The following is a 61,019-nucleotide window of genomic DNA, read 5'->3' on the forward strand; positions in this document are numbered from 1 at the left end:
AGGACATCAGAAGAGCCCTGCTGGATCAGGCCAAGGCGCCATCTAGTCCAGCATTCTGTTCACACAGTGGCCAACCAGCTGACCATGGGAAGCCCACAAGCAGGACAGGAGCACAACAGCACCCTCCCGCCCATGTTCCCCAGCAACTGGTGCACATAGGCATACTGCCTCTGATACTAGAGGTAGCGTAGAGCCATCAGGACTAGTAGCCATTGATAGTCTTTTCCTCCAGGAATTTGTCCAACCCCCTTTTAAAGCCATCCAAATTGGTGGCCATCACCACACCCTGTGGTAGCGAATTCCATAGTTTAACTCTGCACTATGTGAAGAAGTCCTTCCTTTTATCTGTCCCGAATCTCCCATCCATCAGCTTCATAGGATGACATATTCATCCCATAGGATGTTCTAGTATTTTGACAGAGGAAGAAAAATGTCCTCAGAAAAAGGTTTCTTTCCCATCTCCTGCCACTTGGTACTTTTTACTGGAGACACTGGGGATCGCACCTGGGACCTTCTGAATGCAAAGTATGTCCTCTACTCTGGAGCTATGGAAGCCCAGCACACGGTGCTAAGAGTACAAGAACAGCAAAACGTTCTTACCTTGCTGGCGCAGTCCGCAGCCGAACCCCCAGCTGTCCCCAATACTGTCCTGGCAGCCCAGCTCCAAGGATGGAAGCAATATTTGCAACACTTTATCCCCTACCCTCTAGCCCTGCCTAATACCCCGGGAGCCCTACCTTGCGAGAGACTGGCCCTCCCTTAGAGGGCACCCAATGACTCCGCACGCGGAGAGCAGGGCCCCCGCCAGGCAGACCGAGTAAGCCGCGCTGGAGCCCAACCCGGCGCCCGTGGGCAGCTCCGACCACACCAAGATGTCCACGCTTGGCAGGACCCTGAAAGACACGACATTACAAAAATTTGTCTCTGAAATACAACCACTCCCTTTAAGAGCAGACACAACGTGTTTTGAAATCCACATTCTGGAGCACGAAGCTTGATCACCCAACTCAGAACTGGCTCGTGGATTGAGTCAGAACAAAACGGATGAGCCAGGGGCGGGCAAAAACAATAGATCATGCAACTGCTCCCATCAAGAGCGAAACAACAACCCAGCAAGAGGTGTGGCCGGCTTACCCGCCTTTGGATGCAATGGATAGGTACAAGTAGAGAAATGCGATCGTCGCAATGCTGTGTATTTCTGCAGCTCCATCAGCGATGCTTGTGAACTCTTTCAGCTTCTCCACTTGTTCTGGGCTGGGGGGCCGAGACTCAGCCAGGTCAGCTGACGAAAGAGCAAATGGCAAGAAAGACCTTAACATCCCATTCCTGATACATTAAGACACCTTTCTGCCTTATGTTGCTATAACCTTCTTTCTAATTAACCAAAAGTACAGCAATGTAATTTGATTTATTCCAGGCACAGATCTCAACTTTGTCTTGGCACAGAACTGGGCTGATTTAATTTCAAGCATGACCGTAGTCTAACAGGCTGTCAAACTGTTCCAGGCAGGAACAAAGCAAGTCCTTTTGCAGCGGCGTCAGAAGCATACAGATGCAGCTAAAGGTCCTGAGGAAAATCTAAACAGAAGGCTTCTTAGCCCCCATCGCTACATTCCTTGAGGCCAAAACCATTCGATCCTGTTAATATATTATTCCTGGGTTGCATCCGATCTTAGCCCCCCTTGGAGTAGACCCATGGAAATGAATGAGACTTAAGTTAGCTATGACTACCTTAAGTTCCATCCATTTCAATGAGTGTACTCTAAGGAGAGCTAACACTGGATGCAACCCACTATGGTTATTTATGTGTAGTGCCACCTACATAAAGATTTACAGGGCAACATGAGCAAAACAGACAGGCTTCTGCCCTGAGGATCTTACAGTCTACATTTTGTCAGAGTTGGAGGGAGAAAGATAGAGGCAAGGACAACAGGGGACAAATACCTATTTATATAGTGCCAATGATGTGTGTGAAGTTTTACAAAAGCAAAGGCAACAAGTTCCTGTCTCAAAGGGCTTACAATCTATAATTAGGCTCAGGAGAGACAGCAGTAAACGGGGGAAGAATGGGACACATACTTAAGCTTTTAGATACAGTAGGGCAGGGTTAGGCAACCTGATGCCATCCAAATGTTTTGGACTCCAAATCCCATCAGCCCCATCCTCTATGGCCAATGGTCAGGGATTATGGCAGTTGTAGTCCAAAAGATCTGCAGGGCACCAGGCTGGGGAAAGCTTGGTTAAGACAATGGCATGGAAAGGTGAGTTTTGAAACAGTTTTGAAGGGAGAGAAAGAGGCAGCATTATTGAAGTGTTCTGGGAGGCAATTCCTGGCCAACCCCAGAACCCCCTATGTGTATTTCATAGTCTGCTGCTACATTTTTTATGATGCTGTTTCAATGCTGCTATTTGCCTATTGCTTTTCTTGTTACGATTCTATTTCCGTTTTTATTGTGCAACCAACCCAGAGTATAGTACACCGCAGAAAAGTGGGATATATATTTATTTCAAATAAGATGCATAAAAGGAGAACGGACAGAGATGTGTAAAGGACCAGAAGAACTTTGGGCGGTAGCGCTGGAGGAGCAAATGTTGCAGGCAGGGATACAACAGGGTACGAAGGCCAAGTGATAAGAAAAGGTAAAGCCCATTAAAGGACTCCACAACGTGGCAAGCAACATCCAGTCCTCCTGCCCACATCGGATGCAAAGATACCTAGAGGCGGCACCATCACATACAAGCCTTCCTGAGCAGTCTTGGCTCCTGGTGGATCAGAACAAAGAACGGGAATAGGGGAATCCACATGTCGCCACAGGGCTCACCGGGGAAAGCTGCTAACAATGGCTGGAGCTCAGATGTTTCCCAGAATAATCTGGTCCCAATATTTGGCAGCTGCATCAGGACTTTCCCATCATTTCGAAGGGTCATCCGAAGGAAAGTTCTCAGGTTCAAAGCCACTGCCAAAGCGACCTGCATTCAGGAAGCATGGAACACATTATAGGTATATAACTATATGCAGGGAGTGTTATAAAACCCTACAGTGAATTAATTTTAAATATGATACCCAGGTGTATTCCTTTCTTGCAATATTTTCAAGAGCAAAATTTCTTCTTGTATTGGCCCCAGGAGCATAATCAAGTCACCTGTAGTGTTAGAGGGCCTAGAGATCCATAATGCTTGCTTAAGTTCATTATTGATGCAATTCCCTTGTTAGCAAGCCTCTGAGCAAGTGCAAATGAGTCAAAAGGCCGATAATAGCCTTCTCAGCGCATTCCTTACTAATGAGTAGAAGGCCTTATCAGGCTGTGCTTGGGAAGTGAAGCTATGCGTTTATGCTGAGATGCAGGCGGCTGTGCTGAGAACCAAGTGCTGTTAGTCTATGCTGGGAATGGACACGAGGCTGCTTGCTAGTGTTGTGCTGCCTCACTGCTGACATGTATGGCATAAAAACCATTTGACCCAATGGCTTGGGGTTCAGAGAAGCTGTCTGATCCAACCATTGGGCATGCCTGTGTGCTGTAAGTTCCCCAATAAAGTCTCCTTGTAAGCAAACCCTTGCATCTGATTAATCACTACCTTGGTACCTCCAACCTAAGAGTTCAACGCCCACGGCCAGGGCGACACACTTCTACGTTAAAAATACAAAATATAATACAGGGATTCACCTTTCGTAGGGAATAATAAGGGTGGAAGCAAGAGTGTTCTCAAGAAGGTTAGAGAGCAATAGGGAAAATGTTTTTAGGCTTCAGTGGGTAGTAGCACGCCATGTAAAACAACAGGGGAAAGTTGGGGAAATGCTTATTTATCAAGGGATTTCTATTTTCAGTTAAACTGAAACGAAGAAGCGCTGCTGCGAATGGCTACTCAGTAGTATTTAATATCATGCACGATTGACAAAATCTAGGTGACGTACAAGGTCTCGTTGGTTTTGTGAAAAATATACGAGAGGGAAATTACCCATTCATGTGGCTTGGATGCGACAGAGCTCACCAATGATTGGAAATGCTCGTTAAAAATTGAGGAGAGGGTCACTGTTAGGTTATGACTAGAATGGTTCGTATGCCTCTTCGATGTCATTAATGTTTAAATTAATTCATTTTTTAAACATTTAATCAGCCTTTCGATTTTATAATGCTCGGTGTGCAAAATAATTGAGAAAGCTGGTACTCAATTTGCTAATTGCTGGGAGGGGGTTGCATTTATTTTATTTAATACATGTCTGTACTGCCCGACAGCCAAAGCGTTCTCTGGGAGGTTCACAAAAATTATCCTGGGTCGTGTCCAATGTTAATCTTACTTAGAGTAGACCCACTGAAATGAATGAGATTTAGAATAACATTGGATTCAACCCAGGAAAACTTACTGGAAAGGAAAGAGCTGAAACAAGCAAGGAAGGAAATAGGACAGACAATCAAATGAATCCAAAGTTTAAGGAATCATATGTCAATATCTTTCCAACAAGAAAATATTCAATGTTCCAATAATCTATTAAGGACAAATGGATGGATGTGCTATATCTCCTCTGGAAGCTTTAACAAGCAACTGATTTGAATACCTTAAGGTCCTCTTTTTACTTATTTTATAAAATGTTTTCTAAAAACAGAGTTTGTATGTTAGCAATTTTAAATAAAATGTTTAAAAGTGGGCTTCTTCATCCAAGACCCTTCTCTGCGTACCCTGCTGGGAGAGGCTTTTACAGTAGTGGTACTCTGATTACAGAACACTCTCTCCAGAGAGGTTCACCTGCGGCCTCTCTTGATGTCTTTTCAGTGCCAGAAAGAGTATGCTTTATTTTCCAGGTCTTTTACAGTCCTATGCATATCTACTCAGAAGCCCCACTGAGTTCAACCAGACTCCCAGGTAAGTCTGTATAGGATTGCAGTCTTAAATCTGTTTCAATTTCCAGTTCAACTTTTATCTCCACCCAATGATTTTATGCTGCTTTGATACGTCAATCATTATTGCTACTTCTATTCCAGGTTCGTGTTTTAAAAACTTGATTCTATATTCTGTTGAGGTAAGCCGGCGTGGAAGCTCTGTTGAAGCGTGGGCCTGAAATGCTTGAAATCATAAATTAAAAAAAGTGTTAAAACACAACGCACAACTCTGCCATGCTGGTCAGCTTGGGGGCATTTCTGAACAACACTTGCAGACTGCTGGAGCCAGGAACACCCTGCTTTTAAACAGGCCAGCACACTTAGGACGTGGCAACCAAGTGCCTACCTTGCCGTGGACAACAGCATGTTCGCCGTGAAGTATAACTTTCCCTGGGGCAGAAACTACCCAAGTCTTGTTCTGCATTTCTCCCTGGCCTTCCCCTGCAGAGGCAAAACATCCGTATGCGTACGAAAAGTCGCCACACACACACGCAAAAGCAACCCGAATCACCCCACGACTAGCCAGCCGAACCACCTACCTTGTTTAGAGGAGGCACAGCGCTGTCCTTGGCACAGAACTTAAGATCACCCCCGCACGGAATTCTGCGCTCCTAGCACAGGGAACAAGCCCACTTGAACAAGCCCTTGGAAGTCCGGATGCTGGAGGCGCCCGGGCTGAATTAACCGTCGCCAGAGGCGCCCTGGCCCGCCTGGGCGCACTGAAGCGCCTCGGGTCTGGGGAGGTGGGCTTCACCCGCTCCGCCCCCAGCTCCGTGCCCCAGGGCTGTGCCGCGCCCATGCTGAAAGTTTCTGCCCCCTCCCGCCCGCCAGTCCCCGGGTCGCTCCCAGCCCGCGCGGGCACAACCACCCAGCCCCCGCCCCGCCCGCGGGCGCTCCGCCGCACCCAACTTCTAGCCGGGCTTCGCGGCCCCTCGCGCCGCAATCCGATGCCGCGCACACGGCGGGGGAGCCGAAGGAACGCGCGGGGCCCGCCCGGGCAGCAGCTCTCGCCTCGGGCGCGGCGCTGCCCCGGGGCGCCCCCGGGCTGCTGGCGGGGCGCTCCTGCCAAAGGCGGGCGCCCCTCAACGCGCCCGGGCCGGGCAGCGCCGCGCGAACTCCGCCGCGCTGCCCGCAGGCGGCGCGCAGCCCAGGCCGCCCGGGGAGCCGCGGGGGCCGGGCCGGGCTGAGCAGCGCCCAGCGCCGGGCTCGCCGGCGGGAGCCCCCGGGCGCCGCGCGCAGGAGGGCGCTAGCCTCCCGCGGCCCGCTCCCGGATGGCGGGCGTCGCGGCGCCTCCCGGGCGCGCCGGGCCGGCGAAGGCTGCTCGGGGGCCAGTCCTCTCCTGACCCCGCACGGCGGCGGCGGCCCCCGCGGGCGGCTTCGGCAGGGGCGCCCCGCCAGCAGCCCGAGGACGCCGGGCGCGCCCCTCCTCCTGCCGCCGCCGCATCGCCCCTCACCTTCGTCCCCGAAGCTCCCCTCGCTTGCGCCGCGCTCCGGCCGGCAGGCGCCCCGCTCACCTGTCTCCGCGGCGGCTGCGGGCGGCTCCGCCCGGCGCCCAATCGCGCGGCCGGGGGTGGGCCGCGGCCCGCCCCATCCGGGCGCGCCGCGGGGGCGGAGGGGAGGCGGCGGCCGCGCGGGACGAGCCGCCATGGCGGCGGCGCTGGGCTGGCGGCGCTGCGCGGGCAGGGCGGCCGCCGCCGGCTGGGCGGCGAGGGGGGCGGCGAGCCGGGCGCCGGGCGCGCCGCCCAGGTGAGGCCGCGCGCGGCGCGCGAAGGCGCGGGGCTGTTGGTGCAGCGGCGGCGCGTCCGGACAGCGCCCGGCGCGGTGGACGGCGGGGCGGGGCGGGGCGGGGCGGGGCGGGGCGCGGGGGCCGGAACTGCGGCGCTGGGCGGGCTGCCTGGGGAGCGGGGCGCCTCCCGGAGCGCCCGGGGGCTGCGCAGAGCTGGCCGCGAAGCCCGAGCTGGGGCGGCGCGCGCGCGAGGCCTCCCCGCAGGCCGCAGACCTCGGAGGCCGCGTCGGACGCTGCTGCGGCGCCGGGGCGCGGCGGGCGGCGGGCTTCGCTCGGCCTCGGGCGCGCCCTGCGCCTGGCGCCCCCGGGCAGGTCCGCGCTACGTGCCCAGGCGCGAGCCCGCTGGCCGGGGCGGGGCCTCCCCGGCACCGCGCGCGGGGCTGCGCTGATCTTGCTCCAGCCGGTCGAAAACGCGTCCGTGAGATTCGTCCCGCATTGAAATCGGAGCTGCTTTTGCTGTTTAAAAAAGCCGCGGAATCAGCTCGCGGCCTCTGCCACTTGAGGCGAGAGCCGGGCGCTGTGCGGCCCTTGCAAGCCGCGCAACCGGCCCTCCGCCCTCTCTCCTGCCCCTCTGCAGCCGGGACGCCACGCCCAGGAAGACAGCTCCGGCCCCGAAGATCTACACGAAAACCGGAGACGAAGGTAGCGCCTTACAGGCCCACGCAGACGCTAACTGCAGCCAGGCTGTACAGCCGGTTCAGCCTCCCCCAACACGTGCCCTCCAGATGTGTTGGGCTGGCTGGGGGATGCTGGGATTCGTAGTCCAGCACATTTGGAGGGCACCGGGTTTGGAAAGGATGAACTCGCTGCTTCCAGGGGTGGTCTGCTCCTGTGTGCATTGTGACATTTATTTGATTTATTAGCCACCCATCTGGCCAGCTACCCGGCCACTCTACGCGGGGTACAGTGTTACTAACAAATTTACATAATCAACTGAACAGCAACAACAAAAACAGAACAAAGCAACACTGCTCTAAAAAACCCTAGCTCACCCCAGATGCCCGCCTGAACAGCCAGGTTTTGAAAGCCCGGCGGAAGCTTATCCTGAAACCAAAAATCACAAGATCCATTTTTGATGGCCGTAGAAATAGCTGCTGGATTTTTTGGAGTGTCTCTGTTTCAGATATGAATTAATTTGCAGAAAGAAATAGAAAAGTTTTTAAATCGAAGCTGTACTGTGTTTTATAAAAGTTCTAGCTTGGAACGTAACACTCTTCTTCCAGATTTTTTTAAAAAACATTTTAATGCTAAAATATTAGTATTAAACATTTAGCATTAACGGGGATCTTTAGTAACTCATACTGTGAGGCCCGCAACATTACTTCCCCGGGCAGATGAGCCATCATAGAGAGAACCTTCTTATCTCCTTATATTCTCCTGAATGCAAATGCTTTGCATTGCCTTTCAGAGGAGGACGGTCCCACCTTCGGGTGCCGGCTAGCTTACACATGGAACCTAGCGTGCGTGTGCAAACACACCATAGGGGCTTGGGTGTCTGGAGGCGAGTGGTTTCATTTTTTCCTCATTGTTGTCTTGTGTGGTTTTTAAAGGATTTTCCAGCACATTCACTGGAGAAAGGAGATCTAAAGATGACCAGATTTTTGACGCCTTGGGGACGCTGGATGAACTGAGTTCAGCCATAGGGTAACTGGAGGATCACTACTTGTAATTCGTTTCTCAGTTTGCGAGAGTATTTGAGAGAAGCAAGAAATTGCTTCTGTGTAGGCATGGTAGGGAAGCCTCCTCTATCCTGGCGATTGTTCTTGAGGGCTGACAGTCAGCAGCAATGCCCTTGAGTGACCTGCGAGGTGGCATGATCCAGAGTGGTGATAGGAGACTGTCAGAACCGGAGCTGAGGCCCTGCGGTCGTTGTAACTGCCCACAGTCATGACGCAGAACTGCGTGTCCTGTCTTGGACAAAGAAAGAGGATCAGGCTGCGCCTGGCCCTGCAGCTCTGCCCACGTGTGCCAGAAAGCTCCAGCTGCAGCTTCTTGGGACATAAACCCCATCATGCAACAGGGGTGCAGAGTTTTGCCAGGTGTGGGCAGAGGTTCCTTCCCCCACAATGGAATTCCCTCCCAAGGGATATATGGCCGGCTCCCTCTCTGGCTGCTTTTGAGAAGACTTCAAAAACAGACCTGTTTTCCCTGGCTTTTAATTGAAGAAGTTTTATTATATTTGCTGCTGCTACATATTTGAATAGAATTATATTTTCTTTTATTGTACGCTACTTTATTTTGACTGGCTTATTTTAAAATGGTCTCGATTTAAGGTAGTTTTATAATTTGTTGGTACTGAATTTGACTGTTTTATACTGTAAAGCAGTAATACTTGGGAAAAGTAAGATCTTGAAAGGTAGCTAAGGAATCTTCTGCTCTTCCCCTGTATGCATCAGATCTGTCCCTGAGGTGGGCCTTTTGTCATGCACCTTGACTGATGGGTAGGCGGTGTTTGATGGCTTCAGAAGGGGAAGCAAGCATACATTAAACCAGCATTCCAGATGTTGGACTACAACTCCTATAATCCCCCGGGTACATTGGGAGCTTTTCTCCCACTGGTCCTTTGGAGCTACTTAGTATACCGCAGTGGAGGCTGGTGCCTCCCATGTTAGTGGGGCGGTAAATCTGCTCTGGGTTTCAGTCAGAACTCTAAAGGAGCTCTCCAAGGTGCTTTGCAAAGCACCTTGGAGAGCTCCTTTAGAGTTCTGACTGAAACCCAGAGCGGATCCATGGCCCCGCTGACATTGGAGGTACCAGCCTCCACTGGTATACTGGTACATCTCCCGTGGCCATGTTGGCTGGGGGATGCTGCGAGTTGTAGTCCCAAGACATCTGGAGGGCACCAGCTTGTGGAAGGCTGTGTTAGACAACTACATGCTGGTCTATCAATGGCTATTACGGTGGCTATATGGCATCACCACTGTCAGAGGCAGAGCACCTCCGAGTATTCCCACGTGCTGGGGAGCAACAGTGGGAGAAGCCTCTTGCCCTCGTGAGCTGCCCATGGGCTTCCTGGCGGCATCTGCCTGTCCCCTGACTGACAGGGTTCTGGGCTGGGTGGACCTTTGGGCTAATCCCGCAGGGCTCTTCTCATGTTGCCTCTGTTCAGGGAGGATCCGTGGCGTAGCAGCAAATTTTGAAGTGCAGGAGCTGATCATGAGAGCCCTCACGGAGGATGCACCCTCCTGTCCCTCAGAGATAGATATGTGTATCTATTCTGCTTTCCGATTGTTTAATACACACAGGAGCTGACGCTCCGGTTCAGCCTCTGCCATAAAACAAACATCTAAAACAAGCCGCTCCTACAATCTCACAATTAACATTTATGGGGCATGACTGCAGTCGTATGCAGAGTCACTGGGAGGCAGCGCCTTTGAACTTGGCACTGCTCCCTTCTGACTGCCGAGGTTCAGCTTGTAAAACACACTGCGCTTTAACCAAAGATTTTCGGCCGGTTGAAATGCAGCCTTGCGCTTCTAATCAGAAATGCAAACAATTTTGCAAAGATCAACCGTTACCCTTTAAACTGCTAGAGTTAGAGCATCAGAAGAGCCCTGATGCAGGATCAGGGCCCATCCAGGCCAGCATTCTGTTCACACAGAGGCAAACCAGCTGCCCACAGGAAACCCACAAGCAGGGCATGAGGGCAGGAGCACCCTCCCGCCCACGTTCCCCGGCAGCTGGTGCACATAGGCTCACTGATTACTGGAGGTAGCAGAGAGGCATCAGGACTGGTAGCCATTGGGAGCCTTCTCATCCGGGAATTTGTCCAACCCCCTTTTAATGCCATCCAAATTGGTGGCCATCACTACATCTTGTGGTGGAGAATTCCGTGGTCTGACTCTGCGCTGTGCGAAGAAGGGCTCGCTGTGATCTGTCCTGAATCTCCTACCATTCAGCTCCATGGGATGAGCCCACTGGGTTCTAGCATTAGAAGAGAGGGAGAGCCTCTCTGCTCCACCGCACACCATGGATGGGGATCCAAGAACAGGTCACGTCTACGTCACAAACGAAGTTCTGTAAAGAGGCCAACGCCTCTGGCAAAGAAACATCATCATATTCTCAGAGGTAGAGTTCCTGCAGTTCTTTTGGGGAAAATCATGGCAGTCCTACCAGTTTCAGGCTCTGCTGCACATCCACGCTGGTAAGTCCCTTGTGCGGATGGCACTGGGGCTGCTACTTCCTGGGATTCAATCGTTTCTCTTTTTCTCCAGGTTAAGCGCTGAATTCGGCAGAGAATGTGGCCACTCATTTGTGGAAGAACTTCACAAGGTGAGAAATAACTACCTGATCATAACTAATGATTAGTTCAGCTGATGCACAAAGCCAGATTTAGACCAAAAAATAAGGTGCATCTAGCCCAGTTTCCAGCTTCCAACTGTGGTCAGCTAGAGAAGCATAAGACGGAGAAAAACAGACATAACACTGCATCTGCCATCTAGAAACAGTTAACTGATGTCACCTGCGCTGGGGAAAGCCATCTCCCACCCCTGAGATCATAAAAAGGGTACTATTCCAGCCCTAGCAATTGTGGCACAGTTACAGATTAATTTCTTCTCCATCCCCGCAGAGTCAGGAAGTGCTGTTTAATTCAGTTATATTTGTGATGTGCACATTCTGATTCTGGCTGGGAGTGACAAGAGTTGCATCTGGAGGGCACCGGCTGGGGAAGTCTGGTGTCATCCGTTACGGCAGTGGTAAACGTCACATGACGTGACTGCTTGGGTCAGAGAGCTCATCTGATGCCCGTTTGGGCCAAGCCCCTGCTCGCCAGCCTTCTAGATGTCCCCAGCCATCTTTGCCAGAGTAGTACCTTTGTCCCAAATGCCTGTTGCTGTTGTGCTTTGCTTCCTCTCTACAGGTCCAGTGCATGCTGCAAGATGCTGGCTCAAACGTGGCAACTCCCATCTCCTCAGCCAGGGAGTCTCACTTAAGTAATTAGAATATAATATTTTTAGAAAACCTTCCTTTTGTTTTTTTTTAAGATAAACCTTGCACTTTTCAGGATGGCTGCCTTACTGCTTCCCAGTGTGGGTTTTGCTGAGTGGTTCTACAGAGTACAGTTAAGCTTGAATTACTATTTTTGACGTGGATTATTTAATTGGTTGCACTTACATGCTGCTTTCCTGCCTTGAAACCTGAGGAAGTTCCCTGCTTCACATGGGGAAGTTCCCTGCTTCAGGCGCCTTCCCATTACGCCCTGGCACATGATTGCATTCCACCTCAGTTGTGGGTGAGGGGGGAACACCTTTTGCATGCTCAGAGGTGCTTGCGGCATTCCAGGACTGAGCTCTGGACCCCAGACCGGTCCCAAGTCACCAATCAGCCCCTGGCCTGCTGAGCGTTCGGCCAGGTTGCTACATCGCCCTGTGCCTTCCAGCCCCTGGCCCGGAACCAAGCAGCCAGACGAGGAGCGCCCGAATGCTCTTGTATGGGCCAACTTGGCTGGCTGCCTCTCTCTCAGCCATGGCCTCTCCCCCTCTGTAGAGCGAACGTCGTTCAGCGAAAAGCCTGTTCTGGAGCTGGAAACCTGGATTGATAGATACTCGGACCGGCTTCCGCCCCTCACAGCTTTCATTTTGCCCGTAGGTATTTTGCACATGCTTTTTGCATTGGGCGAATGGAGTCTGGAGTGGCCGAGAATTAAGGCACCCTCTGCACGCTGGCAATGTAAGCGCCGCCTCGGTGGTCAGACCCAAGGGGGTCTCTCTCGTCCAGGCTTGTGTGTCCACAGTGGCCCAAAGGCAAGCCCACAAGCAGGAGAGGAGTGCGGTCCCACCCTCCTCCTCATTTTCCCCAGCATACGGCCTCTGATACTGGAGGTTAGCATATTCGCCATCATAACTAGTCGCTACCAATAGCCTTATTCTCCATGAAAGTTTCCACCCCCACCCCCCTTTAACACCATTCAAATTAAAGCCATCCCCAACTGGTGCTGTTTAACTGGCTGAGCCACCTTTGCATAGCACAGGGATGCACAGCCTTTTTGGCCGAGGGCCGCCTCTGGTGTTGGCTGGGGAGCCAGGGGCCGCAGATGCACAGACCTCAGCCAACACACATGGAGGTGGATGGTTCAGGATCGCTGCTGGGAGGGCTTTAACCCCCCCTCCCCATCCCAGTGATCCTGCTCAAGACCGCAGGGGTGGGGGATGCGGCTGTTTTGGGGTCACTGGAGGAGGAGGCTAAAACCTCTGCCCCCGTGACCCCGCTCAGGATTGCTGCTTCCCTGCCACCGTTGGCAGTGTAGAAGCAGGTAGGGGGCACCCCAGAGGCCTTGCGGGTGCCGTGGGTCATGCACCCCTGGTGTAGCGTGTAGCCGCAGAAGCGCTGGGAAGCGTCTTGGGTCAAGCCCTTCACTCTCCAGCCTTGTTCACGGAAGGGCCGCCTTCACGTTCTCACAGGCGCTGGCTCCTCTCTTCTGGGGGACGAGTGCGCCAAAGCGCCGCGTAGCAGTTGCCGATCTGCCAGCCCTGCCGCAGGGGAGGCCCCGTCGCTCAGTGGCAGAGCACCGACCGGATTGTCAGGCGGCGGGTCAGTGGCCGGACTTGGTCCAAGACAGTGTCATATCGGGGGTGTAGAACTTCAGGCCAGATATGCCGCCTTCACCCCCAGGGGGGTGCAGTTTCCCAAATGGCCAAATGCCTTCCCCATCTCCTTTGCTGATCTTTGCAGCCTTTGTGTGTCCCCCCCCCCCTCCAAATGGTTGAACTGCCCCTCCTAAGGCTGAGTCACTGGCAGTAAGCACTTTAAGCCACAATATGCCAGTACTGCTGTATTTTGGGCTCCGCCCCCTTTGCCTTTGCCCCCACCCAGCACTGGACTGTGGCCCCCAAGAGCTTCTCTGAAAAGGGAATCGGCTCTTGGGCTGGAAAAGGTTCTGCGCCCCGAGCGATGTGGTCTGCTCATGTTACGCCCGTCCTGCACGCTTTGCACTGCCTGCTTGTTTCCAGGCTCAGTTTAAAGTTCTGTTTTGGACATTCAAAGCCCTAAAGTCGGGTGGGAGGAGACATTTTGTGCGGCCCCCAGCGGCATCTGGTTCTCTGAATGCTGCAGAATGACTCCAGCTTTCTGGGAATTGCTTCCCCTTCTGCTCTGTGTGTGCGCGCGCACATACACCCATGTATGGAACGAGAAGCAGAGAATGGATGGCATGGCACAGAGAGAGAGAGTGCGATGCCGGGCTGCAGATGTTGCCCACTTCTGGCAGACGCCGCCCACATGTGGCACCAGCCCCCAGCCAACTTTTCCTGTGGGCCAGCGGTGTGTCGTAGGAAAAAAAGCTCCTTTATCCTTCCCTGCTTGGCTCCCGAAAGCGTCTGCTAACTGGGACGTGGCGTCTGGCGGAAAGCGGTCCTGCACCCCCACTTGACGCGTTCCACAACTGCTGTCGTTTCAGTCCGGTGGGAAGAGCAGTGCTGCCCTCCACCTCTCCAGAGCCGTCTGCCGCAGAGCCGAGAGGCGGTAAGTGACGAGGCCAAGAGGGCCACGAGACATGCCGGCAGCCCTCAGCGAGCCGTCTCGGCTGCCGGCCCCTCACGCCCACCACAAGCGAGACCTCAGCTTCAGGGCGATCGCTTTCCTGCGGGACTTGGGCGGGAAGACGTGGCAGTTTTCGAGCCATTCAGCCACAAGTGCAACAAGCTGATTTGTGGCTTTCAGGGTGGCCGGGCCTGATTCATGGGAGCGGGGTGGGGACTGGACGCAGATCAGAGCATTTGTAGCCTGCAATGTGCCTACTCTGGAGGAAGGCCTCCTGTGCTCTTCCCGAAGCAGATTCCGAATTCTGCAGAAGCAGTCGCAGTCAGAGGAAGATGCATGAATGAAGCACGTACATTTGGAATCTTGTAAGAGATTGAGAGCAGAGAATGTGGCGTCTGGCACAGAATGGCTTTGACGATTTAGGGTCTAGCAGCATGAAACAAAATTCACACATGCTGTTGGTGGCACAGAAGGTGGGTTTTGCTTCTAGTGAACTTGAATAGCTTGAGTATAATGACCTTTGTATGTTTGCTTCTCCATAGTGTTGTTCCTTTGGTGAAAATGGGAGAAGCCGATGCAAACGTGGCCAAGTATTTGAACAGGTAATTTGGGACTGCATGCTTAACAGGGGTAGGATTGGCCCATGAAACCGTCTTCCTAGTGGATCGCGTCACTGGCGTGGATACGAAGGACCCTTCTCTGCCTCCCACATGAGGGTTTCTCTGTGCCAACACCTTTTTGCTGGATTTCTCCTGCCGAGGCAAAGTTTGTGGAGCCATTTTGCCTATGACATTTGGGCACTTGGGTGTCTTCTGCTTTATAGATCTCTCTTTTCTCTGAACTAAGATGCCCCTGTTGACCTGGCTACTTGCTCAGTCTGACTATACTGCAGGGTATACATGTTTTCTCTCTCTCTGCAACCTCCGTGTTTTTTTTGTTCTTTCCCGTGAGGGTGGGAGAGGGGGAAAAGACAGTAGATGAAGTTGCATGTAAGATGGAACGTGGAGGATTTGGAGGGGAGATACGAGAGGATTGAGGCCCAAATCTGAGATGGGGAAGAGGAAGAAAGTGGAGTTGGGAGAGGGGAGCTTGAGAGAGAAAGAAGGTGGAGGGAAAATAGACAGCGAAGGGGGCTTCTTACTCCACATGCCCAACAGGTCTTACCCAACTTGCCAGTGGTCCCTGCCCACCATCTCTTGGTCGTTAGGGGAAGGGCCGTCACCTTTGCACGCTGAAGGTTCCAGATTCAATCTTTGGCATCTTCAGCTTGAAAAAAAGAGGGTCTCGGCAAGTGTTGGGGAAAAACCTTCTTCACCCGAAACCCTGGAGAACACTGGGCTAGATGGACAAATAATCTGATCTGGTTTGAGGCAACATCCCGCGTTCCTAGGGGAGCAGCAAAAGGCCACACAAGCCAAGGAGAGAGCCTTGGAGGTTGCCACAGAACCCGGAGCCTCTGTTTGGACAGCTGCAGCTAACCCTGGTGGCTTTAAAAGGGGCTTAGACACAATTGTGGAGGAGGCGGCAGAGGCCATCAATGGCTACTGGTTCTGATGGCTACCTGCCACCTCCAGGATCAGCAGCAGTCTACCTCTGTATGCCACCTGCTGGGGAAGACACGTCAAGGGGATGCTGTTGCACTCATGTCCTGTTTGTGGGCTTCCCAACTGGGGCACCTGGTTGCCCGCCAAGCAAACAGTGCTAGACTAGAAAGGCCTCGGCTCTGATCCAGTGCAGATCTTGTGTTCTTAAACAGCCTTCTCCAACCTGGAGCCTTCCAGAGATGTTGGACTACAACTCCCAGCATGGCCCAGTCAGAATTGGAGCACACCTCCCTCTCCCTACTTTTTTGATTGGTAACAGGCATGGTACCGTTTTCCTCTTCCTAGGCCTGGATGTCCCTGCAGCCCCTGGCTCGTATGCCTCCTGGCCCCCTTCACTGTTCCCTCCTGTGCACAGATGTAGGACGGCCCTAATTTCCTCCCTTTTTCCCCCATTTCCAGGCTAAGCGATTACCTGTTCGTTTTGGCCCGCTACGCCGCGAAGGAGGAAGGGAAGGAGGAGAAAATCTATGTAAAAATGGAGCCGTAAGGCGAAGCCCTCGGATGCAAGATGTGGAATGCGTTAACATGGAGCCAGAGCAGGCTAGATAAGACCGGATCTAAAATGCAAGCTGCCAGAGCCAGCAGGCGCCCTCCTGGAAAAAGACCCAATGCTTGCAGGCTCAGGCTCTCGGCCGCTTCACAGGCAAATCCAGCTTGGTTCAGAGAATTCGGGGCCACTCTATGTCGGGGTGCTGACGGCTGGGTAGCCCCGTTCAACAGAGAGGGGAGAGGGAAAGGCAGCGCGATTCTTCTTGCACTGTGGCATCCTGGTCAGCAAGACCCCTGTTCTGCTGCTGCCGGCACTTGGGCACAGGCGTGTGATCAGACTCTGGTGCGAGGGTCTCTCCGTCACACTTCCAGCCCCCGCCTGGCCAGTTTTCCTTCCAAAGGTTATCTTTGAATCCATCAAACTTCTGGCTCAGGCTAGAGCAGCTCATGACTCAGCCAGGGCCGCTCCTGTCATTGCAACCTCCGTGTGGGAGATCTTGCGATGGAGACAGAGTTATTGGCGAGCGTACCAAATTGGATGGCCAGAGGATCTGGCTTTTCTCTCCCCCCAGCCCCGCCCCCTTTTCAGTAATTCTCCCATTTTCATTTCCCTGCACTTGGCATTATGTGACCGGCTCTTCTGAACAGTCGAAGTGTTCAGAGAGACCAGTCTCCTGAAGAGCACCGGTTGCTGAGCTTCCTCACCTGCTGCTCTGGATCTCTTCAGAAGAAGTCACTTAAACAGAAGGAGGACGCCCTGACTGTATCTAACCAGCTCGTCAAGTTTATTTTCTATATTCCCGGATTTCCAACACGGAGAATGAGCCATAACTGTAAAATGCCAGGCTACGGCAGGGGCAGAATAATTTGTTAATCCCTTATGGCAAAATGTTTCCTCTCCACTTCAAGAAATACACGTGCAAGGCAGTGCTCAGGGCCAGCGGAGAAGAGTGGCTTTGTCGCTTCCTGCTTGAGGAAAGCCATGGAGAGCTCAGCCCAAACTCTTGAGTGAGGAGGCTGCAGTTGTGTGCCTTTCCAGCCAAACCGTTTCTGCGTATTCATTACACAATCAGTTTGCACATCAACTCTAAATGAGTACAGCTAAGCCAGCCTTTGCCAGCCTGGCACCCTCCAGGTGGGTTGGACTACAACTCCCAGCAACCCTCAGCCCTGGGAGTTGTAGTCCAGCACATCTGAAGAGCACCAGGTTGGCAAAGGCGGCACAATGCCATGATATGGCCGCAGAGGCAGTCTGGAAGCGGCTGTTCACTGTCTCCCCCCACACACACACACACACACTCCCTACCCTGAAAACAGCACAGCCTGGGCCACTGTTCACGCAGCACAGAGTATCCCACAATCTCTGCAATATTGCCAAATTCCTAAAGAGACCTGTTAGATCTAAGCTTAAAATGTTAGGGAGACATTCTCCTGCAACTTTTACAGTAAAATCAAGAAGAAAATATTGCTGGGGGAAAATGGGGTATTTGGTTAACAGTTTCATGCTTGTGAGCTCATCTGGGCGCAGCCCTTGGCTTGAATTTTTTAAAACTATTTTACATCTCAGAGCTCCGGATCAGCCATGGCAGAATCCTCAGGTTAGAAAGTATTAGACTGGGCTTTTGAAAAATAAGATTAATAAAACCAGTGAATCCAACATCCTTGAAATATCTTGTAGTCTGTCTACAGCTTCAATTATGGTGAATCACTTTCTTCCTTCACCCTTCAATTTCACAAAATTCACACAGAAAAAACATTCTGGTAGAAACGTCACAGCCACCTAGAGCCGATCTCTCGAGAACTTGATGTCTTGTAAATAGTCCACGTTTAGCTTCCTGGATATCTCAAGAACGGCAAAATCATGAGGAAAACAAAATCTTGGGGTGGCTAGGCAGGGAGTGACATAGGTTCCAATTGTTTTGCACACAAAAAATCTGCAGCAATAATGGCAGTGGAAAGGGGCATTTCCCCATCATTCTGGCATATTCAGTATTTCCAAAACATACATCTCACACACCGTTGTGGCAGAATTGGGAGATGGGAACCACGGGAAGTGCTTCCAACAAAAGTGTTGCATTTCCTGTGGTACAACTGGACTCTGCACAAGGATGAATGGGCCGCTGCCGCCGCTGAGGGATGCTGGGGGCCAGAGGTGGGCATTTCCCCCTCCCTTCGGACAAACTGGATTTTGGGAGATGAGGAGTGAGGGAGAGCAGGTCTGAATGCAAGCATCAAGGCATGCACGCAGGCAACCTCAGCCTAAGCCCACTTCTGACGGCTGAGTCGCATGGAGCTCATACTCTCAAGTGTTCATGTTTTCCAGAACATATGTTAAAATACAGTCGGCATAAAGACATCCCTGAGAGGGCAGAGTGCAGAACTGCCCTGAGCTGCACAGGAGTCTGCATTCAGCTGTGTGTGTGAACAGGCTGGGTTTCAAGGGAGTGCAGGGTCAGCCGCGCAGGCTCTGCCCACCGAGGCCCAGGCGCCTGCGAGGGGCTCTTGAGGCCTCTGCCGCTGACTGGCAGCAGCAGTCAGGGCTCCCCGCGAGAAGGCGAAGCCCTCTGCTCCTGCGTTTCGCTCCTCTCCTGTGGGACAGCAGGCCCCTGAGCTACAGGAGAGGACAGTGCTGGAGCCGCCCCTGCTGCATGCCTCGGATTGCGGAGGGCTTGAAGAGCCCTTGGGACCTTCTCGGCTTCTGGGGCACCCGAGGTGGTCGTGGGCACAGGGGCTTGGGATGTGAAGCCGCAGGCCACGAAGAGCCAACTCCACAGCAGCCTGCTCCCAGCTGGCGCCCTCCAGAAGCGCTGGGCAACAGTTCCCATGGCTCCTAGCCAGCATGGCCATGCCGACTGGGGGCCATGGGAACTGTCGTCCAACTCCTCTGGAGGGCGCCAGGTGGGAGCAGGCTGCTCCATGCTGTCCAGCGGCTGGCGGATTGCAGTCCCACAACTACGAAACTGGGAAGCGGCTGTGGGGGGTGGGAGGCAACTCCATATTGCAAAGCTGCCGCACGCTCCCTGCACAGGAGAACGCACAGCGGCACGGTCTGCCTCGGTGCCACAGCCCACCGGAAGAACTCGCAAGCTGCGAGCAAGCACGCATTGGCCGCGCACAGGGGCCAAACGTCGATTCAAAAGGAGTCTGGCAAGCCGATATTGCCGCAGCCCCGTTTCAAGGCGGCCAGAGACCCAGGAGGGGGAGCGGCTGAACATACGAACAGAAACGTCTCGGCTCCTGCGACTGGCGGGGACGAGCTGCCTCCCACCGCCGGGCAAGAGCACCGTCGTGCCGTTTCGGGGGGGGGGGGAGGGCGTTTCACAAGAACAAGAGGAAGCGCCCGCCCTTGGCCTGGGCAGACTGGGACTCCCAGCTCTGCCTGAACGCACTGTTTGCCTGAAGCAGAACAGGCACAGGGGAGCCCAGCCATTCCGTCTCACGCCTCTTGTCCGGCAGCACTCGGGAAGCGTTTCATCTGGCCCTGCTCATGCCAAGGCCCGACTGTTTCCCCGAAGCCACGGCAAGGGCCCTGCGTTTCTTGGGGGGCGGGGGGGATCACAGCAGCGCAGCACCTCAGCTGAAGAGAAAGGGCCAGGAAAAGACCGCGAGTGCCCCCAACTCACCCGGAGTCCATCTGCAGCTTGTGCAGCTCTTGAGAGGGATGCGCTTCCACGCAGCCCTCCATCAGGCAAGGCCCCAGGGACACCCTGCCCCGCCCCACCCCACCCCACACGGGCCACTTCACAGGGTGCGCTCTCAGTGCTACGTTTAATGGCAGGCCAGCTGCTTCTCAAAGGACAGGAGAGCCAGGCGGGGCCAGAGGCAGCCCCTTTCCTCTGGGCTGCTACGCTGAGGTCCAGAGAGGTCCGTCCTGGGCACTGGAACCAACTGTTTCCTGCCGCGTCTTTCCAAGGCCCCAGGCAGCCCCCTGGCTCAAACCGAGCATGCTGGGGCTACGAGAGCTCGAAGCCGGTGTTCATGCTGATGGCGTAGCGGAGCTTCTCCCGCAGGACGCCCTTCTTGCTGTAGTTGGGCAGCTTCAGGAGGTTGAAGCAGGTTGAGGAGGTGGGCAGGCGCCCGCCGGGCTCCTTCTTCCGGATGGTGAAGAAGCCCCTCAGGACACTGCCCAGCGTGTCCCCGGTGTCCTGGGAGGAGAGAGTGGTTGGGGCACCACAAGCACCAAGGGCATGCCCCCGCTGCACGTTCAGAACCCCGAGTGTCCCTCATGAAATTTGGGTGCCGCCCTCCGCAAAGGCCGCGGGCCTGCGGGACGTTTTCCCACACTGGCGTTCCAGGACGCCAGGTCACTTTAAGGAAAACCGAAGCAGACGCCTTTTGCGGCTGAGAAGGCCAAGGCATCTGTGGGACACACAAAGGCGCCCCTCTCGCCCATGTACCTGATCGTCAGAAACTTCCACGCAGCGGATGGAGAAGGGGGGCTTGAGGTAGGCAAAGCCCAAGAGCGGCGGCCGCGAGCAGCTGGTGACAAACTGGGAAGAACAAGCAGAAACCCAAGAAGACACGGGCTGGCCAAGGGCAGCGCAGGGCAGCCACGGCAGAGTCCGCCACGGGAGTTGTTTATTTAAAGCCATCAGCAACAGGAGGCAGCGGGTGCCTCTCAAAAGCGTGCCCAGCTGCATCTTGCACTGGGACATGTCATGGGCTAGAGAGGAGGGATGGCGCTCGCTCTCGCTCTCAAACACACACGCCCTGCCAACCTGCCGGGAGCAGGGCCGTGACTCAATGGCGGAGCACGCAAAGTGCACACAGAAGGTCTCGGGTCCAACCCCTGGCATCTCCAGCCGGAAGGATCAGGTGCCGAGTGATGGGAAAGGGACAAGCCAGGAGAGGGAGCACTTTGTCAGATGTCCAAACCCCAGGATCATGGCTTATTGGGCCCAAGCAAGCCAGGATCATTAGCCAGGTTTAAAACCAGGGTTTGTTGTTGACTTAGGAATTCTGCCATGTTTGGGCGCAATAAGCCCATAATCCTGGGGTCTGGACATCACACAAAGCACTCCCTCTCCTGGCTTGTTTACCTGCTCGTGCAAAGGGAGAGGCAAAGCAGGAGCAAGCAGGCTGTGTGCACCACAGCACACCGCTTGTTCCCAGTCTGGTTTGTTAAGCCATCATTCATGGCTTAAAGCTGGTGCCAACACAGCGAAGGGGTGGCTACCAAGCCAGGCCACAGTTCACGGGCCGCTCATTCCATACATCTCTGGAATGCTTCCAGACAAACTCACTTGGATTGCAAGAGGGGCCAGAAGAGAACACATGTACACAAGTTATTGAAGCTCTAAACACACACATGCATACAGACACGCATGACACACGCTGCTGCTGTGCTTACCTTGAGGAACATGGCTCTTTCGTCAGGGCTGAAATCGTTGGCAAGGATGTCCCAGAGCCAAATGATGACTCTGTGGCTGCCATGAAAGCCGCCATAGTACACAGTGTGTTTCCTGAAAGAGGCCAGACAGGGAGCCCATGGGGTTTAGGGGTCACTGGCACCATCCAATCTTAGAAAAGCCGAGAGCCCCCGTTCCTCCTTCTGGCTGAAAGCTGCCGCTGGGGCTGCACGGCCACCGCACCCTCAGGGAGAGTCCCGCAGGATCCACCACCCCATCTCTAAAGACTGGCGCACTTCATGCTGGTATTGGATGCCAGCCACATGGCTGCGTTCTACTGGAACCAGGAGATGGCCACTGGACTGCAGTGAGGATCCTTGTTTGGAGTTTGGTTTCAGGCCAGAGCCGGCCGCAAAGAAAGGGGAGGCCTGTGCATTTGCCGCGCCCAGGTGAGCACTCCCCAGCCTGATGAGCGTTGGCATTTCTGTAACTCTTCTACTGTTTTTATAAAGGTGACCTCCCCCCCCCCCCCCGCCAACAATGATAAAGCAGACACATCCTCACAGATAAATATTAAACAGCCCTACCTGTTCTTCCTTGCTACCTCTGAAGTGTGGAATTATTTCCCGAAATAATATAGCATGGCCACCTCTCTGTCTCCCCAGCCTTTCAAATCCCTCCCCAAGCCCCCCAATCCTTTTCGTGAAGCCCGTGGCTTTCAGCGCCTTCAACCTCATTCCCCACTCTAACCAGCTTAAGAACAGCCACGCCCAACCAGGCGCCCACCAGACTTCCTTTATTTATTTATCGTCCAGGTGTGCTGGACTGCAACTCCCATCGCAGCCACTGACTGTGCTGGCTGGGAGTGATGGGAGCTGCAGTCCGACACATCAGGAGGGCACCAGGTTGGGGAACACTGGTGTGGAAGTTCTTCCTTACGCCTCACCGAACCTACCTGCGAGTAGTTCGAGCCCTTTGCTCCTCGCCCCACCACCCTCACAGAGCCAGGGTTTTCCATCCCCTAAGACAGCCTCCCCTACCCTGATGCCCCCCAGATGTTTTGGACATCAACTCCCACCAGCCTCAGCCAGCATGGCCAATTGCCAGGGATGCTGGGAGGTGTAGTCCAACACATCTGGAGGACACCCAGATGGGGACAGCCAGTGTGAGCCCTCTGAATGCCAGATTGGTGCATCGTGCCGCTCCCACAGGCTGTGGCAAGACAGAGTCCCCCCTTACTTCAGGTCTTCCAGGTCGATCTCAGCGTTGTCGCCAGATATCAGCCGCTGCAGCTCCGGGGCAGAGAACACGCGGATCCACTCGGGCTTGATGATGGACCGGAAGCCGCTGATGAGGGCGGCCGTCTGGCTCTTGATCTGGGTGTGCATGCGGAAGTGAGCCATGAGGTGGATGTAGCTGATCCTGTGCAGGGAAAGGAAGGCCGGGCCGGGAGGGGTCCTGTCACACCAGCAGCGCCCGGGCGGCTCACCAAGCCCAGCCCCACGGGAATAGCCAAGGCCGGGTCGGAACTTGGGTTCCAAGAAACTCAGAGGGATCCGGGGCCAGCGGGGTGGCACACAGCAGAGGGCAGCAGAGGGCAGCGGAGCGCTGGTGGGTAAAAGCCGCTTCCCCAGTGCAGTAGGCAGGAGCAAGACAGCACCGTTAGTTTCACCTCCCCAAGGGGCTTTGGAGTCATGCCAGCTTTCCTTCCCCCGGCACGTTCACGGTGGCTGCCGTTCTTAAGGCCATATTGGTTTTTATGTTGTGTCTGATTATTGTATGCCACCATGGAAAGGCGGCCAAGAAATCCTTTAAATAAACAAATAATGTTTCTTAAACTACACCCCCCCCCCCGCCCCCAGTAAACCACTTTTGAAAGGTATCCGAAGCACCTTGCAATACAGAGGCTTTGGATCGGCCACACAGACTTTAGAAAATTCCACCAGCTGGGCAGAAATGCCTGGGTGCACCAAGGGCAGCGCTTTGGATCGTGCCCCAACGTACCTGGCCTTCTGGGTACTGCTTCCCACAGATGATGGCATGAACCCAGCTATGGGACAAGGGTGCGGGAACTCCTAACGAAGCACAGTGGGGCACTGCCTTCCAGCCTCACCCGCAGACACAGCTGCATTGTGCAGAAACAGATGCGCGTCCCTGGCGACTGCAGGAGGCCCTGCCCGCCAAAGGTCGATTCAAGCCCATGACCGGGCAACAGACCTGCCACACTCCCACTATTTCAAAACCTGCTGGTAAGCCCCTTCAAACTCGTGTTTATAAGGAAAAGCTGGGCACCAAATTAAAACAGAACAACCCCCCCCCCCCATTGCGTCCAGAGTTGTAACCGCCGGGTGCAGAAATGTCCCGTTTTCAAACTTCCCCGGCAAGCTCGGTGCCTTGGGCTAGGCAGGTGCCAAATGCCTGCATCTGACCTAGTGCAGAAGCCGCTTGGCCATTTGTGGGGCCCTCTGTGCACCGGTCTGGAGGGAGGGGTGAGCAAAAGCCCCACGCCTGCAGGAAACGGAGGGGCTGGGCACTGGCAAGCAGGGGGCCAGCAGCCAGAGGGGGCTGCCGCATCACACTCACTTGTTCTCGCTGGTGACAGGGATGGTCTTCCCTCCTGGAACAAGCTCATGGCAGACAAGCTGGTCAGGGGGAGGAACAGAGCAGAAGGACATGAGGAGCGCCCTGCGGGATCAGCACAACGGCCTCTCTAGCCCAGCATTTGGCTCACGCAGCGGCCCACCGACCAGATGCCTCACTGGGGAAGCCCACAAGCCAGACCAGAGGGCAAAGGCACCCGCCCGCTCGCGTTCCCCAGCATACTGCCTCTAATAGTGGAGGGGATAAATAGCCACCATGACTAGGAGCCACCGATGGCCTCCTCCTCCTCCTCCATGCATCTGTCCCATCCCCTTAGAAGAGCGATCTCGCTGTGCAAGATACTTGCTTGGGGCTCAGGTCAGCAGGCTAACCAGTTAAAATGGAGATACTGGGGCCCACCCCGTCTGGAAAGAAGGGTGGCATGAGAAGGAGCCCTGCCGCTCCTGGATGCATATGGGTGGGTTGTGCTTATTGAGGGGTTGGTGGAAGGTGCTCTTTGCATGTTCTCAGAGGTACATACGGCTTACAGGTGGGGAAGCAGGTTCTGGAGTGCAACTCTGGGGGAAAGGTGTGTGTGTGTGTGTGTGTGTGTGTGTGTGTGTGTGAGAGTAATTCAAATCAGTCCGATGATAAAAAAAGAAGCATTACAATTTTTAATGGCAGGGTGAACAAAAGAGGCAAAGCTCTATCTAGCCCTGGGCTCCTGGAGGGGCCGCTCACAGAATGTACAGCAAAGGAGCGAAACTCTTAATCAGAACGGGGCATTGCTCCCTGCGGGGCCTCAGAAAACAGCGATGGCCAGAAACAAGGCAGAGAAAAGGGGGGGGCCTACCTGGCCCATGACATCTTCATCATAGGAGAGGGTCAGGCCCAGATCACTGGTATCTCCGTCATAACGCTAAGGAGAGAAAGGTGGGGGGAGGAGTAGGCAGTCAACTGCACAGCCTGCTTGGTTTTGGTTCACGGCAGCTTTCCCCAGCCTGGTGCCCTCCAGATGTTCTGGACTTCAGCTCCCATCAGCCGCAGCCAGAATGGCTAATGGTCAGGAATGCTGGGAGTTGTAGTCCAAAACATCTGGAGGGCACCAGGCTGGGGAAGGCTGGTTTGCAGGACATTTTCCACCATCACTGGATGGGTTGGGGCTGAAGCCTTCTCAGAAATCTGCACCCCAGGAAACCCAAGTCCTGCTGCATGTTCAAAAACTATCCTCCACTGAATATAACCGTGTGCAGCTTGTTCTGCTTCTGCCATGCCTCATACCGCAGCAGGCATCTGCCACACACTCTCAGCCCAAGCTGTCCTGGGGCAGGCAGAAGGCCCATCGGGATCTCCTGGGAGATCTCTGCGAGGCCTGCAGCACATCAGCAAGAACTCTTACCTGCAGCAACAAAGGGGCCCCCTCCTGCCCTAACCTCCACTGCTGAAAGGAAGAAAGCAGGCGGCCAGGAGTGGACATTCGTCAGACAGACCCATGAGCTCCGCTCCATTCTGGCACTCAAATCCCTTGGCTCAGAACTCCTTCACTCATAGGGTGCCATCCTATGCATGTTTAGATGGGGAAAAGGCCTGCAACTCCCAGCTGGCTGGGGCATGCTGGGAGTTGTAGGCCTTTTCCCCATCTAAACATGCATAGGATTGTGCCTTTAGTGTATGTCTTTTGCACAAGTTGGTGGATCTGGGGACTCTAGTAAAAAACGAAGTCAATCTTGCAAGCTTGAAATCTGCCCACTCCTGATCTATATACGTACATCCATAGGGTCTAAAAATTTGATTTAAAGAAAAAATTAAAAAAGGATGAATCCACATTCTCTGGAGGCTGAATTTTTCACCCAGTATTAAATCAGAGGCATCACAATTGAGATTAATAAAGCTCTCCATAACTTGTAGCAACACAATGCCCAAAGTGTCATTCCGTGACAGGGTTGCACTTGGAGCGACAGGTTTGCACAAAGCAGACAGATTCCACCATCTTGGGGTTTCATTAAAAAAAAAGAACGAAAACTCGCAGCACACGCAAAGTGGCCAGACCCCCACCAGGAGAGGTTTCCCAGCGGTACCAGCTAAAGAAGGAAGCCCCCACCCTCAGCAAGAGCCAAGTAGATCGCAACCGAACCTTGATGGAGGTCAGGTTCTTATAGAACTCAGAATCCAGGGAGGGGAGTTCATCCACGGAGCTGTAGAAGATGCTGTGATGGTGTCCGAGCAACTGGCTCAGAAAGAACGTTGCAAAAGGAACATCCACGACAATCCCCTAGGAATTGGGAGGAAGAAAACCCTTCAGGGAGAATGGCATTTCAGCCCTGCCTGCCTGCCCCAAACAACGAAGTTCTCTGTGTTCTCAAGGGCTAGGGGAAGCACGCTCCTTTAGGGAGGACGTTCAGATTCTCACGCAAGGGCAAAACTGCCTCCACTTGGTGAGCATTAACTGTGCTACAAGCTCTCCGGAAAGGCCTCTAAGACAGGGCTGGGCAGAAAGCAGACCTCCAGAGGTCTCAGACTACAACTCCCAACATCTCTGACCACCAGCCATGCTAGCGGGGCTTCTGGGAGACATCTAGAGATCTACCTTCTGCCCACCTCTGCTCCAAGCAGTTAAATTCATCCCACCTCATAAACGGCTTTGCCAAGCATCTTCCCGACAAACTCGAAGAGCTGGAGGTAGTTCTCGTGGATGTAAGACGTTGGGGATGGATACAGCCTCTCATCGCCACTGGTGGTCTACACAAAATGCAGCGAGAAGAGAGTGACACAAGCCCATCACTGCCTCCGTTTTCACCCGGCATTGCATGGCAGACAAACTAAGACAGGGTTCCGGCTTGCGGAGCCTGTACCTTAAAGAGATTAAGCGCAGGATCAAAGACCTTCTTAATGATCTCCTCCAGGAACTCCTTGAAGACACCATCTTGGTCGATGCCAGCCTCGTCCACCCCCAGGTCGTTCACAAACTTCACCCGGATGACGCCCTTCATGGCATTCTGAGACAGCTGGCGCAGCTGTTCGTATCCGTCCTGGGAGGGGGGCAGGGAGGGAGTTGAAATTGCCCCAAGACCAGCAGGTTAGGAGGCAGGGATAGAAATGGAATGGCTCATTAGCAGAATTCGTAGTTTATTAGGCGTGACCCCATTACACACATCAAAACAGCCTGACATGGTAACCTTTGGTGAGTAGGAATCTCCACCAGGTGAACAGGGCAAGGGCAAAAGATAGGGAGCCACCAAACGAACCAGGAAGGCCAGAGGAAGGGGGAGTAGCCATCCGAGAGCCCCACGGGGCAGGATCGGGTGCCCAGCCCAGAGGTCCTGCAGCCCCGCGTTATGGCGTTGTTCAGAAAGGAGCTCCGCCCACTCACCTCCAGCATGCGTGACCGGCGGATGGTGATGTGGGTGACGTGGGGCGATGCAGAACTGGTCTCCACCAGCCCGAGCTTCTCCTTCTCTTTTGTCACCATGCTCCGGAAAAGAAGAACCCTCTGTATTTCCCAAGAGAGACAAGGCCTTTCAACAATGGCGCCCGAGCTCCAGGCTTAAACCCCAAGGACAGGGAGAGAAGCTTCACAGGGTGGATCTCCTTCCGCTGGAGGTTCACCAGAGGCTTAGCTGGAGCTCACTGGAAAACTGTGTACAGAACTCTTACTCAGGCAAGTCACGCAGCTGCCTGGTAGACTGCTTTATGGCACAGTTGCCATCGTTCTCTCTTTCAATTATTGGATATTGGTTTATTCTTCAAATTGTAAGCCGCTTTGAATACTTTAAAGAAAGGCAGGATATAAATTTTGATAAAGAAGAATAAATAAAAAATAGCAGGGGTTTAACCAAAAACCTTTGATCAATGGTGGAACACCCACTACGGATGCATTATTTATTATTTTATTTATGTATTGATCATATTTATACATTGCTGTTCCACAAATATCACCAAGGCAGTGTGCAGCAAGGCAATAATACCTAAAGACATAAAGCAATAAAACCCTATTAAAACAACAGTAAAAGCACTGTTCACAATTTTAAAAGCTCAATTAAAGAGAACTCCTTCCTGAACGGCTGAGAGAAGGGGGGAGCAATCTTAGCCCTGAAGGGGGAGTCTTTACCGTTAGGGAGCGACACAGAAGAGACCCATCTGGTCCCAGATTCAAAGCCCAGCACCTCCTAGTAGAAGGATCAGACAGGAAGCCAGCCCTGTACTGGGCCTGCTGACCCAAAGCAGCTTCCTACCCTGCTAGTACATCACTGCCATCAAGCTGAGCGAGAGTGCGTGGAATTTAAAACAGAAGAAAACAGAAAGGGATCGAGGCCGGGGGGGGGGGGGGGGGTAATTTGTGTCTTGTTTGTATTTTAATTCCAAGTTGACTGCAGGGCCAGCTGTCTCCAACCTGGTGCTCTCTAGATGTTTTTGACTACATCTCCCAGCATCCCTGACAAGTGGGCACACTTGCTGGGGATGATGGGAGTTGAAACCCACAAAATCTGGAGGGCACCAGGTTGGGGAAGGGTGCACAACGTTGGAAATTCACATTTGACTCGGTGAACCCTTCCCACGTTGAGCCGAAGAACTCCCTGGGGTGCCCGCAAACCCGGCTTCCACTCACATTTTTGTGGGGGATGACATGGGGGATGTACTGCAGGACTAGCTGGGCCCGTTTCCGGTCTTTGTCAAGCTCCTGGAACAGCAAACTTGGTTTGAGGTCTCTACAGAGGAAAACAAGTTTAAAAGAGCAGGAGGTTTCAGAGACCTGCCAGAAACCAGGCAAGTGGACTGTGCGGCGGGCAGCTGTGCTTGACTGGAACCCCGCAGCAGGTTCCAGTCAAACTCGCCGTCTTGCCTGGGGCTGAGCTGCTCACTCTTGGCCTCCGTTCCCCCAAGTGTAAAAAACGGGCCTCACGGTGATCCTAAAAGAATGGTGGTGAGGGCAAAAAGGCTGTTAGAAGCACCAGCCCCCCTGGGCCTGGACGATGACAAGGCAGCTAGAGAGCGTTAAGGAAAAGGGATTACCGAGCCTGGAGGAGAAACCCCAGAGGAGAGCCACCCCGACCCCCTTGTGCTGGAGGCAGGGGCTTACCTGCGCAACCAGTGGTCGTCCGGAGCGAACCGCCGCCGGCAGTCTCTTTCGTACAAGACCATCAGCCAGCCGTGCACCGAATGGAAGAGCTCCAGGGTCTCTCCTTTGGCATTTTCTGCAGCGAGGAGAGAGGTGTTTCCTAATAAAGCCACCCACAGCCACGTGAAGCAGTGTGCATGCTCCATCAAAGACATGTTCCCAAATAGCGCCACCAACAGCAGCACACGCTATGAGGCACCGCTTCCCGGCTAGCAAGCCAAGCCAAGCCAAGCCTGGGAGGAAGGGCCGGGCACCCAGTCCTGACTGATGCCAAAATCACTTACCCACAATCCCATCCCAGATCATCTTAAACACAAAGGAGTTCAGGAAAGATGAGATGGTGACCAGCTCTTCAAGTTTGAACGAGATCTGCTCTTCGTAGACTTCAATATCGTCGAGAATCCTGCAGAGGGGGAAAGGGACAGTTTTCCAAAGCTTCAGTGGGGAAGACAGACACCACACCGTCTAGGCCTCCGTCCCTCAAATGGCCACCTGGCAGCCGCTGCATTCACCCTTTGAACCCACGCCTCCTCCCCTCTCCCCGTGACAAAATCCCCCCATAGACAGACACCATCCTGAAACCGTGGCGGGAAGGCCAACAGCACTTGCCAAAACAAGGCTGTCCATGGCAAGGGGAGAGAGCCACAGGACAAGCAGAGCAGAGAGTGGGCAAATGGCCCCCACAAAATAACCATGTACTACCGTCCCAGGCTAAAAATGGCACACCTTGATGCATTTGTCTTTCCAAGAAGGCAAGGACTTCCAAAGCTGTCTACGTACAGGAAACCCTTTGCACATCAGCTCTGGAAGGGCACCCCCTGAAAGCTCTGGAACTCCAGTGCATTCTAGAAAATTCTAGGCATGCTCTAGGGCAGGGGTGGGCAACATGGTGCCCCAGACACCCTTCTTGGCCCCCACCAAGGTCCCCTAACCCTCCCACTTTCTTTTTAATTTACACATTTTCTTACTAGCAGTTGGGATTGCTGTGAAAGGTTTCTGCTGGTGATGAAAACTGTGAGCTCAAAGGTGTTGCTTAGTGTGTTGGGGATCAGACCCCACCTCTGCCTCGTACTCAGCCTTTTGGGCAGGTTACTTGTGCTTGGCTATGCCTCCCATGGCGGCCATTTTGGGGTGGTGCCCAGGTCAGTTCCTCCCAATTGCCAAATGTGCCCATACCCCCCAAAAGTTGCCTATCCCTGCTCTAGGTGACGTGCACCATTCACACAGAGGCCTGGCCAGGCCCTCTAGGCCTTATTGCTGGCCAGCCTGGTCTGCGAGCCCCAGAGACACATCCAGTGCTGTCTTACAGCTGCACATCACGAGCAGAGGGCCAACGGGCTTTTGGGGGCACCCATCCGCCTTTACTGATCTCCTCATTCAGAACCCTGCGATGAGCACTTAGGAAGCCCAATGACACAAAGCGTTTGCCAGCGCAGTGCATGATGCCGTTCTCCGTTTTCTCTCCCTACACTTCCGTAAGTGGCTTCAGCAAGGTGCCGCCTACGAAGAGAGCTCCCTGGGGATCCCTGCACGCCAGGAACCTACGTGATGAGGTGACGGGAGCAGTCGCAGAAGAGCATCAGCATGGCCAGCAACCGCTTGGACTCCTCCGTGTCGTTGTTCAAGCACTCCAGGAAGAGTTTCAACCCGCCCTGGGGGCCCAGCTCACAGATGAAGGCCCAGAGTTTGGGCAGGAGGTCATCCAGGTAGGTCAGGCCTGCAACACAAAAAGAGCCAGGCAGTGGAAGATCAGGGATGGCCTCTCACACCCAATCTTATGGCCCCGCGCTAGGCCTACAGTTCTGCCCCCAGCAGCACCCCTACCATCTAGAAAAAATCATTTCTACCCCGTGACGTTACATTTCCAGCCCTGCCACAGGAGAAAGGAGTCATGTTCCTGGACCTCTCAGAACAACACACACATGACAGACACAAGGTCAACAGACAACAAACAGCCTGGCTCAAAATCTATACTCTGGAGAGGGAGCATTTCAGAGAGAAAATGAGAAATGCCATTGATCAGACAGAACGTGTTCCGAGAAGAAGGAAGCTTTCGGGGAGGATCAAGAGGCAGCGTTCGATGGCTCAGAGTAAGAAGGCAGGTGAGGCAGACAGAGAAGGGGCTGCCGTTTCTTGAGGCATGGGCTTCCGCAGGGAACAGAAGTGTGGAACGGACTTGGAAGGCCGTTACGTCCGCACGCACGGGGTCTGAGTTTCAGATGAGGCGGGTTTATATTTCACAGCTTTTCCCAAGTGGGGGCGGAGGGGATGGTGGGTGGGGTGGGAGAAAGAATGACCCACGATCCCTTCGCTCCATGTGCTGAACTCGTGGCCAGCGTCTGCCACAATTGCCTCAAGCAAGCACAACACTGAGCTGCAGAAGCCGGCAACGCAGGAATCTCAGCTTAAAACCAAAGCAAAACAAACCACATGCGCCTAGTCCTTAAGGCTCTGGGGGAGGCTTGTGAAGTCTCAGCATAAAGAGGCGGAGGATGGGGAAGAGGGGGGGAGGCAGCCTGTCTGGGGGGGCGGAAGCCGGGGCTCTCTGGCCCTGCCTGTGCTGCCTCGGGAGCGCCACGGAGCAGGCCAATGACACCCCACTCCTCTCGAGTACCAACGGGGGGGGGGAATCTGGGGGGCACAGAAGGGGCAAAGTGCATTTCTTGGGAGGGGGAGCCTGTTTTGCTCCAGGTTAGGCACCTGAATGAAAATGACAACCCAGCCCACAAGGTCCTAAACCGGCGCCCTCCAAAGCCGACCCTGTTGACTTTGGCAGGCCAGCACGATCAGGACTGCAGCCCTGTTTTAGCACAGCCGTCGCTGCAGATCATGGTCCTGCAACAGCCGCCCCCCTTGAGCATCCCAAACACTCCCTGGAACGGGTGGCGCCAATGTCAGTGGGGCGGTGAATCTGCTCTGGATTGCATTCAGAACCAGTCAGTCCTCTAAAGGCTTCGCACCGTGGACAGCTCCTTCGGAGTTCTGACTGAAACCCGGAGAGGATTCGCCGCCCCACTGACATTGGAGCTGCCAGCCTCCTCTGCCCTGGAGTGTCCACCCCCGCCCCCCCAGACACACACCCGCAACCCACCAGTGAGGATCTGCAGCCGGATCTGCGTCAGGGTGGTGAGCGCCATCTGGTACAGGACGCAGATGCTGCAGACCTTCCGCACCTCTGCCGAATCCACTCTCTTGCCGCCGACGGGCTTCAGGATGTTGCGGACGGAGGCAGATTTCTGGAAGGCGCGCTTGAAAAGGTCTGGCGGGGAAACAGACTGGAGGTGAGGGTCAGACGGACCCCGGGAAGAGTCCCTGGACCCAGCCTGCCTGAAGGGGAGCATTGGGTGCCTCACTGAAGGCAAGCCAAGGGCAGCCCCGCTTTTGCCAGGCTCTAGCACAAGGCGACTCCAGGCCACGGGCTCTGCAGGCCAGACTGGAGAGCCCCTGGGCTGGATGAGGCTTCCGGGCGGGGCTCCTGCAAATCTGCTCTGGCACGAGGTGACCCACAGCTGTGACAGCGCCTGCCAATGCCCTGGCCCAAGCAGAAACTGCCCCCAATCTCCCCCCCCCCATCTGCCTTGCAGCTTTAGGCTTTGCTCTGGTTTCCGTGGGCCAAGAGGCCATTCAGCTCCATCTCGGGATGGGGCTTGCTAGATGGCCTTATTCATTGCTCCCCATGAAGGCCCAGAAGCGACAGATCAGGCTGCTTGGAAGGGGGCGTGCAAAGAGGGGCCCATAAAGGCTTGCTTTGGCTGTGCACCGCTCACATGCTGGTAAGGTGCAAGGTGCTTAAACACAGCAGCATACCACTAAGACAGGGGTGGACACCTTCAGGAGGCCCGGGGGCTATTTTCGCCCCCCAGACCACCCCCACAGTGTCACTTCTTTAAAAATAAAAAATAAAAAGTGGCATCCGGAGCGGCCAAGGAGCAGCAACAGTAACAGTGATGGGGCACTGAAAGGGTCAAAAAGGCATTAAAATGGCTGCTCTTCCTGACAGCAACTAAGCCTTAAGAGAAGCATTTCAACCTTTAAAAGTGTGTGTGTGGGGGGGGGGGATTGCACAAACCCCAGGAAGTGACCAGCGGTTGGCCAAGAGGACGTGGCCATCTGGCGAATCCCGGAGGGCCAGACTCTGGGGGGCCAGATTTGGCCCACAGGGCTGAGGTTCAACACCCCTGCTCTACCTGAAAACAGCGAGGCCCAGCTGTCAAACCTCCAGAAAGTTGTACCTCCCACCCCAGGGTGCGTTTGTGTAATATACAAGCGTCCCTCCACGCACGACCCAGGGGCACCGTTATGGATAGAGGAGAAAAAACCTAAAGAAAAAACTGTATCTTGCCCGAGGAGAAATAAGGGAGGTTCGTTTTAGACCTCTCTGTGTCCCACGCTTTGCAACCATTCTACCCACAGACCAACAATTAAGCGCTGGGGGAGGGGTGGAGTGAAACTGTCCCAAGAAGGAGAGCCAAGGACTGGAGCGTGGCCTCCGCCTCATACTGACTCTTCATGGGCAGGCTGTTCTGCGGCGAGGCCGAGGGCAGGGGCGGGCGGGCGGCGTCTTGATTCTCCAGGAGCTTCTTGCTGAGAACGTCGCTGAAGAGGATGCGGATCAGGTGGATGCCCCAGAGGTGCTGCAGCTGCTTGGTGAGGAGGGGCATCGACTCGTTCAAGCTACGAGAGGGGGGAAAGCACAAAGCACGGGGCAAGGGGGCCGTTAGCATACCAGGGCTTTTTTTAAATGCTCAGGAAGGGCAACAATGACAGGTGAGTACTGGAATCACTGAGACAACCCCCCCCCCCCCCCCAAGCTCAGAGGACAAAAGTGGCTTCTAATTGTTGTTCGCTTAAAAAAAATCCCTGCTCTCCCAGGCCTGGAATCCTCCTGCTTGGCACACCGTGCTGCAGAGGACTTTGCTCAAAAGGACAGATGCTCGGAAGGGCTCAACATTCCTCTTAAGCAGAGGGTGCCTTAGAGCGAGCTACAAAGCAGAAGAGCAGTTCCACTGGACGGCAACGGCACAAACAACCACACAATCCATTTCCTGTTCCCTGGAGAACAGCTACACATCTATTTAAAGCAGGTGTTCAGTTATCCCATCCATCCGGAATTGTCTTGCCGGGGAAGCACTCAACCAATTAGATAACAGACACCATCAGACAATTGCCTCCAATTAGGAAGGTGCAAACAAGATGCTATCTTCTCCAGGACACCACAGGGTACAAACACCCCACTTTCTACCTGCAGCCCCACATGGTGAAAATTCAGCACTGCCTAATTCACAAAACAAACACATGCACATAAAGGCACTATTTTCCGGAGAAGGAATTAGTTAAAGGATTTCAGTTTTCAGAAAACTGGCTGTCTGCCAGTGGCAGTGCAGGAAAGGACAGACTGAGCCTTGACAGAGCCCTGTGTTGCATTTTCACCCAAATCCAGCCCTTGCATTTAAGAGGACTGCCAGAGATATGTTAATGGTTCTGCAGGAGGAGTAAACAAATGCTGAATATGACATTATATAATTCAGTCATCGGGGAAGTAATAAGAAAAGGCAGTTCTCAAGTTACTTTAACCAGAGTATGCATTTTGAAATGTTCAGGGATTTCAGGCAGGAAAGAATCTTCCACAGAAGACACAACGTCAAGGGAGCTGGTGTAGCACAGCAGCTAAGAGACAGCTGGGAGCAGGGAGCCCCAGTGCAAATCCTGCTTGGGCCATGAACTCAAGAATGGGCCACAGGCCAGCTTCTCTCTCTCAGCCCCCTGCTCCACCCCCTACAATGTGGGGATGATAATAAAGACTTACCCTACAAGGTTGTTGGAAGGATTACCGAGACAATGTGACTTGCTTTGAACATTCCAAAGCAATAAACAAAATAAGGTGTCTGAAGGCAGATCCCATGTCTCTCTAGACAGGAAAAACTCCTACCACTCCCAGCATGCCCCAGCCAGCATGGCTGGCTGGGGCATGCTGGGAGTTGTTTAAACAGGAAAAGTCCTCCATGCATAAGATTGCGCCCTAGTTGGGCTTCAACTGGTGTGCAGTTTAGCCTCCACAAAATGCCATCGGTTATTTTACGCCAGGTCCAACCACCTGTCCCTCTAGCCCGGTATTGTCTACTCTGAATGACCACAAGAGCTCTCCAGGCAGGGTCTCCATCTGAGAGGTCTAGCCCATCACCCGCCACCTAATCCTTTAACTGGAGATTGAACCTGGGACCTTTGGCGGGTGGGGCCGGGGCCAGGGCCCTCCACCGGGCCAACAGCTGTGCTCACCCGTAATCCACTGTCTGGGAGAACCAGCCAAGAACAGGGTGCCAGTGGGTGAGGTTGGACTTCTTCTGCGAGACATACCGCTGGCAGTACGAGAGCATTTGGATCAGCACACTCACAAAAGGGGCTGTCTCCTCCTCCAGCACCTTGTCGTTCAGGGACCCCAGGCAGACCAGGTTGCCTAGAAAACAGAAACAGCGCTGGCATCAGGACTGGGAGAAGAAACGCAGCGACGGGGAGGGCAACAGGGTTCTGCACAAACTGCTCAGTTGCCCCCCACCCCCCCGCTGTCCACCTTGGGCAGAAGGGCAGGATTGTGAATGTGATAAACGACTTTCCAGGACCAGCATCTCAGCTGGGCGGGGAGCCTCTTCCGGTTTCAGCCCCAGGCCAAGAATACCAGCCTACCGTAGCTCACAGCTCTTCCTGCCAGGAACTCTGCCTTCAGAGAGACATTTCAACCTTTTGGAAAAGGGAAAGAACTGCACAAAAGCTGGGAGACCACCACGCAATTAGTGGCTGGGGGACAGGGGATGAAGCCATCTGGGGCACCCGAGAGAGCTGGACTGGGGCCATGGGAGAACCCAGATGGGTCCCTGGTCCTGAGGTTCCCCGTCCCTGAGCTAAGGTTAAAAACCCCACATCAGCCTATTTGCCTGGATTCTGTTCTTGCAGGCAGCAGTGGCCAGTTATGGAAAGTGATGGCAACCGTGGTGCCTGCGAAGAGCTTCCATCTGGGTGATACTCGGGGGGGGGGGTCCTCCCCTGTAGGGCTTGGCTACTTGACTCAACCGTGTCCTCTGTGCTCCTGTTCTCTGATGAAGAGGGATCTGTAGCTCCTCCCTCACCTCCACCCCACAACCCCCAAACGCTCACACCATGAGCCACTCCCTTCTCTAGAAAAACAAAGCTGCAGAAAACACCGGGATCGCCTCAGCCCACAGCTTCACTTCACACGATCCTCCTCCTTGTGGGAAACGCAGTGGGCAGGCAGTGAAAAGTCAGGGCTTTGTGTGCTGTCAGCCCTAAAAAAAACCCAGATGATGTACCAAGAAAAACAGGGTGCTGTATAAATCAAGCCCGTTTGCACCATTTCTCTTATTCTGCATCATTTATTCTGCATTTCTTATGACTTTGCATGAGGCACTGTCTCCATGCTGCCACCAGCCTCCTGCCTGCCCCCTGTAGTTCTTATTCTACACTTAATCTGACATTCCACCATGCACTGCTCTCACATTTTCAAGTATATCTTCATAACCATGAGGGCCAGAAACTGGATGAAAAGAGTCTGAATTCCCAGGAAGCTGTGTTTGGTAGCCATGCTCTGCACAGCATCCCAGCATACACACAGCCTCATGCTGGCTCTACAGAAGTAAGACACGCCCTTCTGCATCCACCACTCCCCCCACACAGAGGTGTTATCTAGCTGCCTGCCTTTATTGCTAGCATGCCCAGGGAGGCAGCTAGAGGGTCACTTACCCAGAAGGCAAAGGGTGTGGCTTCCTTCCAGACACACACAGACATCTCCACACTGTTCTTCACGGCTCAGGAACAAGATAAATTTGCGCAGGAGGTCATGCGATTCTATTGCTGACAGACGCTGAAAGGAAGTTAGGACTTCTATAGCTTCCTAATGAGATTTATTTAAAAATACGTATACCCTGCTTGTCAGCCAAGTTCAGCTCCCAAGTTGTCTTAGAATTAAGATCTACAAAATTTGCTTTGCTTCAGCCAGGAAAGCAGGATGAAAATGTGCTCGGTCAATCTGACTACTGTCTCAAATGCGGCAGGTACAAAGAAAGTGCAAACTTCTCACAGAGCAGAAGAAGAAGAAAATAATACTGGCTCTGACTTACAGGGATGTTTTAAAGGATTACAGAGATCATATAAATGAAATGGTGTGAACAGTTGGGAAAATAAACACTACACTAATAAATATGTTTCATTCCAGCGGCTCCTTGACAACGGGGACATGAAAGCGGGCCACTTCACAGGAGAGTGGAAGTATTGCAACACTTCTTTGCTAGACAGCCAGAAGTAATGTGGCATTTCAGAGGGAGCGGTTACTACAAACAACAGCTGATGTCCAAGCCCAGGCTCCTGCGACCTGGCGCCCTCTGGATGTCTTGGACTACAACTCCCAGCATCCCCAGCCAGCCATGCTGGGAGTTGTAGTCCAAGACATCTGGAGGGTGCAAGGTTGCGGAAGGCTGTTCAAGCCAAAGCAAAGCAGATGCCCTCCCACGCCACCAGCACCCAGTGGTCTGGAGAATCAGCTACCTCAGGTGTAAGCATCGCAAGGTGGGTCACTATAGCAGGCACCGACATGATGTGGATCAAGAAGGATCGCAAGAGATTGTCGGAAAACTGAGCTGCCACCACAGGTCTGGGGAGAGAAAAATATGGTAAGGAACAGCAGAAATCAGCATTGTGCAGCACGTGTTTCCTGGGTCCAAAGGGACAAACGTGCTGTGGCTAAAGTGGCCTTCCCAACCACGCCGATGCAGCAGGGAGGACATGAAACTGAGCGCGTATCTCCTTACAGCGGCTTCGCTGAATCAGATTCACAGCTCTCCCCCCGCAGCGATCTTACCGCAACGCAAGAGAAAAGATGGCTGTTAAAGTGCCTTTGGAAAAGGAAGGTCTAGATCTCGCCAGGCCGTTCGTCAGCAAAATCTGCAAAAGAAGAAGGCACAAGCTAAATGAAAGGTCGAGGACAGCAAGGATGCTGAAATGGGGGTGAAGTGAGCGTCAGCATTCCCTTCCAAGTCGAGGAGCTGGCTATCACTTAGCCCCCCCACAACCCCCCCCCACACACACACACACACACACGCTATCACACACAGTAAGCCAAGATTCAACAACAAGGAATCTGTCTTGGGCGGAACTGCAATACAAAGCCCAGCTCCGAGTCATTTTTCTGACGATAACAACTTTGGAGTGTCTAATGGCTCTCTGAAGAATGGCACTCTCTTTAACTCTAACAATATAAAGAATAAAAATATGCCACACAAACGGAGTTGTGGTCTGCAAGCCCGTTCTGCCTGGTCCACAATCAAATGACACAAGTAAAAAGGGCTTCAGTTTTAACTGCAAGTCGCCTTGGGGGCCCTATGTGGGCCAAATGGCAACTCATACATTAAAAAATGAATAAAACCATAAATAAATGAAAGACAGCCTTCCTCAACCTGGGCCCTCTAGATGTTTTGGACTTCAACTCCCATCAGCCCCAGCCAGCATGGCAAGCAGTCAGGCATCCTGGGAATTGTAGTCCAAAATATCTGGAGGGCGCCAGCTTGGAAAAGGCTGCCTAAGGGCGCAATCCTATGCAGGATTAGACAAAAGTACAAAAAAGGACAAAAAAGGACAAATAGGACAAAAAAGTCCTACAACTCCCAGCATTCCCCAGCCAGCCATGCTGGCTGGGGAACGTTGGGAGTTGTAGGACTTCTTTCTGTCTAAACATGCATAGGATCGTGCCCCAAGAAAGTCTCAAAGGACCTTTATGGAACAGCTTCGCAAACCAGCCCACAAAGGTTATGAGCCATTCTTACATCCACAAGCAAGCATCTATTTACAAGTCCGCTACAGACACAGTGACTGTGCTGGGGTGGGGGAGTGGGGGGGCATGTTCCAATCGGGGCTCAGGCGTGAAGCTTTAGAGAAGTTGTTCTCTCCCAGCCCATATAAGAACTGCTGTTGGAGAGATGCTCTATTGCAATCTCCCCCAAGCTCTCAGGATTGGGTGGGAAATGTATCTTAAGGAAGCCTCTCACCGCCGTGTGAAACATTTTTCCCATTACACTAGAGGAACAGGAGAGTCAGCTGAAGGAACTCGCTAAAAAAAGGTAAACAGGGCAGCAGGAGGGGAAAAACAGGGCAGCAGGAGGGGGAAAACAGGCCATTTTCGTTAAAAACAATCACCCCTACCAGTCAGCCCAAGGTGAGTTGGGAAAAAAAAGTTCCTCTGAGGACATACAAATATTAATAGTTGCGCACCACACAAAGACATTTAAAAGAACTTAAAACCAAATGCAGGCAAACCTGGAGCACAGAATAAAATCCCTTTTGATTGAGATGTCCCATGATGTTTGCACAGATGTGGTTCATGGCAGGCCGCAGGGTTTCTCCTGCAACAGGCACCACAGAAGGACACAGTTGGAAATTACACCTGAATGATAGGCTTTCTGAGGCAGAGGCCTCTTCAGAACAGCAGCTGGCCACATCATTCTCAACAAAGTGGCAACTTTAAAGATTCTCACTTTAAAGTGGCAACTCAGGAAGCGATTTTGACTAAAGTTGGTACACGTCATTTATTTTTAGCCTTACGGTACTTTATGTTTCGATGGGCATTTTCGCTACGGTAATTCTTTTTAGAATGCAGAGATAAAAAAACAACAAGGCAACCTTCCACCATGTAAAGAGCGAAAGACGGGCCAAGTACATCAGCTCAACAACCATTTTCAGTCTACGAACACAGCTAACCACTGCATACTCTGCACAAGAAACGGACACCGAGTAAGGAGCCACTCTCTGCAGCCAGCAAGGCAAACGGGAACCCTCACTTGAGTTTGACAAACCAACAAGACTTTATAACACAGCAGTTCCTAATCCGGTGCCCTCCAGATGTGTTGGACTACAACTCCCAGCACCTCCCAGTCAGCACATGGGAGTTGTAGTCCAACACCTCTGGAGGGTGCCAGGTTGGGAAAGCCTGCAATAACAAATATAAAAATAAGAAAGCCTTGACATTTGGTTAGCGAAAGACACCCTGCCCCCCGGCCGCAAGAACAGAGACACACACACACCAACCAACCTTTCCCCCGCAGGATTTTCCAAGTGGACGTGTCTGTAAAGGTCACCAGCATTGTGAGGTGCAAATTCACCAGCTTTGAGTCTTGCAAGATGTCCGGCTGAGAAAAGAACCCGAGGCATGAAAGGGAAGCTGGCGGCAAAGTCGCAAAATAGCCAAGCCAGCTAGAAGGGGGACTCGGAAGCCGGCCGTACCTTGAGCAGCTTCAGGAACTCACAGCACAGCCACAGCACGTCCTTCACCTGCTTGATCCACAGGAGGGTCAGCTCCTTGGAAAGCGCCAGCGACACGTACCACACCTGTGGGCCAAAAGGCAGGAGGGAACAGCGAGCGTGACTTGGGCGGGTCTCTCTCTTGATCCAGGGTGCTGAACCAAACCTGGCCCACCTCGTGTCCCAATGCAGCCCTCCAGGGGTCCCCAGAAGGCCACGCCCCTGATCGTTTGGTGGTTTCCCGGCTTTTGTGCAGTTCTCCCCCTAATCTAAGGGGTTGAAATGCCTCTCCTAAGGCTTAATTACTGTCAGGAAGAGCTTTAATTAAATATGATGGTATTTCGGGTATTCCTCTTCTCTTCAGCCTTGCCCACCACTGGAGCACATCTCCAAAATACATATGTATGTGTGTGTGAGTGGGGGGCGGGGGATTGCACTTGTGGCAGTGAAGTCTCTGACACTAATTGGTTGAGATGATCAGGTGTTTCGGAATATTCACAAATATTCCAACTTCTCAAAGGACAACGGTGTGCATGTCTCTATGGGATTTAAACTCTCCAGCTCCCTTCTGCTTGGGGCAAGATTAGTAACTGCTATAAAAACATCCACCCCCATTTTATGACCATCCCTCGAAGAGCGAGCTGGCTCACCTTCGGTTCGTTCTCAGCGTCCATACTGTTAAGTATACAGCGGCATAATTTTTCAAATCTCTGTAATGAAAGGAATAGTCCAAGTTGGGATGACAACAGTTTTGATCACTTGCTCCAAGCATTCTTGCAGGGCGTTTGCTTTGCCAAACGCCTGGTGGCCACCTGCAACGGTTGACTGTTCAACGGTTGACTTTTGCAGCTTCCGTCTAAGAGCGGATCATTCTGTTTCATGTCAGTTGCTCGTTCAATCACTTGGAACGCAAAAAGGCACAGCAGAATGATCCAACGCTCCTACAAATTGAAAGGAGACATGCCCCAGGCAGCAGTGACTCATACACAGAAACAGCAAGGGTGCTTTTTGAGGGTGGGTGTTTGGGGGGCTCCATTCATTTCTTAAAGCACACGGCAGTTCTCCCGGAGAGCCCCTGCGTTCCAGCACAGTTTGGGAATTATTGCTGTAAGGTGATTGACAGAGCACAGGTCCCACGGCACCTGCAGTCTCTGTTCAAGCTCACTGTGGTCTAGTCTGGGTCGCAAGACCCCCTCCGCCCCACATCTCCCCCATCCCTTGCCTGGAGCGGCCACCTGGATACTTCCAATGCCACAGCCACAAGCATTGGGAATGAGCAACAGGAAACACCGAGGGCACACTGAGAGCTACCGCTTCCACCCCTGCAGCAAAGCGGCCATACCTCCTTGTCCTCTTGCAACCTGAACACGTAGAGCAGCTTCCGAGAGGTTCTGAAGATCAAAAGGGCCGCCCTTTTACCTGGGCTGGGGCCACTGGCCTCAAAGAAGTCATCCACTTCTTTCCTGAGGCACCAGAAGGAAAATCAAAGAGGCAAGACAAAAGGTACAAACATGACAAGGGAGTGGTTGCTGGTGGAGGGGTGGGGGCATTTCTGGCAGTTGGTGAAGGGTTCTTCCTTTCAGAAGAAGGGGAGGGAAGGAGCTGCATGCGGACTCTGCATCCCGGTAGAGATGCCAGCCCATAACGGCTGCTTGAAGGTCCCTGCCTGGCTCCACAAGGACCAGGGCCCCCAAGTGGGCAGAGGACCCACCCATGCCCCAGCAGCAATGCCGTTCCCCATTTGCTCAGAAGAGCCAAACATCCAGAGGCAGCAGGGCAGGAAGGGATGCTCTGTTTGCAGGATGCGCCTCTTTCAGGCTAAGCCCCCACCCTGGAACCAGCACTGGCACAGCCAGAGGCAAAGGGCTTCAGCTCCACAGCCCTCGCAGCGCACATTTGACCATTTTGCCCACCTGATCTCCCGCTGCAGCCGACAGCGGCACAGGAACCTCCGGGCGAGAGCCTGGATCTGCACAGCAGCGCGCTCACGCTCCTTCAGCCCCCGGCGTTCCTCGCGAGCCTGGCGCGCTTTGTCAAGGAACTGGGCCTTGGACAACTGGGCTGCACCGAACATTTCAGCAGACTGCTGTCTACAGAAGGTGACAAATTGGAGGGCGGGAGAGTTTGGTTCTTATTATTGCTCTCTGCACCATTTTCTTGGTGGAAAGGCAGGGTATAAATCAAATCAGTCAATACATAAAGATAAGCCAGCTTGCTTAAAAATGCAGACCATAAGAAATTATTTATTTATTGTATTTTCAAGATGTATATACTGTCCTACATCCAGTAAAATACCCAAGCGGTGAACAATAAAAAGGGGAGGAGAAAATAATAACAATGATAATAATAATAAATACAGAACTAAAGTCTTTAAAGTCAAATTATGCTAATAAAACCATGGTTAGTTAGTTAAAAGATAAATGTCTTCAGCAGGTGTTGAAAACAACATCAGTGCCTGCCAGACATCAACAGGCAGGGAGTTCCACAGAGAAGGAGCTGATACACTGAAGGCTCTATCACTGAGTGGCCTCCAAATGGATACAGAGTGGTCTGGGTGACCAGCCAGATGGGCGATTAATAAATTTAATAATAAATAAATAAAAATACAGGTCCACACGGAACCACCAGGGGTGCCTCATCTGATGACCTCAGTGACTGGCAGGCTGCTACAGGCGAAGACGCACTCTCAGATATCCTGGCCCCATGCTGTTTTGGACTTATATACCAATAACAAACCTTAAACATGGCCCAGTTGCAAATTGGCAGCCAATGCAGTTCGCTCAGTAGAGGTGTTAGCATGCTGAAAAGGGGCAGCTCCCAACAACAACTCCTGATCTGCTGCGTTCTGTGGTAACCGCAACTTCTGGTCCAACCTTAATGGAAGCCCCATATAGAGCACAATTCTTCCCCATCCCTAGGTAAGATGGCCCCATCTGGCGCCAAGTGAAGACTTTTTTATTCTCCTAGTATTTTAGTGTTTTAGTTTCCTTATCTTTTAGCTCTGGTGTTTTAAATCTGTATTTTAAATATCTACATTGCTGCTAGCTTTTATTCTGGTTGTACTGTTATACTGTGATTTTAAGCTTTCATATTTTATATTGTTTTACGCTGTGCTTTGAGGTTTTAATTTTTGTGAACTGCCCAGAGAGCTTCAGCTATTGGGTGGTATAGAAGTGAACAAATAAATAAATGAGTCACAAGCAGTCTAGGTATTCTCATATTTAAAAGGTGTGTATGTCAAACTCACCCCAAGGATGTGCTTTTTGCAGCAGAAATGCCCAGCAGCGATCACCTGTACAGAAACATGTTTCACGCTCGCTCCGAATGGCACCTTCTTCAAAGGCCTCCTTTTGTTGCTGCAGAGAGAGTCAAGCTCATTCCGGACGGCTTGAGGTTACATTCCTCAACAGCTTCCAATGCTGCCGCTTTCCTAAGCTGCACGTCGACCCAAAAATGCAGCAAACAAGTCAGTAGAAACTAGAACAGGGAGATCTCGGGAATACAAGACAAGAAGGCCAAATCAGATTTTCGGCATGAGGAGGCATCTATGCTGCATGATCAGTTCTTGCTGAGAATGAAATAGACAAGGGCCACATGAGGAAATGGACTCCTATCCTAAGGAAGGTTTTCCAGTGGCAGGGGGGCAATTCTGCGAAAGGAAAACATGACGTGTGCTCAACAGCAGGCGGTTTTAAAAGGAGGTTAGAGACACAGCTACAGTTGTCTGGTTCTCAGATTACAGATGTCACACCCAGCCGTAGAGCATCACTTGGAGTAAAACCACACAGGAGAGACATAGACAGACACATGCGCTCGTATGCATGAGCCTGTAAGTGAAACAGGACACATTCAATGGCAGAGCACCTTTCATTACTTCTGCAGCTCACACACGGAGGCAGGACAACAGGCTGCAAGACCTCTCTCTATTCCCACTTGATTCGTGACAGTCCACACAGCTCTCCTTCTCCTGAAAAGCCACCAAAGGCCCCAACAGCCCTGGCTGTGCCCCATGGCCCATACTGCATTGTGCAGGGGCTGCAGCTCAGTGGCAGAGTGCACACTTTGCACGCAGAAGGCCGGAGGTTTGATCCCCAGCTTCTCCAGGTAGGGTTAGGAAAGAATCCTGCCTGAAACCTCAGTCGGTGTCGGCAGTAGTGAGCAAGATGGGCCCAGGGTCTGACTCAGTATAAGGCAGCCTGTTATGCTCCGATGGGACCGGCTATCACGGCACCTCTTGATCCAGCCCTCCCGCCCTGGTGCTCTCCAGATGTGCTGATTCCAACTCCCATCATTCCCAGCCACTGGGGGAGGGGGTTGAGGGGAGTCGTATCCCAGCACGTCAGGAGGACACCAGATGGGGAGCGGCTGGGAGATACGATACAGACTGGGATGGATGCGGCCTCAGGTTCGAACCTCGCCTTCGCCACAAACTCCCTGGGTGGGCAGGGACAAGGCAAGTCCAGCCCCGCTCGGCCTCAGTCTCCCAGTCCGCAATATGGGGATCATGGCGTCGTGTCCTACCTTACAGGGTCGTTGTGAGCGTCCAACAGAGTGCATGCGCAGCGCTTTGGACAGTCGGGCCGTGTAGCTTCGAGGCGCCGCCGCTCGCGGCTCTCCGCCGCCCTCGCCTCAGGAGCAGCCGCCCTCCGGGCTGCCTTCCCCGCAGAGGTCCAAGGGGGACCCCCGGGACCATAGAGACAAGGACACAGCGCCGCTTCCGGTTCTCGGAGTGGAGCCGGCCATCGGCCCGGAAGTCTCCCCGCCTCCCTCTCGCTCTCTCTGGCCATGACGCCGATGAGCACGGAGGCTTCTTAAAAAAGGGCTAGACCGGCACACCGCTTGAACTTCCGGTAACAACCGGACGCCGGCTGCGACCTGTGTCCCCTTCAGCGCTCCGCCCGGAAACAGGGATCGGCGATGCCCGGGTTCCGCTCGCCTCCGGTTCCGGCCCTCGCAGCCTTCTTTGCGCCTGCGGCGATGAGCCGGGGAGGAGGCGCAAAGGCAGATGGGAAGCGAGCGGGGAGGGGGATTTGGGGCAGGCCCCGCCCCCGCCGCGCGTGCGTCACCTTCCCGCCCCCCGCCTCGCCGCAGGGCCCGTCTTGGCTGAGGGGGCGCCTCGCGCGGGGCTGTTCATGGTGAGCTCCGGGGGCCCCGATAGCTTCGGGGCTAGTGCCTGGGGGCAGGCGGGGGCTCTGGTAGCTTGGGGGCCCTAATCCCGTGGGGGGCTCGCACCTTGCGGGGAGGGGGCCCTGATGGCGGGCAGGGAGTCAGGGTGGGCCGAAGAGCTTAGGGGGCTAACCCTTGGGCATAGGTGGGGGCTGATAGCTTTGGGGGAGCCTTGATAGCTTGGGGGAGAGGGGACCCTAAAAGCTTAGGGGGCGTAATAGCTTGGGGATAGGTGGGGGGTTCTGATAGCTTGGGGGAGCAGGCGGGAGCCTTGATAGCTTGGGGAGGCAGATGGGAGCCCTAATGGCTTGGGGGGGGGTTAACAGCTAGGGGTTAGGTGGGGGACTAATAGTTTTTGGGGAGCCTTGAGGGTAGATGGGACCTTAAGAACTTGGGGGGGGAGACAGGGTGGCCCTAATAGCTTGCGGACTAACAGCTTCTGGGGGGGGGGAGATGGAGGCTTCTGTTAGTTTGGGGGGAGGTGGTGGCCTGCATTAGCTTGGGGCAGGGAGAGAGAGAGAGAGAGAGAAGCTCAAAGCGGGGGGCCTGAGGGGGTGGTGGGTCCTGTTCTTGTGGGGGAGGGGTCTCATGAAAAAGGTCCATCTGATAGACCCTTTTGAAAAAAAAATAAGGGTCTATTTTTTAGACTATCAGAATAAGTCATAATTCTTCCTCTCTTTTCTCTAAAGATTTTAGGCACAGTCTAGCCAAAATTGAACCTTTCCCCCCTGATTTTAAGTGTATGCTTTAGCTCTCTGTGTGTGTGTGTTTAGTTCCCCCTTCCAAATAAATGGGATTGCAAAGTTTTTAAACTGGGTTTTAAAAAAATGTATTTACTTGTCTGAAACAATCTTATAAACCACCCTTCACCAGATTTGGTTCCAGGGTAGTTTACGAAATAGTAATAATGGTGACAGCAATAATTACTTTGTTTGTACTTAGGAAAAGCCTTGAATCTGCCTTGCGAACACTGGCTGAGGATGTGGGGAGTTGTATCTGGAGGGGGCCAGGTTGGGGAAGGCTGATCTAAAGGTTTTGAGGTTTTGCAGCATTTCAATCCAGTTTCATTGTAGCATTTCAAATTAATTACAAAATAGGTAAAATCAAACATTGCAACACAATAGTAATTATCAGTAATGTGTAAACCAGAGCCAAATAAACTAAACCTTTCCTCTGCATTAAGGCTTTAATAAACACTACAAATGGCAAACAGCTACCCCATGAAGACAAAGTTCAGAAAACAGCAACCAGATTTCTTATAGCTTGCAGCAGCTAATCTCTCCCAAACTCCACTCTCTCATGCTGGTGTAGTTCTCAAGTGTGTTTAGTCCCTTTCCTTGTGCTCGAGATGTTTCTGCTGCTTTTATTTGCATTTATTTCATTTACAAGTACTTACAGTATAATTCTATGCATGTAATTCATGTTTGTCAGTGGGGCTGACATGTCTAGTATTGCAACTTTAGACTTAGCTGAAGTAGAGTAGGCAAACTAAAGAGTTTGTTTAGGGAGTGCATTTTGAAGAGGGATTTGGAGGAAGCAAAAGAGGGGACCTTACAGAGATGTTCTGAGAGGTGGTTCCAGACATAACGGCAGCAAAGGAAATATTTATGATGTAAAAAATCCAAAGGGGGGGGCACAATGAGGCAATATGTTTATTGGGACCAACCAAACTGCCACGAAATATTGTGCAAACTTTCGAGTAATATATTGCCTAACTCTGGATTTTGGATTTTCCCCACGGGATTGTGAATGTTTTACTCATGGACGCGTGTGGCTATCTTTGTTATTTATGTTGTAGTGATAGGGTGTGGTGTAGTGTTGAGAGTGTTGGACGTTTAGTGCAATCCAGTGCACAGTTTCTGTGAAGTCTGACTGAAGTTGGTGGGATGTACCCCAAATACGTCTGCCTGGGACTGCAGCCGTAAACAGGGGAGACCCAGGTTCAAATCCCTTTCAGCCATATGACCTTGGTCCAGTTGTCCTTTCTGTGTCACCTACCTCACAGCATTGTTGTGAGGATAAAGCGGGGACCATATGTGCCATCCTGAGTTCCTTGGAGGAAAGGTGAAATAAAAAGAAGAAAACATCTTGGGAACTGATGTTGAAAGGCAGCTTAGGAATACTATGAAGAAAAGTGCTTTGCTTTGGCTGAGTCATGGTCCTTGTTTTGCTTTTTAAATTCCCCCCTCCCTGACATGTTCTGCCCCATTTAGCTAATATTTTGTTTTATCTTTATTATTTCTTACATTTTTTAATCCAGATGTTCAGTTAAAGATTAGCTCCTGATGTTATCCTTATTACAATTCTGCTAGCCACCTTCTCTGTCTGCCCCTCTGCACAATGGCTTCTTGGCCCCAAGGGGTGACTCCTTGGTGGGGAGGAGAAGGTGGAATACAAGGGGGAGGGGTGCTGTGAGATGATGGATTCTCATGTAGGTCGCAAATGGGAAAGGTGTACAGAAGGCAGGGGGTGAATGAATGAGATGAAACTGACAGACGGAAGAATGTCTCCACACATCCCATTGTGGACCTGTGGAACTCACTGCAACAGGATGTTGGGATGACCATTAGAGAGTCATGGGGGGTTCAAGGAAGGTGAGAAGGGCTTGTGAATGGGAGAGGCTTGGCGAGGAAGGAGGAAATGCAGGAAAGGTCTGAGAAGGAGGTGGAATGTCAGACACTTGGGTTGTTCCTTGTGTGTATTTTCTGAACTATTTTGAAGAAGCATCTGAATATAATGGCAAAATGTATTCGGGAGTGCTGCTCCTGTGCTTGCAAATGGAGGTCAGCTTCAGGTGGCAGAATGTAAGTGCACTGGCCTGGTCTCGGCACCCTTGGGTGGCTCCCTGGGCCCCCCATGCTGAACAGCTACAAGCTGCCAACTTAAATTCCGCTCTGTCCCCTGGAGTGATATCACACAGAACACTCTGGGGCAATGGGGGATTCATACTTGCCTGCAGCTAGATAAGCCTGCAGCCAGGGGTGGGGGTGGGATTTGCCCTCGGCCCCCTCATGCTGGCCTTGGCAGCAAGGGTGACAGACCACCAGGAAGGGAGCTCTTTTCAGCGGTGGTTGCGGCAGCACCCCTCTTACGAAACTCCCTCCTGTAGGGAAAGTGCACCCAAACTCCTCTACTCCACTGGAGCCTTTAGAAAGCCAGTAAAGACCATTCTCCTCCACCTGTCTTTTGAGAACCAGGAATCAGTGTTGGTGTCCTAATACCAGCCTTCCCCAGCCAGGTGCTCTCAGGGTGTGTTGGGAATGATGGGAATTGTGGTCCCAACACATCTGGAGGGCAACAGGTTGGCAAAGGCTGACTGATGCTCCTGTGTTTTCGTATCTGTGTGTTTACGCGAGCCGTTCTGAGGTTCTGTCAAGAGCGGGAAAGCATAAAGAGAATGTGGAACGGAGGGGGCCTTGCCTCTGCTCATCTCTGCCCTGATCCACAAAGGGGCCTGGTACTGGCGCTGCTTTGGCCGTGCCAGGAATATCTAAGCAAGGCGGGTTGTCCTCAGCCACAGCAATGCTGCTAAACTTTTCCCCCCACGTAAGCCTGCCTCTTCCTTTCCTGTTGTGTCGTGTTTTGGTCCTGCCTTTTCAGTTTTGTACTGCTCCCCTGAGATCAAGTAGCAACTGGAGCTCCCTTTTCCTGATAACAGATCTCACATGGAACATTCAAGCCCTGCCTGCCTGGATCTCATTACTGATTTACTTCCTCTGTGTCTCTGCGTGGCAGATCCAGCCAAGTAATGCAGCCCCTTCCTTAAAAGCCACCCATCTTTCAAAGCTCTCTTATTAGCCCCAGGACAGTGAGTGGGGCTTTAATTTCCTCCTCCGTGTAGGCTTAAGCCTGCAGTAATCACATTGTTCTGAGCTGGCTGGTGATCTGAGCTTATTGTTAGCACAAGAACCTGACCTGCTCTTTTTTTTTTTTTTTTTAAAGACCCTTGTTGCCATTAATCACTCATGAACAGGTTTGCGCATTCGATACTTGTTTCATGTCTTCTTCCTCCTCTTGATTAGCTCTAAGAGGGGCTCACTCTTCCAGCTGGTGGCAGGGTTGCTTGGTCCATTGCAGAAAAGTAGGAGACGTTAGTCTCTAGCGCAGTGTTCCCCAACCTGGTGCCCTCTGCATGTGTTGGACTACAACTCCCAGCATCCCCCCAACCAGCCACCCCCCAAGCCCCTAGGGCAGGGGTCCCTGACATTTTTGAACCAGTGGGTACATTTGGGGATTTGAGGAACTCCTGTGGGCACCACCACAAAATGGCTCCCATGGAGGATGTGGCTGGTCACATAAATGGCTGCTGTGGGGAGCTGGCTAGTCAAAAGTGAGCTAAAAAGGTGGTGGGGAGGGAGGGGGAAATAACAAATGGTGAGGCCAGAGGCTGAGAGGGAGGGGAAAATAGCAAGGCAAAGAGGCAGAGGAGAGAGGGAGCCAGGCTAGAGGCTAGAAAGGGAGAGAAATAAGACTGCTGTAACGGTTCCCAATGTTTATGTTTTAAGAAAATTGGAAGGGGCCGGGAGTGGGCAGCTTTGTGGGCGCTGTTGGAGGACCCTGCGAGCTCTGCATTGGGGACCCTGACCTAGGGGGTTGAACCTGAGACCTTCTCCATGCCAAGCATGTGCTCTGCCACTGAGCTGTGGTCTCTCTTCACTCATACAAGGGTTGGACTACAACTCCCTTCATCCATGCTGGCTGGAGTGTTGGGAGTTGTAGACCATCACGTCTGGAGGGTGCTAGGCTGGAGAAGGCTGTATTAAACAGATGTATATCTCATCTCCCTACCGAACTGTCCGCTGGCTCATCAGCCGTGTGGAGAGTGCAGCAGCTGCCCGTGCTAGGAGGCGGCCAGGGCCCGTCCCACCGCCCCCATTGCGGCTTTTCACAAAGGCTGTGAAGCTGAGAGGCCTCCGTAAGCGTCAGGCAGGCGACACTTAAGACACTGCCAGGGCTGCCCCAATTCGGGCTGGAGCACTTTGACAGTTTTCAATGTAGGAGGGTGAAAAGGCGTCCGCATGCTAGCTGAAAGCAGGGATGGGCAGACTGCAGGCTTGTCAGATCTATTTTGGATTGTTTTTTTTTACTAGAACCCTAAGATTCACCAGCCAGAGCCAGGTGCAAAAGGCAGGCGCTTGGCCTCAAAGAACAGGGTGCCCCTGAGCACATTCTGAGCTGAGGGATTTGTATTCAGGACAAAACGGAGCTGGCACACTCCTGGTTGCCCCAAGCTTCCTTCATTTCAGCAGCCTAATTTAGGTGGGAAAAGCCATGTTGCTGCTGCTGCTAACAGTTGGGAGTCAGAAACCCTTGCTGACCTACTGCAGGTCATTCAGGGATCTTACAGTTTACAGTTCCTCCCCACCAAATGTGCTGTATGCAAACCTGAAACTCTCAATAATGCTCCGCGTACATCTGATGTCATGGGCTATAAACATGTGAGTCTTTAAGGTGCCACAAGACTCTGTTGTTTTTGCTGCAGGAGACTAACCCAGTCACTCTGTAGAAATGGTCTCAGCAGAGCCCTATCTAACTTTCCGCCCACCCCTGGCTTATACTTCCAGGAGCAGGGAATCCATCTGCTAAGATGGGGGAAATAAAGAGGTCATTCCATTGTCTGAGCTGTGCTGTGGAAATCCTGAGTCACTCAAGGGTTTCTTGAGTCCAGCACTCTGCACTGGGGAGCCGAGCCCTGGCTGCAGAGAAGGGAGGCCTCATGAGTGAGCTTTTGGGAGTGGGAGAGGTGAATGTACCCTTTCCAGATGGAGGAAGCCGAGAGGTGAATCAGCCTTGAAGATAAGCACCAAAGTTGACTGGTCTCAAAGCAGACTCGGACATCGGGCTGGGCGGCCACCTAGTTACCACCTAGTTACCTGTTCGCCTTTTACCCATTTTTCTCCAAGGCTGAAATGGCTCATCCTCCACCTCCAATTCAGGGTTCCCCTTCACGGGGCGGAGCACAGAGTTTCTTCGCACGTCCCCGAACGCTCAAAAGTATTTCAAAAGATCAACAGCTGAGGTTGGCCGAACCTGTGTCTTTACGTGGCAAATTCCAGTGTTTGTGTAGGGTTGCTGCCCCACGGGAAAGGAAAAAGCCAGTTTTGTGGGAAGGTTCGTAAAGGGTGTTGCCGCAGGCTTCTGCTAGGGATGGCACCTTAAGGCTCCTCAGAAGGTTTAGGTGTTTTGGGCATGTCAGATGGATGTTGAGCTAGGGCTCAGCCTTAGTTTCCCAGGGCCCTTGGGACTTGTTGCGTCTGCAGGGTTTGATTAGAAAGCCGCAAGACCCCTCCTGCTCTCACCAGAGAGCCCTTCTCTCAGCTCTGCCGCCGGCTGCCGTGCTGGGCTTGGCTGTGAAGCTTCATGGTGCCTCACACCGTGTACCCCAGCACCCTCCCCCCAACAATCCCATCCCCTCCAGATGTGGTGGACTACAACTCCCATGATTCCTAGCCAGCGTATGGGAGTTGTAGTCCAACACCACTTGAAGGGACCTGGTCGGAGAAGGCTGTGTACACACATGTACACGCGCATGCACGCACAACAGGAACACACATGAGGCCTTGTGGAGAACGATCGGTCCATCAAAAGCTTTTAATTTATCATGATGTTTATATCCTGCCTGATTTCCTTTTGCAAGGAACCCAAGTCAGCTTACATGGTTCTCCTCCTTCTCTCTAGTTTATCCTCACAACAACTCTGTGAGGTAGACTAGGCTGAGTGCCAGTGACTGACCCAAAGTCACCCTGTCAGCTTCATGGCCAAGTGGGGACTAGAACCCAGGTCTCCCGAGTCCCAATCCAACACTCTAACCACTGCACACACAGCTGGATCTCTATTAGCTGTGGAACCTCCACCTCCAGGGACAGTCTACCTCAGAATACAACTGGCCTGCACACATGGGGGGGTTGCTATGTCCTTCACGTCCTGTGTGAGGGCATCCCCGAGACATTTGGTTGAAAGCTGGGGAGCTGGCTGCTGGACGACGTGGGCCGCCCTTTGGTCTGATCCGACCAAGCTCCTCTCGGGGCTGTCTTGCTCGGAATGCGCCTGTATTACAATGACTGCCTCTCCATTACAGGAAGAGATGTCTGGAGAAACGGTGGTGAGCACAGCGGTGCCGGCAGCCACAACTCGCACCACCTCCTTCAAGGGTGCCAGCCCGAGCTCCAAGTACGTGAAGCTGAACATTGGCGGGGCCCTGTACTACACCACCATGCAGACGCTGACCAAGCAGGACACCATGCTCAAGGCCATGTTCAGCGGCCGAATGGAGGTCCTCACAGACAGTGAAGGTAGGGGCCTTAGCATGGGAAGGGGCTGTGGGAAGCCAGGCACATAGGGACGGCATGCCTTCCGGGGCATTGATTTGGGGCTCCTCCACTCCAGGCCTCAGGAAAGTGGCTTAGAGGAGCTATCTGGCCCTGGAGATGGATCTTTCTGAGCACTGAGCAGCTGCCACACACACTGAGCTCTGCAAACTAGAGAAGCTTTGAAAGAAAGCGGGCTTCTTGGCCTCCCTCCAGTGGAAAGCCACTTGCAAGTTCTTTCTGGGACGTTGGAAGGCTGGGGAGTGTGTGCAAGCAGGAGTCTGTGAGCCTTGCTCCTCTCCTTCTCGCTGAGCTTATTCCACACACACCCAAAAAAAGAAGAAATAGGGGAGCAGTTGGGGTGGAAATAAACTGCAGAGCCAACTGCAGGGACCTGTGGAAGAGGTTGTGTCCTGTCCCGAAATGTCTTTGAGCTGGTCTCATGCAAGGAAGGGCCACAGCTCTATAGCAGAACGTAGGGTCGCATGCAGAAGATCCCATGTTCAACAAAGGTGATCAGGGGACTAGAAAGTAAATCCTGCAAGGAAAGGTTGAAGGTTCTGGGTATGTTTAGCCTTGAGAAGAGAAGACGGAGCGGGGAATATGATAGCACGTTTCAAGTACCGTGAAGAGAGCCACAGCCTGTTCTCTGTCATCCAAGACTGTAGGCCATGAAATAACAGGCCCAACAGACAGGAAGGCAGATTTGGTTGAACTTCAGGACAAACTTCTTAATGGTCCGAGCAGTCAGAGCATGGATCCAACTGCCTAGGGGTGGATGGGGTGGGCTCTTCTTTTCTGAAGGCATTCAAGCAGAAACTTGAATTTCTGATCCCCAACATCCATCTGTTGGGGATGCTTTAAACTGAATTCCTGCACTGAGCCGCAGGGTGGACTTGATGCCCTCGATGGCCCCTTCTGGCTCTAGGGTTCTGTGTCCTGGCATTCACAGGTGGCAGATCTGAGGGAAGCCTCTCAAGACTCTGGGAGTGACTCCCAGACAATCCTGGGCGATCCAGCCCGTATGAAGCTGCCTTATGCCATTGTTTGCTGGGGCCTCCCCCGTAAAGCACCCTCCCCCAGCCTGGTGCCCTCCGGATGTGTTGGACTGCAACTCTCAGCATGATGGGAGTTGTAGTCCCACACATCTGGAGGGCATCAGGCTGGGGGAGGCTGATGGGAAACAATATGTATTGTGGGTGCTCCACGCAGATGCCAGTCCTTGTGGTCTTTTGTGGTTCAGAATGGTGTGGCTTGGACCTCTGTGGGAAGTGTCCACATCGCCCCTTAGGCACGTGGAGAAGGGGAGGCGTATGCACAGCCGCTTCTCTGCCGGGAAGTCACCGGCCAGGTAAGCCCGTGAACCAGGACCCCGGAGTACCCTTTCTGCAGGGTTTTCTCCTGTTTTTGACATTGCTGGGTGTGCTAGCACAGTTGTTATGGCCGTGCTTGTCGGCGGGAGCGCCCCTGGAATTTGTCCCAAGCAAGGCTTCCTGCATGGGCCTTGGCATTCTGCCCATCTTTGTGACCAGGCATTTGCAGCTTTAGAGGCTCATTGGCTAGGCCCTGCACTAGGAGTTCAGAACCTCAGGCCGGGGAGCAGCTCTCTGCTCTGGGGTTCCTCAAAAGGCCACCCCCTGTCCCCCAAACATTGATTGCTTGGTAGTTCCCTGGCTTTTGCACAGGCCCCCCGCCTTCTAAAAGGATGAAATGTCCCTCTGCTCAGGCGTAACTACTGGTAGCGAGAGCTTCAAACTGCAATATGCTTGGATTCCCCCCGCCCTTGGAAGCCCAAGAGTCCTCTGAAATGGGATCCAGACCTCAGGCAGAAAAAGGTTCTGTACCCCCATCCTGGACTCTAGAACAGCAGCGAGCTCGCAGGTTGGTCTTAAAGGCTGAGAGCGCCTCAGGTGGGGTCTTGAACAGCCAAACGTTTCCCTTGCGTTCAGCTTGATTCTGGGGCGTGCTGCTGCTTGGGGAAGGGGGGGCGGTCAAAACGGGTTTCTTCTTTTTAGAAGCTGCAGAGGAACTTGTGGTGGGTTTCTCGTTGCGGAGGTTCACAGGGAATCCTGCTTTAGTGGGAAAACGAAACAGTAAGGTTTGGTGGCTGTTTTTTTGTCCCAGAAGTTTAGTCATCTCTGGAGTTACAAAGGGTGAAACCCAATGCATGTTTAGACAGAAAAACATCCTATACTGGTGGGGAATGCTGGGAGTTACGGGACTTTTTTCTGTTGCAGCATGCAGAGGACTGCACCATAAAAGGGTTCTTTCAAAGTGTGTGACAACGACTACTACTGCTACTTCTGTTGTTGTTGTTGTTATACAGTATTTTTAGGGTAGTGACTGCTGAACGAGGCATCTCTCTGTCCAGGTCTTAAAAGGGGGTTAGTCAAATTCATGGAGATAAGGCTAATAATCACGATGGCTGTAGGCTACCTCTGAATTTTCATGTCATGAATGCCAGTACCTGGAGGAAGCAGCCTCCAGAGAGGGCCCCTGCCCTCGTGTCCTGCTTGTGGATTTCCAAGGGCATCTGGTTGGCCACCACCCACCATGAGAAACAGGATGTAGGACCAGAGAGGCCTGTGGTCAGGCCTCTTGCTCCCATGAAAGCCACCCCTTGCGGGCTCAGAGGGCCAGCAGTCCGTGTCGGTATAAGGCAGCTTCATATGTCATAAGGTTATGTTGTACATGATCTGACAGCCAGATGAAAATGCCTCATTTGCCATGACCACGTGAGGGTTGTAAGGAGAGAATTGGGGGTGAGAGAAAAGAAAGTGGTCAGGGCTAGACGCATGTTTGAATCTTTCTGTTCTTAAGGTGGAGGAGAAAAATTAGCATCTTTTGAAACATCTGAAAAGTAAAGCACTGCAGGACAGGAAAGGTTTGCTCCTTGTTGGGTAAAACGCCCAGCTCGGAGATCCAAGAGCATAATCAGATTTTAGTTGTAAGGCCATTAATCTGGGATGACACCTGTCGCATTCTTTGGCTTGCTTTGCCCTTATTTGTCAAAGCCGAGAGTTGTTCCTGCACCCACTTTTCTTTCCTCCTCCCTCAAGTGCATTCTTGTCTTGCTGCCCATAAACTGGACTTTGGTTTAGTTTATGGAAACTTGGGCCTCACTGGTTGATGCACAAGATGCCAGCCTTTGTGGAGCTGCTTGTTCTGGCGGCTTTAAAGCAAGGCAGCGGGTGTGGGGTTCCGTGGGATGCTCTTCTTTCAGGAGAAGACGTTCCTCTTGGTTTCCCAGTTCCACTCATCGCTGCTTGATATAAGGATAAAGTGCAGCCAGCAGCTATCAAGAACGCTCCCCAAATGCAATTAACAGGTCCACCTTATCTTTTGCCTTTTTTTTAAGTGCAAGGAAAGTGCAACTTACTAGAAAAATGACCTTAGCGGGTTCCTTGCTGGAGGCCACAAGGAGACCCGCAGGGCATAGAAGCCTTGCAGATGAATCATTCAGTGTTACTAGTCCACAAACGTGCTGGCTGGAGGATGTTGGGAGTTGTAGTTCCAACACGTTTGGAGGGCACCAAGTTGGGGAAGGTGGGCGTAGGGGCAATGGGACTGAGCTGCAAGTCTGAAAGTCCCTGTTTTAAATCTCTCTACAGGGCCACCTCTCTCACACACAGCCTCAGTTGCCCCCTTCCAATCTGCAGTATGGGGGATAGTAGTAATACTGACTTACCTGACAAGGGGGTTGTAAGGATGACAGCTAGACATTGCATCCGAAGGACTTTGAAGGATCGGATGCCCTGTGCAAATGTTACACGTTTTCTTCAATGGGAAAGGGGGATAAAAATGCAATAATGATCCCATAAACTCCCTTGGGTCCCACCTGCCTGTCTCGTGGGCAGCGTCCCTTGCCCGCCAGTTCGTCTCCAGCCTGAAGCAACCGGGCACATGCACAGTGCGGGGAGGGGGCTTTCAGCCCCTCTTCTGCCTCCCTTTCCACAATTCGCATAAGGTATCTGGGAACCCGAGGCCTGCCCTGCTGCCCATAAGAGTGGGGCCAGGCCTCGCCCTCCTCCCACCACCTCACTCTGCCTCTTGCCCCATTGATCGCCTGTGCTCTTGTCTTGGCTGTGCCCGTTCCCAGGCTGGATCCTGATCGACCGCTGTGGCAAGCATTTTGGGGCCCTCCTCAACTACCTGCGGGACGGTGCCGTGCCCCTTCCGGAGAGCCGGCGGGAGATCGAAGAACTGCTGGCTGAGGCCAAGTATTACCTGGTCCAAGGCCTGGTGGACGAGTGCCAGGCTGCCCTGCAGGTGCGCGTGCCCTGGGTCATCTGAGAGCCCCCAGCACAGGGGAGCGGAAGGGTCGGTTGCGGCAGGTTGTGGGGCAAGCCTGGCCCCCCGGCTTTGGTACGGCTGCGTGTGGTGGTCCGGTGGCAGAGCACATGCTTTGCCTGCAGAAGCAGGTCCCGGGTTCAGCATCCCGCAACACGATGTAAAAGGCTGTCAAGGAGCGGATCTGGAAAGACCGCGGAGTCCTCGGCCGTTGGTGAGAGGGCTAGGTGGGCCAGGTGTCTTGGTGTGAGCCAGCTCAGCCTGTGCACGTGCTCAGCCTTGCCCACGGGTCACTCACTTGGAATGCAAAAACATCCTAGGTTTGATTCCTGGCAGCATCTCCAGGTGGGGCTGTGAAAGAATCCTGCCTGAAGCCCTGGAGAGCTGCTGCTGCCACTCAGGGTCAACAATACCGGGCTGGACAGACCAAGAGGCTGACTCAATATCAAGCAGCTTCCTATCTTCCTATTTAAATCAGCCCTTTATTCAGCACCAGGAGGACCGGAATCTTACCTTAGTTTGAAGCAACGGACCGTAGCTCAGTGGTAGGGCACACCTGCGTTGCATGTAAAAGGTCTCAAGGGGGTTCACTGCCCAGGCTGGCTCAAGCGCTGACAGGGACTCCTGCTGGAAACCCCGGGGAGCCATTGCTGCCAGTCAGCATCGGCAGTGCTGAGCTAGATGGACCAAGGGCCTGGCTCGGTCCAAGGCAGCTTCCCGTGTTTCAGCATTTCGGGAGTCTTACCTGGCCAAGGGTTTGTTGATGGGAAGCTGAGGTCCTTGGCACACGGTGCAGCAGTGTTGCTAAAGCTGATGGGAAGCTGTTTGCTTGCGATGCCAGCTACCAGGGTGCCTGTCAGTGCCCAGAGCTGTGTAGCATGCGACGTAAAAAGCTGCTGATGCGGGGGGGGGGGGGGCATGCGCAGCTGTGTTCTGCCACCTCCAGTCCCTTTTCCACTAGTGATGAGCTTCTCCCTCTCTCCCCAGCCCGTGGGGAGGGGGGAATAGATGGAAACCTGGTTCTCCAAGGTAGGAACCCCACCCCAGCCTGCGCCCTCTTGCTTGCGTTCTGATTGGCTCTCTCGTTTTGGCAGAACAAAGATGTCTACGAGCCTTTCTGCAAGGTGCCCATTATCACGTCCTCCAAGGAAGAGCAAAAACTTATCGCCACTTCGAATAAGGTAAGAGCAAGGGATGCCCTTCCACGCAGCTTTGACTTGGATAGCACCTTTTCTGCCGGGCCTTTGGATGAATGCCTGGGCCATATGTGTCAGACCAGGTTCATTGAAGGGCAGTCTATCTCGGCTTTGACAGGGACTGATTTTTGTGCATTTTATAAGGATGATAGATTGCATATTGTGACACGCACCCCCCCGATTATTTTACAATGAAGGGTGGGATATATACGAAGATTTAAAACTATTTGGCATCTCTGCCTCTCCTTTGGGCTGGGGGAAGAAATGACCGCTGTAGTCGTGCAGTTTCCCTGCTAGTTTTCTTGGCCCTCAACCATTCCTGGGAGATCTTTGCAGTGGTTAATCCAGCCCTCTCCAACTCCCTGTCCTCCCGATGTGTTGGGCTGCAACCCCCATTATTCAGGTCGAGGGAGGCGGGTTTATCCTTTGTGTTCACCCGCATCCTGTCTTTGTGACAGACTGTTAAACCCACAGGGGTCAGGATCATATCATGTGGATGGGATGGGTCTAGCATCATGGATGGTAGTTCTGTTAGCCTTGATGGCTAAATGGAACCTCTGTGTTCAGGGGTACACAAATAATGTGTAACTGGCAGGAACGGCCTCTGTAGGACATCTTTTCTGCAAACTACATGTTAATATTTGTGTTCTGTACTGTGAATCTGGCTTTGCCCCCACTCTGCACTCAACAAAGTTCCTGCTTCAAGGTGGGCTATATCACAAAATATTGAACTGACACTAATCCCTACATCTCTGTTCCTGCAGCCAGCGGTTAAATTGCTGTACAACAGAAGCAACAACAAATACTCCTACACTAGGTAAAACATCTCTTCTTCTGCACCCAGAAGTAAATAGTTTTGCCCAGGCACGATGATGAGGGGTATTCATAATGCTGCTTGAAAACTGGTAAAGAGAAGGGAGTGGGATTTTACCTGAAATATCCTGAGGGAGGGATGGGCTAAAAATGTGGTGGATGCAGCTAGGAGTTTGAAGATTCCTTCAGCTCTGCTCCGGTTTCCCCTCCAGCAATTCAGATGACAACATGCTGAAGAACATTGAACTCTTCGACAAGCTTTCACTGCGGTTCAACGGGAGAGTCCTCTTCATCAAGGATGTCATTGGGGATGAGATCTGCTGCTGGTCTTTCTACGGACAGGGGCGCAAGATCGCAGAAGTGTGCTGCACGTCTATCGTGTACGCCACAGAGAAAAAACAGACCAAGGTGAGTGTTTTTCTTCGCCAGTTCTCCTGGCTCTACAACAAAGGCCTTGAGCCTCTTTCGGCTTGTGGGCCAAATTCAGTTTTGCTCACCTGCTACAACACCCCCCTGCTCTAAAGTGGTATGTAGGAGCTATGTTAACACACCCAAAACAAACAGTATTAAGCTTCCCTCTCCCACCCTCTTCTCTCCTTCCCCCCATTGGCCCACTTACAAAGTTCTTCCACGTTTTCCACAGGCTTTGCCATTTCCCCAGGAGTGGGAACTTGCCTAGTTGCCCAGCACTTGCAGAAAAAGAACTCTTGCATTCTTTTTAAAGCTCACCTTGCATGCACTTGATGCAGGCACAGCATTGCCCAGAGGCGCCTCTCAGTCAGTCTCTGACACGGGGAGGGGAGGGTGGGAGGCAAAACACAGAAGGAGGAATCCCTTCTAACCTGCACCTGTTTGGGGTGCCCAGGTTGAATTCCCGGAAGCCCGGATCTACGAGGAGACTTTGAACATCCTGTTATACGAAGCTCAGGATGGCCGAGGCCCTGACAACGCGCTGCTGGAAGCGACCGGCGGGGCGGCTGGCCGCTCCCACCACCTGGATGAGGACGAGGAGCGGGAGCGCATTGAGCGCGTCCGGAGGATCCACATCAAGCGCCCCGATGACCGGGCTCACCTCCATCAGTGAGAGAGGCTGCCGTGGCAGCCCCGCCCCGCCCTTGATTGAAATATCTCCGCCCAGCCTCATCCCAGTTGCTCCCAGGCACCTAACTTATATTCCACAACGTCTATAAACTGTCATTTTATAAATGAATTAGAGTATTTTTGGTATTTAACGAAGTAGTTTTATCGTGAAATCAGCGGGGTGTCCAGCTTCACAGCGATCCCGAGGACTCAATAGACACTTTGGGGGTGGGAGGCTTTGCGTTTCCAGCACTTTTTAATCCAGCTGCCTTGTGCTTAGCGGAGGCTCCTTCCTCCGTATGAATGCTGAACGCCTGCATTTTGCTGGGGTGACTGTGGCTGTCGTTCCCCCTGTCTTCCTCGAGTCCAAAGTTCAAGAAGGAGCTATTTCTGTAGCCAGGCAGCCTCTTCTGTTTTCTCCTCTCAGAGGTTCTACCGTGAGAGTTGAGCTGCATCGGAGTTCCCGCCTGGTAGGGAAATCTGCCACGGCTGGCCTTGGCCCTCAGCTGGCCAGTCTCTGAGAGTGGGGGCGGGAGGGAGGGGTGTTGGCCTGCTGGCGCCGGGGCAGGCCATGTTCTGTGAAGACACGG

At 53.0% G+C, this 61,019-nt stretch overlaps 4 protein-coding genes across 10 annotated transcripts in view; 2 read left to right on the forward strand and 2 right to left on the reverse strand.

The window, feature by feature from the left end:
- Positions 1-7,228, reverse strand: part of MVK (mevalonate kinase) — a 14,218-nt gene extending 6,990 nt beyond the window's left edge. The window contains exons 1-6 of one of the 4 annotated variants that reach the window (XM_084820176.1): positions 6,877-7,228; positions 5,417-5,488; positions 5,224-5,318; positions 2,823-2,970; positions 1,135-1,282; positions 738-893 (exon numbers count right to left, since the gene is read on the reverse strand). In XM_084820176.1, coding sequence (XP_084676302.1) covers positions 738-893; positions 1,135-1,282; positions 2,823-2,970; positions 5,224-5,301 — 530 coding nt within the window. In that variant the 5' untranslated portion in view covers positions 5,302-5,318; positions 5,417-5,488; positions 6,877-7,228. Of the gene's footprint in view, positions 1-737; positions 894-1,134; positions 1,283-2,822; positions 2,971-5,223; positions 5,319-5,416; positions 5,489-6,331; positions 6,472-6,876 lie in introns of those variants that run through there. The other 3 variants (XM_084820175.1, XM_084820174.1, XM_084820173.1) reach the window with 3 other exon arrangements.
- MMAB (metabolism of cobalamin associated B) lies at positions 5,557-17,892 on the forward strand (the record flags this gene model as incomplete). Its single annotated transcript, XM_084820346.1, has 9 exons — positions 5,557-6,623; positions 7,241-7,305; positions 8,214-8,307; positions 10,878-10,935; positions 11,525-11,597; positions 12,151-12,248; positions 14,060-14,124; positions 14,685-14,744; positions 16,146-17,892. Coding segments are annotated over 9 exons (1,668 nt in total), but the record flags the coding sequence as incomplete, so codon positions are not given.
- Positions 17,893-19,985: 2,093 nt separating this feature from the next.
- On the reverse strand, positions 19,986-45,358 carry UBE3B (ubiquitin protein ligase E3B). Of its 4 annotated transcripts, none has more exons than XM_084820163.1 (29): positions 45,099-45,358; positions 43,825-44,069; positions 42,491-42,667; positions 41,920-42,040; positions 41,390-41,518; positions 41,228-41,287; positions 40,560-40,664; positions 40,369-40,465; positions 39,597-39,682; positions 38,146-38,228; positions 37,833-37,938; positions 37,032-37,152; positions 35,556-35,733; positions 33,784-33,953; positions 32,371-32,538; positions 30,825-30,996; positions 29,564-29,682; positions 29,241-29,355; positions 28,770-28,869; positions 27,534-27,653; positions 27,016-27,192; positions 26,792-26,902; positions 26,298-26,435; positions 25,017-25,082; positions 24,167-24,225; positions 22,823-23,005; positions 21,586-21,697; positions 20,633-20,725; positions 19,986-20,380 (listed from the first exon to the last, which is right to left on the reverse strand). In XM_084820163.1, exons 3-29 carry the CDS (start codon positions 42,649-42,651, stop codon positions 20,189-20,191), a joined length of 3,342 nt encoding a protein of 1,113 aa, XP_084676289.1. In that variant the 5' UTR covers positions 42,652-42,667; positions 43,825-44,069; positions 45,099-45,358; the 3' UTR covers positions 19,986-20,188. The 4 variants fall into 4 exon arrangements, with proteins under 4 accessions (XP_084676289.1, XP_084676290.1, XP_084676291.1 ...); XM_084820164.1 differs by having other exon boundaries at positions 43,825-43,933; positions 45,099-45,251; XM_084820165.1 differs by lacking the exon at positions 41,390-41,518.
- Positions 45,359-45,661: 303 nt separating this feature from the next.
- On the forward strand, positions 45,662-60,559 carry KCTD10 (potassium channel tetramerization domain containing 10). The gene is made up of 7 exons (XM_084820178.1): positions 45,662-45,712; positions 52,822-53,035; positions 57,150-57,319; positions 58,435-58,521; positions 59,301-59,353; positions 59,562-59,757; positions 60,215-60,559. Exons 1-7 carry the CDS (start codon positions 45,710-45,712, stop codon positions 60,431-60,433), a joined length of 942 nt encoding a protein of 313 aa, XP_084676304.1. The 5' UTR covers positions 45,662-45,709; the 3' UTR covers positions 60,434-60,559.
- The last annotated feature ends 460 nt before the right edge of the window (positions 60,560-61,019 follow it).

This window comes from Heloderma suspectum, chromosome 13 (genome assembly GCF_057233095.1).
Source record: "Heloderma suspectum isolate Gila_16-S chromosome 13, 16-S_ref, whole genome shotgun sequence".
NCBI lineage: Eukaryota > Metazoa > Chordata > Lepidosauria > Squamata > Helodermatidae > Heloderma > Heloderma suspectum.

Coding starts and splice junctions, on each gene's coding strand:
- UBE3B (XM_084820163.1), bottom strand. CDS start 42,651: ATGTTCGGTGCAGCCCAGTTGTCCAAGGCCCAGTTCCTTGACAAAGCG. Junction 41,519..41,919: donor GGTTGCAAGAGGACAAGGAG/GTATGGCCGCTT, acceptor TTCAATTTGTAG/GAGCGTTGGATCATTCTGCT. Junction 35,734..37,031: donor CCACACCCTTTGCCTTCTGG/GTAAGTGACCCT, acceptor TCTGTTTTCTAG/GCAACCTGGTCTGCCTGGGG.
- KCTD10 (XM_084820178.1), top strand. Junction 53,036..57,149: donor GGTCCTCACAGACAGTGAAG/GTAGGGGCCTTA, acceptor GCCCGTTCCCAG/GCTGGATCCTGATCGACCGC. Junction 58,522..59,300: donor TTATCGCCACTTCGAATAAG/GTAAGAGCAAGG, acceptor CTGTTCCTGCAG/CCAGCGGTTAAATTGCTGTA.